The following is a 70979-nucleotide window of genomic DNA, read 5'->3' on the forward strand; positions in this document are numbered from 1 at the left end:
CAAATGTGCATATAAAATGAGAGTGACTGAGATCTGTGAAATACCAGTTATTAATGGCTTTCTGTGACCTGGAAAAGTACAATGAGAAACAAAACACAAATGATAGCTTCAGACATCTGCCATTTATGATAGTTGTCATGGATGTTGCAATGGAAATAAATAGCTCTATTAGAAAATAAAAAAAGATCTAAAGTGAATAATTTAAGCTTCCCTCTTAGGAAGCTAGAAAAAGAAAAGAAAATTAAATCCAAAATAAGCAGAAGCAGAGAAATGACAAAATTCAAGCAGAAATCAGTGAAATTGAAAACAGGAAAATAATAGAGAACATCAGTGTAACCAAGATCTAGTTCTTTTAAAAGATCAAGAAAGTTGATAGATCTCTAACCAGCCTAAGAAAAAGAGGAAAGACTTAAATTCTTAACATTGGAAATGAAAGCAAGGGCTGGCACTGTGGTGTAGGTTAAACCTCTGCCTGCAGTGCTAGCATCCCATATGGGCACCAGTTTGAGTTCCTGTTGCTCCACTTCTAATCCAGCTCCCTGTTAATGCACCTGGGAAAGCAATGGAAGATAACCCATGTACTTGGGCCCCTGCACGCACTTGAGCAATCCAGAAGAAGTTCCTGGCTCCTGGCTTCAGCCTGGCCCAGCCAGGCCATTGTGGCCATTTGGGAAGTGAACTGGCAGATGGAAGAGTGTCTCTCTCTCTCTCTCTCTCTCTCTCTCTCTCTCTTTCTCTCTATGTATCTCTGATTTTCAAACAAATAAATAAATCTTAAAAACAAAAAAAAGAAAGGAAAATAAGGTCTTTATTACAAATTCCATGAACACAGAAATGATAAAAAAGTACAAATAACAACCTACAAATTTGATAACTTAGATAGAAAATATAAAATTTGAGGTACATGGGGAAATAGTCTGAAAATATTCGTATTTCAAAATTTCAAAAATTGAAGCAATAATTAATAACCTGCCAAGACAGAAAGCTCGGGCTCAGATGATTTCCCTGGTGAATTCTACCAAGTATTTTAAAGATAAATTATAAAAATTTTCTACAATCTCTTCCTGAAAATAGAAAAAATGCTTCCTCATACATTTTTGGAGACCAGCATTAGTCAAATACCAAAATAGACAATAAACATTACAAGAAAGGAAAACTATAAACCAATTTATCTCATGGATGTGGTTGTAAAAATCCTCAACAAAATATTAACAAATTGTATCCAGCAAATTTTAAAATGAATCATTTACTATGATCAAAAGGGATTTGCTCTTAGGTAAGCAACATTCAAAAATGAATTAATCATATCAACAGAATATGTCTTAAAGTCTTATGATAACATCAATATATGCAATAAAAGCATTTGACAAAATCTAACATTCACTCACAACAAAAATCCTCAGGGACTTAGGAATTAAGGCGAGCTTCCTCAATGTGACTTTTTAAAAATCTACAAAATCTACAACTAACAAAATTCTCAGTGGTGAGAAATGAGATGTTTTTCCCCTAAGATCAAGAACAAGAGAAGCATGCCCCCTCTTACCACTCCTAGTAAACATTTTATTGGAAGTCTTAGCTAAAGAAATAAGGCAACAAAAGGAAATTAAAGTGTAAAGATTTGGAAGGAAAAAAAATTAAGAGTGCTCACCAATATTTCTGGTACTGTGTTTTCTGTGCATTCAAGAATTCTACATTTTTCTATCAATTTAAAGATAGCTTGCTTTGACCAGTGAAACATGAGGAGAGGGCTGTGTCTCAGTTCCAGGCAGAAGCATTTAAGAGCTCATGTGTGACTACTCATGTTTTCTCCCCTGCTGCGGCAATTGTGAAAGCATTGCTGAGAAGGAGGTGTCCCAGGTAGTCTAAAAAGTTGAGCTGACACAGGCAGCACAGCTAAGCTGTTAAGCTTTAGTGGGCTGTTTGGCTACCACAGCATACTCTACTCACCTAATCCATATATGTCTGAATACATGTAATCAACATAGGAGCAGCTTCAGCTACTCTCATGGTTTATGGAATAATAGGAGAGGAAAAAAAGGGAAATGTCTTCTAAAGGTTGAAAGGTTGTAAGATTTCCTTGAGAGGGGACTTTTCTGAGGAATGGATCAGGACGTCAAAGGTCATAGAATGAGAAGGGACAGTCAGGTAGAAGAAATCGTTGTGACTAAATTCCCAGAGGGTAAAATAAAGCTCTAAAGGGGCTGCATGCTATGTAAAGTGGGGGATGAGAGCCTGTATTAGTAGAGGCTAACCTTAGAAATAGGAAACATGGCTGGATTGGCAAAGACCACAAACCACAAAAAGACAAATATCATATGTTTTCTCTAATGTGTAGTAGCTAACACATAGCGTACAAAAAATGTAATGTATATGAGTGAAATTGCCATCCTGAGATTTGTTTATTGTTTATAGCTTTTGTCTATACTCCTGAGGAACCCTGCTCATTTTACTTTCTACTTGTTGAATCATTTATGTAGTAGAGGATTAACCTTGTGATTATAAAGTAAATTGAAAGTATGTTATCACAAAAATCAAAGAAAATAAGAAAGGAAGGAGGAGGGAGAGTGTTGGAGGGTGGGAAGTATCACTATGTTCTTAAAACCGTATATATGAAATACATGAATTCTGTTCTCTTTATATAAATAAATAAATACACTTATTTTTGTTTAAAAAAAAAAGCCAAATAGCAAATCCAGACTCCTGGACTTGATTCTCTGAGAGGACCTGGGAGATTTTTCAGCTCAGAGTTATTAGGTTCAGGTCAAGCTCACAGAGGCGCACTAAAGACAAGGACGTACTCAGTCTGCCATTTTATGGTTAAAACGAAATAAAGAGTGAAACTAGGACACTGTCAGAGATGATGAGAATGAACCACTGAATATGAGGAACATTTTTATGGTCTGTTTGACAAAACACAATAGCTAATTAGTTGTGGGAAAACAAAACAGAGAGGGTTTGAAGAAAAAGAATAATTGAGTGTGTTTCAATCAAGCCAAAGAACACTGGAAGGGAGGCTTTGAGGAATGAATGAGTTGTGTTATAGGACTTGACTTCGAATGCTGCAAAGGCCTGCTCTGGGTCTGGCCATGATGATGGTATCAAAGTGAACAGATGCACAGTACTCACCCCTTCTTTCAGGGGAAAGAGCCAGTTTGATTAGGACATAGCTTAATTTGTGCTGAGCTCCAAGATGATACAATAGGGTGGTAGTTCATAAAAATTATATAATCTTAATCAAAAGAAATTATAGTTTCACACCCCTGTGCTTTTATCAACTGAGTCATATTAATATTGGCTGACCTTGGGACAGGCATTGCTATTCACTGTGAGGCCACTGCAACCCAAGTGTGATTCAAGCCCCACTCATCCACTTCTCATCCAGCTTCCTGCTACTGAATCCTGGGAGGTGGGAAATGATAACTCAAACGTTTGGGTCTCTGCCACCCACATGAGAGATCCATGTGGACTTTCAGGCTTCTGGCCTCAGCCTGGGCCAGCATCACTTGTTGCAGATATTTGGGAAGTAAACTAGCAGATGGAAGATCTCTCTCTGTCTCTCTCTCTCTCTCTCTCTCTGCCTTTCCACCATTCAAGTATATAAAAATAAGTAAGCAAACATTTAAAAATAATTTTATATAGTATATATTTAGTGTATATATATATATATATACACACACACACACACACACACACATATATATGATGACCCAAAGTCACTTAACATACATTGTATGGCTCTCTTTCTTTAGCTGATATGATATTTACATATATTTGTATTGTACAGTATGATAATCTTACTTTTGAAATACTTAGAATTGATATGAACAGAAGTGAATATTTGAGGAAGAGCACACAACATTTCTTGGGATTAAAAATAAGTTAAAATTTGTCTAAACTCTGATTCAAATCCTTCAGTATAATGATCTTACACATTTAGAAGAAAGTAACATCAGACAGTTTTTGAAAATATGCATTACTATGTAAACAGGTGAAAAAGAGCACACTTGAAAAAATTAAAAGCAACAACAGATTATCTGACAAATGATCACAGGTTTATGACTACAACAGAGCCACTGAGGTGCATTTTCAGAAACTCAGACCTCTAATTTCCACACCCTCTACAGAACAATAACAACGGACAAAGAATGGCAAATACGTGAAGGTTCTCACTGCGTGTGATTTCTCAGTCTGTAGATCAGGTCTTCAAGACACCTTTGTAACTTCACAAACCAGTGCTGTAAGCAAAATGGAATTTCTCTTATCCTGTGCTCTGCCTCCCAAATGTCTAAGCCAGACGCTGTTGCTACAGAGTCTTCCTCTGTTGCTACAGAGTCTTCCTCCCGGCTTGAAGTCAAATCCCCCCAAAGCATTTACAATCAAAACCTTGGTTGGTATTTACTCCTAGGGATACTTGCCTTTGAATAGGAGTCTCAAAGTCCAAGAGATAAGTGCTGCAACTACTCTTAGGCTATTGCATTAACTGCAAGTGTCAGGAAAGGGATCCGTTGTCTTTTTGGGAGATTATTTCTTATTTGGATTCCCTATCAAGTTGCTTAGCATGCAATAGCTGCTCATCGAATAATAATGAAATACAGAAACTGATTAATCTCTAATAACTTAAATTTGAGTAAACCACCAGGGATATTTGAGGTTCTGAAGGGGCTGCCTCTTGTTCCTCAAACCATGCCAAATGAACACTGCTACAGTCTGGAGTTTATGTCCCTCCAAAATTCATATGTTGGAAATTAGTTCCCAATTTAATGATGGTAGGAGGCAGAGGCCTTGAGAGGTGAGTAGGTGGTAGGTACAGATCTCCAATGAACAGGATTGGTGCCCTAGCAAAAGAGGCCCAAGGGTGTTTGTTTGTCCTGTCTCCAACATGAGGATGAAATGAGACAGTGATCATCCAAGAACCAGGCTATGGGCTCTCATCAGACACTCAACCTGCAAGTACCTTGATTTTGGACTTCGCAGCCACTAGAACTATAAAAAGAAATGTTTGTTGTTTAAGTCTCCAAGTCTGGAATTCTATTTTTTTAAAGATTTATTTTATTTATTTGAAAGTCAGAGTTACACAGAGAGAGGAGAGGCAGAGAGAGAGAGGTCTTCCATCGGATGGTTCACTCCCCAGTTGGCCGCAACAGCCGGAGCTGCACTGCTCCGAAGCCAGGAGCCAGGAGCTTCTTCCAGGTCTCCCACATAGGTGCAGAGGCCCAAGGACTTGGGTCATCTTCTACTGCTATCCCAGGCCATAGCAGAGAGCTCAATCAGAAGAGGAGCAGCCGGGACTAGAACTGGCGCCCATATGGGATGCCAGCGCTTCAGGCCAGGGCTTTAACCCACTGCGCCACAGCGCTGGCCCCTGGAATTCTATTTTTTTATTATTTTCAATTATTTCTCATTTTATTTGAGACAGAGAAGCATCTTCCATCTGCTGATTCATTATCCAAAGCCTGCAACAGCTAGGACTGGACCAGATCAAAGTCAGGAGCCTAGAACTCAATTCAGGTCTTCCACATGGATGGCAGGGACCCAAGTAATTGAACTATCACCACTGTCTTCCAAGGTACACATTGTCAGAGGTCTGGAAACAGGAGCAAAGCCCAAACTCAAATCCAAGATCTTTGATATGTGATGTGGGCATCCCTCACTGGGGCTTAACCACTGTGCCAAACACCTGTCCCTGTGGGATTCTTTTATAGCAGCCCAAACTAACACAGACACCCTATTCAAATGTCCAGCTTGGACTGTGAACGTGAACTCGTGGTATCAGCAGGGTATCACTAACACAAACTCACTACTACCAAACAAAGGAATTCAACATCAAAATAAATCAGAGAAAGAGTACAACAATAAAATGATCTGTGGGAAACAGGAATGAATAAATTGCCATTAAGAAAGAAAAAGGGAAATAAGAGAGAAAGAAAGGAAGAAAAACGTTAAGTTCCCTGTGTTTAGTTTAAAGACAGATTTTCAGTTGTGGTCAGAGCTATATACAGAGTTGCCCTTTGATGATTCTGCAAGAATGCTATTTCCTGTGTCTGTGAAAGTGGCCAGAGAGATACACTCCACAGACTTCTACACACTGGTATCCTGCTTCTGAGTGAAGACTGCCTCCAGTGCCCCATGCTCTGCTGTCTTGGAAACCTAACCTTAAACTTCTCATTTAACATAGGCTTTTTGCTCAAGATAAATATTCATGGGAAACAACAATAGCTAGAGTATCTAGTTTCTGCACCCAGAAAAGGTCAGCGGTTATTTATTTCCATGCCGTGATGATATTAGGGTGTTTATAACTTAAATATGCTTCAAAGTGTACTCTTACCTTCTCCACTTACAACTGGATTTTAGTCCACGACATTGTAATTGTACCAAACCCTGAATGACCATTCCCATTATGAGACTGATGCAAATGCAATGAACATAATTTCAATGGTGCTTGGAGGATGATTATTTCCAAAATAGTTTACAGTGTCATTCTGACAGTATCTGCTAACAAAACCATGATGAATTAGTTTTGCTGTTAAAACATACACTTTACAATGTGCTTTCTTTATGGCATGCCATTTTTTAAAAGATTTATTTATTTATTTGAAAGGCAGAGTTGCAGAGTGAGAGAGACAGAGAGAGATCTTCCATCCTCTGGTTCTCTCCCTAAATGGTTGCAACGCTCAGAGATGGATCCACCCGAAGCCAGGAGCTAGGAGTTTCTTCTGGGTTTCCACATGGGTGCAGGGTCCCAAGCACTTGGGCCATCTTCCACTGTTCTCTCAGGCACATTAGCAGGAAGCTGCATCAAAAGTGGAGCAACCGGGACTTGAATCAGCACCCATGTGGGATGCTGGTGCCACAAATAGTGGTCTTACCTGCAATGCCACAGCTCCAGCCCTCTAATTTCCCTTTGAAATTAGTTTTTGCTTTGAGTGCTTTCAAGAGTGTTGGATCTGACAGCCTTAGCTAACTCTATCATTGTACTAATAAAGTCAAAGTCAATCTTCAACTCATTTCTCATGTAGTCCTATTAACTTTGATCCATTCTGTTATCCAAGGTCCCAGTTAAGCTCCTGAGGACCAAGAAATAATAAATAGATCATCAACCAGCATCATCAAAAAGCAAGTTTTATATTTTATGTGGGGAGTATTTATGGAATCAAATGAATATATTTCATTGTATATGAAATTGGATTCATCTGAATATGTGATCTATTCATTACTTCATAGGAGTCATCAAGAGTAGACTCCTTGTGGAAAGGATTAATGCCAAGTAGGACTGACCAGTCCTTTCACAAATGGACATCAAAAAGTACAAAATTCGGCTGGCGCCGCAGCTCACTAGGCTAATCCTCCGCCTAGCGGCGCCGGCACACCAGGTTCTAGTCCCGGTCGGGGCGCCGGATTCTGTCCCGGTTGCCCCTCTTCCAGGCCAGCTCTCTGCTGTGGCCAGGGAGTGCAGTGGAGGATGGCCCAGGTGCTTGGGCCCTGCACCCCATGGGAGACCAGGAAAAGCATCTGGCTCCTGGCTCCTGCCATCAGATCAAGCGCGCCGGCCGCGGTGGCCATTGGAGGGTGAACCAACAGCAAAAGGAAGACCTTTCTCTCTGTCTCTCTCTCTCACTGTCCACTCTGCCTGTCCAAAAAAAAAAAAAAAAAAGTACAAAATTCAAAACATAATTATTAGCCAAACATAAACATACAGAAATAGATATAACTTGATAAACTCCATTGTTTTATTAATCTTAGGGTATTTTATAGTTTTTCTATTAATTGCAGTCTGGCTATATGCTTCTCATGCCATCTTTGATGTCTTCAACTCTATAAACTTAGGGAATACAACTTCTTTTAAATTTTACCTTGAATATAATAAATTCAATAAAGTAAGAATGGTGTCAAATAATGTTGGTTACATAAGGGTAAGTTAAAGGATGATATATAATAGTTTTTCCTCAAAATAATTTCATACTGATGATTCACAATTAACTTCACATGATATCTCTAAAAATTTTCATTTCATTAATTATGCATTGTTGTGTTATAAACAGAAAGATACAACTATTTGTATCTATCTTATTGTATCTAATTTCACATAGAAAGATAGTTCTAGATAGTGTGGAGAGATAATGAGGGAGGAGGAAGGCAAGAAGGGCAAAGGAGAGGCTGGCTGGAGTCTATTCAGTTAGGACAACAGTAAATGGTAGTAGCCTGGATTGATGCTGGAGTGACATCAATGTAGACAGAGCGAATGGCAGGAAGATGAGTGAGAAATGTCGCCGGCAGGGAGTCCCTGGACCCTGGGCAAGAGCAGTTACAGTTGAGTAGCAGTGGTAAAACCAGATTGGAGCATAATGAGATGAAGATGAGGAAGTAGACACAAAGAGTACAGATGACTCTGTTAAAATGTTTGTTCATGCAATGAGGCACAGGGAAATATGTGGCATCTAAAGAGGTTTTTGCTTGCTTGTTTTGTTTGAGTTTTAGGATAAAATGGCTGGGAGAGTTAGTGCTGCCCCAGTCTTCCCACTGTATTCATTTCCAGTTTCTGGATCTGTTCCACACTCACAACTGTTCAGTGGATACACAAGCAGAGTACTTCCAAGAATAAACCTAAGACCTTCATCTCCCCGATCTTCTCAATGGAAGATCTTTCCCTAATAGAATATTTGGGTAATCGAAAAAAAATAAAACTTATCTAACAAAATGTTAAATAGAAAAACAGTTTACTTATACTAGAGAATTTTCTCCTCAAAATAAAATGTCTTCCCACCATATTTCAGGTTATAGGTAGACCAACAAGTTAAAAAACGAATAATAAAGTCTTTATTTTAGTCAGATGCTCTGTATTCATTTGCAAGGGCTGTCAGAATAATGTACTGCAAACTGGGCATCCTTAGCAATTCATTGGCTCACAGCCTGAAAGCTAGAAGTTCAAGATCAAGGTGTCGGTAGGACTGGAGCCTTCAGAGAGATGTGAGGGAGAATCTGCTCCACATCTCTTTGCAGCATTCGCAGACCACCAGCTCTGCCTTCACATTCGCATGGTATTTTCCCTGTGAGTGTGCATCTGTCTCTAACCAAATACTGCCTTTTGCAGGCACACTAATCCTAATGAAATAAGGAGCGCCCTGGAAACCTCATTTTAAATTGACTGCTTTTGAAACACCCTGCTTAAAAATAAGTTTACATCCTGAGAGGCTGGGAGCAACAAATTCAGCCTTTCTAGGAGGACACAATTCAACCCATCAGATGAACTACAGCAAAAACAGCCTTTCCTGTTCTTAGTAAAAAGAGTAAGATCAGGCTGGCGCCACAGCTCACTTGGCTAATCCTCCACTTGCAGCGCCGGCACCCCGGGTTCTAGTCCCAGTCGAGGCGCCAGATTCTGTCCTGGTTGCTCCTCTTCCAGTCCAGCTCTCTGCAGTGGAGGATGACCCGGGTGCTGGGCCCTGTACCCACGTGGGAGACCGGGGGAAAGCACCTGGCTCCTGGCTCAAGATCAGCGCGGTGCGCTAGCTGTAGCAGCCATTTGGGGAGTGAATCGGCAGAAAGAGGACCTTTCTCTCTGTCTCTCTCTCTCTTTCACTGTCTAACTCTGCCTATCAAAAAAAAAAAAAAGTAAGATCACTGTGTGTGACACATGCCTTTAAATTCACTGCATTTGCTCAGATTCTTTTTGTTTTTTTAAAGTTTTTTTTTTTATATATTTTATTTGAAAAGCAGAGTGACAGAGGGATAGACATACGGAGACAGAGGTCTCCCATCCACTGGTGTCCTCCCCAAATAGCCAGAGCTGGACCAGGCTGAAGTCAGAGGCAAGGGCTTCTTCCAAGTGTCCCACATGGGTGCAGGGATGCAAACACTTGGCCCATCTTCCTCTGCTTTCCAAGGTACATTAGCAAGGAGCTAGACTGGAAGTGCAGTAGCCGAGATTAAAAGGTAAAATAAACCTCTTAAATTAATTTAATTTGTTTTCTAAGATAATAACATACAAACTCCTGCCCTCTCCTTCTCACAGAAGGATGCAAAATGCAGAAACAGTCAACGTAGAATATTTAAATTAATACAATGTAAGATGTTGAGACAGAAGGAATTGTAAAAGTAAATTTCAGCTGGTAATACCCACAACTACCAGCATGTTTACAGTAGATAAAAATTTAAAACAAAACAAACTATCTGATCAAACCCACAACTAACTGAAGTTTTCATCTTATTCAGTTGTGAATAAAATAACAGTCACTGTTTTATCCAACAGAGCAGTAGAATTAACCAGTGGAATCGTCAGAAAGATCTGCCTAATCTGTGCAACTCAAGAACAGTTTTCTGTTGAAAGGAGGTAAGTTTTCCAAACTCAGTTCTTTTCCATCTATTAAAAACTGCTCCAGCTAATGTCTTGACAGTCTAGTTTTCTCCACATGTGTTCTCCATGCTGTCATCCTAGAGCCATTTATGGGTATAACCTTTGGAAAACTCTATAGTTTCAAAAAGGCATTTAAAGCCTTGAGAATACATGTCAGTTATTTTCACTCTTTCATTTTTTCTTGTTTGCATCAATATGTCCATTGAACCAACTGGACTCAATGACCTTAAATGTTCTATTGGGCTTACATTGCACTTTCCAAAACAGTGCTGTACCATATGAAAAAATACATCAGAGTTAGTCAATAAATTTTGATGAGGAGTCATTCGAATAAAATACAGACTTTGTGGTTTTTATTCTAATGAATCCTTATTCTTTGGCTTTTCCAGCTGCTCATTTTGGGGTATATAGATCACGTGGTGACCAAGGCTCCATGTGCAGCACCTTAATCTCACAAGCTACTTGCCAGAGCACACTGAATACTCGATACAAGTTTGCATTTCTGGGATTTGCCATTAGTTTCTGGTATTCTTTTTCACTAATAAACATATTTGTTTCTACTCGTCCATGCCTACATATAGAAGTGTAAGAATATAGGTCATATAAAAGTTTCCAAAGTGCCTTTCTGTCATTTTTAATTGATAAGATTCCAATTATTTTTAAGGGAAGACCTGCTGACCAAGGAAGTGCCTTAATTCCCAAATTCTGAAAAAGCACATGTGAAACCACCATAAGCGGCCTTACTAGGCCACACTTTCCAGGATCCATTTTAAAGAAGTCACGGTGGACTACTTCTAGTTTTGCATCCAGATTCTTTCCTAAGGACTCAGCAAGGAGGAATTCTGGCTTCTACAAATGTCTTTAGGGGAGAATGAGACTGAGAGGAGGGCAGGAGACGGTAAATAGTTGTTAGTTCTGAGGCTGCTTCCAGGGGCTTCCAGTGTCCTTTACTTCGAAGTACTCAGTATTCCAAAGTGCCATACTACAGGATATTGTTTTCTTAGCCCCAACAACAGCTAGACCTTCAAATGAGGGATGAAGTTTCTGCACTTTCAAGGGCAACCAGTTTGGCACCAGTTTCAAATAACGCCTGAGTCAGGACTCCAGGACCTGGATTGCACTCTAGGAAGAGAGGGCAAGGGTCTTTTTGATTGCCCGGCAGGAGCTGCACCAAGGTCTCAGCCAATCTCCGATGGGTTATGTAACGCTTAGGCTCCAAGTGGTGCTTGCACACCCACCAAGACGATCCCCGAATCAGGAGAGGGCAACAGCTGCAAGGAAGAATCAGACAAGCCACGGCGAGGCAGGTCTCCACGCACCATCGTTCGGGGTCCTCAAAATGCAAAAGCGACCCATGCCGGCCAGGGATGAAGGCACCAAGGGCAACAGAAGCCCTGCTGCTGGGACCTATATCGTCCCTCCAAGGTGCCCCCTCTTATGACCAAGGGTCACTATTTTGGTGAACCCCATAAAAGGCATCCCATGTTCAACATCTTCGCGTTGCAGACCAGACCTGGTGCAAGTAAACACCAGCAACTGCCTCCCACAGTTCTTTCGCAAACAGATGTGCATGTTAGGAACTGCAGAAAGGGTACTGTAGAGAGAAACTCTCACAGCTGCCCTAGATCATTTGTGTACCTAGAAATTCAGAGTAGCATGATAATCTTCATTGTGTGAATGATAATTTACAATGTTTCCCTAAAATATGGACAATATATAGGTATTCCACTTTTCTAGTAACATATATGAGTAGTTATATGGAATAAAGGACTTTATAGAATCTTACAGCGTTAAATAGCAAATGTCAGTTTCAGTCTTAGGACTTGTGAAACAAATGTTACAAATGTTGACTCTTGCATAGAAAAGAAGGAATCAAATTTTTGATCTTTCTTAAATATTTTATATATTAACATATTAAGATTTGAAAGCAATTTAAATAACAATAAAGTACTTGAAATAATTCATTAGGTCATATTGAAAACTTTTATGTTTTATCAAAATCAAGAATTGCACTTCACTTCTGTTTTGCAACAAAGAGTAGTCTGAATTCTCAAATTCATCCATGAGAAGTAGATTGCCTGAAAGAAAAGATTTCGGATCCCTAACGAATACAATTATTTTAATTTACCTGATTATTTTTAAAGGAGAGGAATACTTATAAATGTGTAATTTTGTTTAAAAAAAAAACCTAGAAAGAAAAGAAGTACATAAAAATATCCAAAGAGCAAATCTGCTGACAACAAAGCCCATCTCCAGCCCTACATGACACTGACACATTGACATGTCTGAAGAATGCTCCCATCCTTGTGCAGCAAAGTAACTGTACTTTAGCTCACAAAGCGTTTTTACCAAGGCCCTAGTACCAACACAAAATACAGATTATGAAATTGCCCTTTATATCCTGTTCTGTTTATTTAATATTAATTGTTCAATCAATTAATTCATCTTTTTTTTAAGTTTACTCATATTTGATAGACAAAGCAACAGAGTGTGTGGGGGAGGGTGGGAAGGAGAAACAGAGAGAGAGAGATCTTCCATCTACTGGTTCACTCCCTAAATGGCTGCAACAGCCAAGACTGGGCCAGACAGAAGCCCAGAGCCATGAACTCCATCTGAATCTCCCACACAGGTGGCAGGCATGCACTTGCTTGATCCATCATCTGTTGTCTCCCGAGATGCAGATTAGCAAGAAATTGGATAGGAAATGGAGGCAGCCCTCAAACCCAGCACTCTGATGTGGCATGTGGGCATTGTCCACAAGAGGCAACTGAACCCACTGCACCACAACACCCACCCATAACCGCTCAATTTAAAAATCATTAGAAGGGTGGCTGATGCTGTGGTGTAGTGGACTAAGCCTCTGCCTGCCAGTATCTCATATGCTCACCCGTTCCAGTGGCTGCTCCACTTCTGATTCAGCTCTCTGCCATGGCCTGGGAAAGCAACAGAAGATGGCCCAAGTATTTGGGTCCCTGCACCCACATAGGTGGTCTGAAAAAAGCTCCTGTCTCCTGGCTTCAGATCAGCTCAGCTCCGGCCTTGCTGCTATTTGGGGAGTGAACCAGCAGATGGAAGACCTCTCTCTCTCTCTCTCTCTCTCTCTCTCTCTCTCCCCTCCAGTGTGTGAGACCCAGAAGAGAGGCTCCTGGCTCCTGGCTCCTGGCTTCAGATCGGCGCAGCTCCAGCCGTTGTGGCCAAATGGGGAGTGAACCAGTGGATAGAAGACCTCTCTCTTGCTCTGCCTCTCCTTTCTCTCTGTGTGTAACTCTTTCAATTAATAAATAAATCTTAAAAAAGAAATCTCTTTAAAAAAATCATTAAAGGGGGAGGCTGGAGCTGTGGTGTAGCCGGTAAAGCTGCCACCTGCAGTGCCGGTATCCCATATGGGCACCAGTTCAAGACCCGGATGCTCCACTTCTGATCCAGCTCTCTGCTATGGCCTGGGAAAGCAGTGGAAGATGGTCTAGGAGCTTGGGTCCCTGCACCCATGTGGGAGATCCAGAAGAACCTCCTGGCTCCTGGCTTTGGATCGGCATAGCTCCGGATGTTGTGGCCATCTGGGGAGTGAACCAGTGGATGGAAGACCTCTCTCTCTCTCTCTCTCTGCCTCTCCTCTCTCTGTGTAACTGTGATTTTCAAGTAAAATAAATAAATCTTTAAAAAATCATTAAAAGAAAATATAGGAAAACATCTATGAAACTTGTGGCTTTTAAAAAAACATGAGTGCTGGCCGGCGCTGTGGCTCACTAGGCTAATCCTCTGCCTGCGGCGCCAGCAATCCAGGTTCTAGTCCCATTCGGGGCCCAGGATTCTGTCCCGGTTGCTCCTCTTCCAGTCCAGCTCTCTGCTGTGGCCCAGGAAGGCAGTGAAGGATGGCCCAAGTGCTTGGGCCCTGCACCCGCATGGGAGACCAGGAGGAAGCACCTGGCTCCTGGCTTCAGATTGTCACGGTGCACCGGCCGTAGCGGCCACTTGGGAGGTGAACCAACAGAAGGAAGACCTTTCTCTCTCTCTCTAACTGTCTAACTCTGCATGTCCAAAAAATAAAAAAATAAAAAAAAAAATGAGTGCTAAGTATGAGAGCACAGATGCTAAGCAGTACAATCACTTCCTTCCCCCCTCACTGCCCAAAGAAACCTTTTATTTAAGGAATACAGATTTCATGCATTTCATAAGTACAACTTCAAGAATATAATGATTCTTCCCACCATTCCCACGTTCACACCCACTCTCTCTTCCTTCTTCCTCCCCTCCTCCCTCTCCCATTCCCAGTTCCATTCTCCACTAAGATCCATTTTTATTAACTCTATACACAGAAGACCAACTCTACTCTAAGTAAAGAGTTCAACAATTTGCATGAAAAAAAAAACTGTTCCTCAACAGTCAAGACAAGGGCTGTTCAAAGTCATTGCATCTTGAAGTTAATTTCACTTTTTTTTAGAAGCATAATTAACTTTAAGGAAGCATCCAAGAATAATATACCTTTTGCAAGCACTTAGACGTAATTATAATACAACTTTCTGAGGACAGAGGTCCTACATGGGAAGTTAGTTCACAGTGACTCCTGTTGTTAATGTAATAATTAACACTCTTATGTATGGCATCAGTGATCACCACAGGCTCTTGACATGAGCTGCCTAGGCCATGGAAGCCTTTTGACAGAATGTGTGGAAACTCTGTCAGTATTTAGACAAGACCATAAGCAAAGTGAAAGTTCTCTCCTCCCTTCAGAGAAAAGTACCTCCTTCTTTGATAACCACTTCTTTCCACCATGGTCTCATCCACCAAGGTCCTTCATGTAGAACATTTTTTGCCACATTGTCTTGGCTTTCCATGCCTAAATGCTCTTGTGGGCTTTTCAGCCAGACCAGAATGCCTTAAGGGCTGACTCTGAAGTCAGAGTGCTTTTTTAAGTGATTGTCATTCCATGAATCTACTGGAATCACATTTTTTTAAGATTTTTTTTATTTATTTGAAAGGCAGAGTTACAGAGAAGCAGATTGAGATCTTCCATCCACTGGTTCACTCCCCAAATGGTCAGAGCCAGCACTTCAGGTTGCTACACCACAGTGCCAGCCCCAGTGGAATCATTTTTACAAGCTTGTAGAAACCTGGGGTTTGGGCTTGAATTTTTCAGAAAGGTAGGGGGAAAAAGGATGAAATTTTTTCTCATGATGAAGTCCTTTTAAAGAATTCTTCATTAGGCAGAAAAGCTGTTTTGGGTCAGTCAAAAACCTTTCTACTTTCTCTTCCTCCGAAAAGGTAAAGTCCCAAATGAGGGCACATTGGTACCATGGCAGGGACTAAAAGGAAAGGGAGGATGGCCCTGAGAGTGTGGAAAGGGAAAAAGGGAAGAGCCCACTTACTTAATGGACTCCCTGGCACAGGCCTGTGAGGAGCTCCCTGTGATGAGAATGACAAAGGGAATATTGAGGTCTACTGTTTAGTTTTGGTTACTGTCTAAGCCACATGCTACCTCCCTTCATAACTTCAGACTTCAGTACAATTTTGGCATACACATGTGGATAGTGGCACTTTGGGGAATACAGAAACCAAGGTCTCCCTCATGGAACAATGAATGCAGAAAAGTGACAGTAGCTTGGAAGAGAGGATACAGAATGGAAGCTGAGAGCTCAGTAGAAATTCTTCGCTGGCTACAGGGAATCCCTTCTATTTCTTTTCTCTAAAATATTTATTTTACTTATTTGAAAGTCAGAGGGATGAAGAAGGGTGAAGAGAGAGAGAGAGAGAGAGAGAGAGAGAGAGAGAGACCTTCCATTTGCTGGTTCACTCCCCAGATGGCCACAACTGTCAAGGCTGGACCAGGCCTGAAGCCAAGAGCCAGGAGCTCCATCTGGGTCCCCCATTTAAGTGGCAGGGGCTCAAGAACTTTGGCCATCTTCCACTGCTTTCCCCAGGTGCATTAGCAGGTAGCTGGATCAAAAGCAGAGCAGCCAGGACTCAACCATCTGCTACAGGATGCCAGTGTCACAGTACCGGCCGAACCAGCTGTCACAATGCCAGCCCCTCCTCTCATTCCTGAGATAGGGCCCAGTCCAATTTTATTTAAACCTGAAATGTGACTCCAGCACACTGGAGGACTGGAGGCAATGAGGCAGCTTAACTTACCAAAGTGTAACAACTGTTCAATTTCTAATAAAACCAAATAGAGCCTAAATATATCTCATTGAATCTTTTTAACGATGCTTTAGAAATATAGAATGAGAAAAACTATACTTACAAGTAGTTTATGTGAAAAAGATTAAGATATTATAGATAATGAAAAGGCCAATCTTAGCTAAAAATGTTCCCTAAGAAAATAATGAATTCTTTATTGGTATTAATAGGAATGGTGTATCCAGAAGCAGTAAAAAGTCATCTTATTGAATCTCCCAAAGTGGCTCTGATCATATCTATGTTCAGTTCTTTAAAAAGAAATTGGCTAATGGGAGTAAAAACGGATGATGGCATTGAGAACGGGAATGAAACTGGGAGCCACATCAAATATGAAAAGTGAAAAAACTTCTTAATATTCACCTGAAAACAAAAATAAGTATTAAAAAAGATACAGCATTTACTCAAAACTGCAGTCATCAAAGCAAAGACTGTGGTAGGAAGAATAACAGTCCCCCAAAATGTCCACATCACTGTCCCAGAAACCTGGGCTCTTTGCAGATATGATTAAATTATCCTGAGATGGAGGTGATTGGCCTGGATCGCCCAGCTTGGCTCTGTGTGATTGCCAGAGTACTTCAAAGATGGAAGAGAAGAGACAAGTTCAGAGCCGGAGAAGGAGATGTGACACAAGGAGAGGTCAGAGGGATGTGGAACCATGAACCAAGCCCTGTGAGTGACCTGAAAATGGTGGAAAGACAAGGAAACAGATTCTGTCCTAGATCCCTGCTGACCCAGTTTAAACTTCTGACTTCCAGAACTATAAGAAACTATTCCATTTGTGACAATATGTCTAGAGCAGCAGAAGAAAACCAGTACAAGGGTTGACTAAATAGTTGACTAAATAAAGGTTGACTAAATAGTGCTAAATAATCAGAGAGCAGGTAGATGGGAGATAATGGGATAAATTTCAGTTTAAGGCAGCAAAGTCCTGGTCCAACAGCACCAGGAGCAGGACAGTCGCCTGTGCCAGGCCTCACACATGGAGCTCAGTCACCTTCACTGAATGTCCCCAAGGCAGGGCAAGCCCTGGGGGCCAGCTGGACATGCCCACCATGCCTTGTCTCCCTGTAGTCCCTCCCAAAGATGTACGATATCAAATACTAAGGAAATGTTTTTAAGGTACAGGAATGACAGAGTGAGGGAGAAGAAACAGTGCACAAGAGTTATCAGCATGTTTTCGGGAGACATACAGCAGATGAAGAGGTCACCAATGGTGTTTCAGTGGACTCACATGTTTGTGGGGCTATTCGGAGGCTTCTTCTCAATAGATATACTGAGAAGGAAGCAAACTAAATAGAAGATGCTTTTCATTCTAGAATATATTAATTCCAGAGGAAATATATTGTTTAAGAAAGATTACATAGCCACAGTATATTACTACTCACTGAAGAAAATCCACAATTACAATAAGGACAACGCTGATTAGTTATTTACTCGAAACTGTGGTAGAGCTTAACGGGAAAGCTGAGGGCAGTAGAAAAACGTCCTCAACTACTCACAGACAAGTCAATATTAGTGGCGTCTAAACAGATACCTCAGAAAATAGACACTCAGAAAATAGCTACCATTTAGAAATATTGAGCATACACTAGGATAAATAGCTAATGGTTTTAAAGAGGTTGCGTTTGGGCAGGAGAAATGGTATTATTTCTTTCAAGTGTTTCTTTACCTCTAGTTGCAAAGCAGAAAACAGGGACACAGTTCCAATCTGGGAAAATTTGTAGGACCAAAATACTATTGGGATTTGCTTCCTTAAATCTCAAAAACAACCAACCAAAATACACAGAAAAATGGTAGCTGAAGTACAGGTCTTTTAGGAAAAAGAAATAGAAATAAAAGGAACAGCATCAGAACAACATGCATATAGGTAAATTCATGCACACATGTGTATCTATGCATGCAAACAAAGAAAAAGAGAATTTATGGAGTTCTTGCTATTGTCAGATACAAAGGTAAGTGATTTATATGAGTATCCATATAATTATCTCAACAGCTCCTGTGAAACTGGAGTTGATATGTCCAGTTTATGGCTAAGGAAGCTTAGGTTAAACAGATTTATCCACAGCCACACGGTGAAGAAAGTGCAGATCTGGTCCAAAAACCCAAGTCTGTCTGACATCATAGCCCATGCCCTTAGTAATAATGATAGAAGAATCTAAGTTCCCTTTGGGAGATCTGAAAATCCAAATATGATAGAAAGACAGCCTTACCCATTATGCTGAGTGAAATAAGCCAGTCCCAAAGGGACAAATACCATATGTTCTCCCTGATTGGTGACAACTAACTGAGCACCAAAAAGGAAACCTGTTAAAGTGAAATGAACACTAAGAGAAATGGTGACTTGATCAGCCCTTACCCTGACTGTTGATGAACAACTTAATATGTTATCCCTCTCAGTATTTTTTTTGTTTATTTGTTCTACTTAATACTTTCGGTTGAATACTGTAATCAATACACAGTTATTCTCAAGTGTTGAAACTTAACTGAAAAGTGATTGCTGTTAAATATAAGAGTGGGAGTAAGAGAGGGAAGAGATGTGCAATTCGGGACATGCTCAAGCTGACTTGCCCCAATGGTAGAGTTAGAAACATACCAGGGGATTCCAATTCAATCCCATCAAGGTGGCATGTACCAATGCCATCTCACTAGTCCCGGTGATCAATTTCTGTTCACAATTGATCATAATGATAGGACTAAGAGCCAAAGGGATCACATAAACAAGACTAGTGTCTGCAAATACTAGCTGATAGAATAAAAAAGGGAGAGAACGATCCAACATGGGAAGTGAGATACACAGCAGACCCATAGAATGGCAGATGTCCTAACAGCACTCTGGCCTCAGAATCAGCCCTTAAGGCACGCAGATCTGGCTGAAAAGCCCATGAGAGTATTACAGGCATGGAAAGCCAAAACACTCTGGCAAAAAAAAAAAAAAAAAAAACCCTACATGAAAGATCTCCACGAGTGAGATCCCAGTGAAAAGAACAGGAACAGGTCATCAAAGAAGGAGGTACCTTTCTCTGAAGGGAGGAGAGAACTTCCACTTTGACTATGACCTTGTCTAAACAAGATAAGAATCGGAGAACTCAGAGGGCTTCCATAGCCTTAGAAACTCATGACTGGAGCATAGGGAGATTACTGATGCCACAGACAGGAGTGTCAATTGGTAAAGTCAACAACAGGAGTCACTGTGCACTTACTCCTCATGTAGGATCTCTGTCCTTAATGTGCTGTACATTGTGATTTAATGCTATAACTAGTACTCAAACAGTATTTTTCACTTTGTGTTTCTATGTGGGTGCAAACTGTTGAAATCTTTACTTAATATATGCTAAACTGATCTTCTGTATATAAAGAGAATTGAAAATGAATCCTGATGTGAATGGAACGGGGGAGGGAGAGGGAAATGGGAGGGTTGCGGGTGGGAGGGAAGTTATGGGCGGGGGGGGAAGCCATTGTAATCCATAAGCTGTACTTTGGAAATTTATATTCATTAAATAAAAGTTAAAAAAAAAAAAAGAAAGAAAGAAAGACAACCTTACCAAGCAATGCAAGTATGACCAAGATCAGGAGCTTCAGAGCTAGGCTGTGGTTGTAAGAAAACTACGATCCTTAGGGCAAATTAGGCACATGCCTGGAGGTTAGGGGATGACCTCTTGGAAGATCAGTGCAAGAAATGCAATAAATGATTTGGAGTAAAGTCCTCACTGGCAGACCAGACTACAGAGTATCAAAACTCAAAGTCAGAAATGGAGCTTTCAGTTCTACAGCTACTGACTTCCCACCAGGGAGACAAACATGAGTTTCCCAAGAGTTCTCCAATTACAAAATACAGAGAGCTGGCTTTCCAGGAGTCTCTCTTAAAGAAGACGCCTGGGAAACTCAGGAAAGCACAGACTCTCAGAGGCAAGGAAGCCGACCTGCATCACAGGCACAGATTTTCCTCCAACATGCCAGGCATCTATCTGCCTTTCTCCAAGCTACTACGCAAACACCCCATTAAAAAAGACCCTTTCCAGTAAAGTCTATGGGCAATCACTTGTCTAGTTCCTATCAGAATAGTCAGAGGTCAGAGGAGTGCCCCCAGGAAAAAGTGGATGCAATATGACATTTTCAAAAGGGTGGGATAAAAATGAGTAAAATATTGAGAAAAAAGCAAGGAAGCAGAAAGAAAAAGGAGATGGTGCTGCCAAATGCAGAGTTGAAGATGTGAGGAAAACTCATCACTGGATAGGTAGAGAGGTCTTTTATACTCACATGCTTTCTCAGGTACCTTATTTTGATTTAACATTTCTTTTGTCTCCTTTTTATTTTGCATGAGAGCAACATTAAAATTTCCTTGTTTTGCATTGAGGTAATATAAGAATTCCCTATTTATATAATATATCTCCTTGAAGATTTACACCAATTCAATTTTTTTTTAATTTTATTACTTTTATTTTCCTTTAAAATGTAATGAGTAAGGTTGGATGTTTCCTTCTTTCAGGTACTCTATTTTTATATTCTTCAAAGTTCTAAGGCAATACTGTGTAGGGTTTAAATCCTGAACAGTTTTGGGAGATAATAAATTCATAAAGGTTGAGGAATGTGAGATCAATATCTATCCTTGATAACTGACCACTTTCTTTGTAACTTAACTTTGGATGAAAATTCACCACTGCCCAATTCAAGAGATTTGAATACCATTTCTATTTTTAACACTATTCTTACTGCAAAGTACTGTAAAATAGAAAGGATCTTTAGGTAAAGAAAAGAGAACTAGATTTTCAGACATTCCAAGTTATATCCAAATCAATAAGTCTTTGTAATGCATTTGGGATTAAGTGATCTTTTGGTCAATGCATGCCTTTTGTAAAACATCAGTAATATGGAGAGATAGAAAATTCATGTGAAAGTTCAATACAATGATAGATATTTAAAACAAATCACATTTCTATATAGCTTTCTATTATGATTAAATCACCCATTTCTTATCTTAAATCTATCATTTATATGTCCTCAGAATGATTGACATTCCATTTTTATTTCCAAAAAGCAACTGAAACTAGGAGGTTCAAACTCTATCCAAGTATCCGAACTTCTCAAGGTCAGGAATCATCCTCCCTTGTCTTCATATTACTCAATCCTAGCTAAGCACCTGCAACCAAGTAAACATTCTCTTCTTTTTCTAACTTTTAAAATTTTTTCACTAACCAGTAATATTTGTACATTTTTTGGGATTCAGTTCAATATTTCAACACATACATGCAATGCAAATGAATCAATCCAGGCAATTAAGTTTTCCATTTCCTTATCTTTTCATTGTGTTTGGAGTCTACCAGTTCCTTTCTTACAGTTTTTTTCTACAATATATAATATGTTATCATCAACTACAGTTGCCCCACTGTGCTATGGAACACTAGAAGACATGACCCCTAATTAATTGTGGAACCAAGGAACTTTTCAATATATGATTGTTGAAATAAATGTAATTAGCAAAAATATTGAGTTATGAAATACTGACATCAAAAGGCAGCATCTCACTGATGTGCCTATTTTCTTAAAAGGCATGGAGACCATTTCAGCATTAACAAGCACACCTATCAACAGAGAATTTACTGTCAATAAAGAAGAGAAGCAAAATTAAGCTCTGTAGCCTTTTATAACTTGTTCCTGAAAGCAAATTCTAGTTTTTTAATTAAGGAAAATAATAAAAGTCAATTTAATTAAAGAAAGCAAAATTACAAATACATTTTACTTTGTGACTAGGTAAGTTTAACGTTAATAATACTGCGAACTACAACTTAAGGGGAAGCAGGCCTTGATACTGTGGTATAAGTGGCTGCTTGAGATACTCACACCCTGTATGTAGTGCCTGACTTTCATTCCTGCTCCTCCACTTCCAATACAACTTCCTGCTAATGTGCACCTTGGGAAGCAGCAAATGATGGATGAGGCACTTGAGTCCCTGCCACCAACCTACTTCAACCTGGTCCAGATCTGGCTGTCCCAGGCATTTAGGGAATGAACAAGCAGGTGGAACCTCTCTCTCTCTCTCTCTCCTTCCCTTTCAAATAAAATGAAAATAAATAAAATTTTTAAAAATTTATGGGCTGGGCCACCACTGTGGTATAGTGGGTAAAGCTCTGTCTACAGTTGTTGGCATCCCATATGGGTTTCCAGTTCAGGTCTCAGCTGCTCCACTTCTGATCCAGCTCTCTGCTAAGGCCTGGGAAAGCAACAGAAGATGGCTCAAGTCCTTGGGCCCCTGAACCCACATGGGAGACCCAAAAGAAGCTCCTGACTCTTGGCTTTGGATCAGCCCAGCTCTGGCCATTGCAGCCATCTGCAGAAATTAACCAGCAGATGGAAGAACTCTCTCTCTATCTCTCTCTCTCTCTCTCTCTTTCCTTCGCCTCTCTGTGACTCTGCCTTTCAAATAACAAATAAATAAATGTTATTTAAAAGTAGTACAAGACTACAGACACAAAGATCACAATCACTATCACTCTGATAAGACTTAAAAAAAAATTAGGGGTAAACTTTAAATGAAAAACAAAAAGATACTGCAAGGTATCCAACATGTAACAAATCTTCCCAGTCAGATGAATCAATAATTCACAAGCTTTTATTGGGATTCTGCTCCCGGGCAAGGTTCACCAGTCCCAATAGAGCGGGGACCAGGGAAGTCACGTGTCAGAGGTTGGGAGGGCTCCTTTTATAGACACAGGGTGTGGGGGTTAAAGGTCGAGGCAGGTCTGATCCTCATTGGTTGACCTTTAGGCACCCACGGGGACCTTGACAAGGACTTTTCGTTTCCGTAAGTGCGTGTAGGGACTCTCCATTCCTGGAAGTGTGGGCCTTCTCTCCTGCGGATCCAAAAGCTACCAGATACTAAATTTTCAAACTAGCTCCTAAAATAAGTTTTTCCAAGAAATGAACAACTAAAAAATACTAGGTGATTTAAAGCTGTTAAAAGAAAATATATTCCAATAGGAATTGCTTGTTTAATAATACATCATTGCTTCCTCAAACCAGGCCATGCTGACTTATGAGACAAAGTACAAGATACTAGACATTTTATTCCTGACCCATAAGAACTATTAGTTTAAAGAGGAAAACTCTACAAATTTAATTAAAATGACTTTACCTCTGTCTCTCTGCTTCTCAAATGAATAAATCAATTTTTTAAAAAGGGCAGGCATTTAGCCTAGTGGTTATGGGGCCCACCTCCCATACTGGAGTACCTTGGTTCAATTCCTGGTTCCAGCTACTGATTCCAGCTTTCTGCTGATGTACACCCTGGCAGGCAGCAGTGATGGCTCAAGTAGTTGTGTCCAAGCCACCCACATGGAAACTCCACATGGATGGAGTTCCCGGATCTTGGCTCCAGCCTTGCCACTGTGGACATCTGGGGAATGAACTAGTAGATGGGAGCTCACTTGCTCTCTATTTTTCTGATCATCTCTCTGCTTCTCAAAGCCTTTTTTTAAAAAGATTTATTTACTTATTTGAAAGGCAGAGCTACAAGGAAAATGAGAGAGCAGATGGGGAGAGAGAGAGAGAGAAAATCCATCCTCTGGTTCACTCCAGAAATGCCCACAATGGCCAGGCCTGGACCAGGCCAAAGCCAGAGCCAGGAACTCCAACCAGTTCTCCTACGTGGGTGCAGGTTCCTAAGTACCTGGGCCATCTTCTGCTACCTTCCCAGGCACATTAGCAGCGATCTGGGTCAAAAGTGGAACAGCTAGGACTAGAAATGGTGCATCATATGTGATGCCAGCATTAAAGGTGACAACTTAACCCATTGCACCACAATGCTGGCCTCCAAATAAATACTTGTAAAAAATTATTTTACTCTTTCAACTGAGTATCTGTTACAGTTTTTCAAACTTCCACATAGTTTACCCACATAGGATTTATTATTTTGGCATTTTAAGTTACAAAAATGTATTAACCTTTGTTAGACTGGGAACTACACATGCAGTAGAAAGACCACCCATTTCAGAATTGGGAGTTGATGCCTTTATGATCTGTTCTACATGCGTTTGATGAAGGATGCAATTCACCTCTTGTTACACTGATTTCATTCTTGGAAACCCTGCTTTGAGCAGTCAAGTGACCACTTTCCATTGGTTTTTCTTGAGCTTCATTGATTGACACTCCTGGGCCAAGTTATTAGATTCTTGGGGAAAAAAAAAAAAAACAAGTTTTACAGAATGCAATTAATTTTTTTTAAGGATAAGATATATGCTTAACAGAGTACAAGATCAACTTACTACAGGAGACATCTTCACTTTCAGGTATAGACAAGAATCCAGAAGAGGAGTGGGCATTTGGTCTAGCCATTAAGCTGCTGATTAGGAAGCCAACATCCCACATCAGAGTACCTAAGTTCAAAATTCACCCCTGAATCTTGATTTCAGCTTCTTGCTAATACAGACCCTGGGAGGTAGTAGCGACAGTTCAAGTAATTGGGTCCCTGCCACACACATGGAATACTCAATTTAGTTCTGAAGCCTTGTATTTTCCTGACTTAGCCCCAGCTGTTGCAGGCCTTTGGGAAATAAATAAGCAGGTGGAAGTGTTTTCTCTCTTTTTCTCTTTAAAAAGTTTAAAGAAAAAAATAATCCATAAGATTGTTTTCCTTTCCTTAATAGCTAAAAAACATCTGATAGACACAATTTACAAAAATATATTTTTATACTTGATCTTAGCCAAAAGGCCAAGAAGTGATACAAAATTATATTTTTAATATTCCATTTTTAGATTCCTTTTATACACTGGAACAATTCATTTTATATGGGATTGCATCTAGAGATTGAGGACCTTCTTCAGCTAGCCATGTGTTATCTCACATCAACCATCAAATTAGCAATGCAAAAATAATATTTTTAAAAAACTTATTTTATGTATTGGAAAGGTAGAGTTACATATGAAGGGAGAGACAGAGAGAGACAGAGATCTTCCATCCATTGGTTCACTCTGCAAATGGCCAGAGTAGTGGAGGTTAAGCCAGGCCAAACCAGGAACCAAGAACTCCATCCGGGTCTCCCATGTGTGTGGTAGGGACCTAAGTACTTGGACTATCTTCAGCTGCTTTCCCAGACACATTAGCAGGGAACAGCTTTAGAAGTAGAGCAGCCGGGACTAGAACTGACACCCATATGGAATGTAGGCATCTCAGGCAGCAACTTAACCCACTGCAACACAATGCCAACCCTGCAAACATAAGAAAAACAAAAGAATGAAGTGTTAAAATTGGCTGAGTTATTCTCTATTTCTTTAGCTGACCACACTACCATTAAGGTTATTAGGTCAATGAAGGACTCTGATTTACCTCATATTTATGTAAACACATATGATTGACACATTTGACCAAGTAAATGTTCTCTCCACTAACTCTGGGTGTGTGCATTCTCACCGTGTTATTGTGAGATACCTGAGTTATTGTGGGATATCTGAGAAATCATTACAGTGGTTACAGCAGGTATTAAATGAAGATAGGCCTTACCCTGAGGCTCTGAAACTTCTGAGTTCCACCCTCAGCACTGTCAATGATAAGAGATACCTTCTTTTAATAGCCTTTAATTTTTAGAGTGGTGAAAGCAAAAATGAGCAGAAAGTACAGATTTCCCGTGTGTCCTCTTCTTTTACACATGCATAATCCCTCCCTACCGCCATCCCCCACCAGAGCAGAGCATTTGCTACCTTTACAGTTAGTGAACACACATGTATGCATCATCACACAAAGTGAACAGCTCTTCTTCCTGCCCTCCTTCCTGCCTGCCTGCCTTCCTTTCCTTTGAAAGACAGAGAGACAGAAAGGAAGAGACAGAGAGAGACAACTTCTGTCACTGCGTTCATTCCCCAAAGGCTCCCAACAGGCAAGGCTGGATCAGGCCAAAGCCAGGAGCCAGGAGCTACCATCTGGGTCTCCCATAAGGGTAGCGGGGACCCAAGTATTTGAGCTGTCCTAGTGCCTCTCAGGGTGTGCCTGAGTAATGATATAGATCAGAAGCAGAGCCAGGACTCAAACCAGGCCCTTCAACAAGGGATGAAGGCGTCTTAAGCCGCAATTTAAGCTAGTGTGTCAAATGTACAAACCCTCATAATCTCATTCTTCAGCACTTCTATCAACTCTTCACTCAGATAATTTTCAATATATTTATTGAAATTATGATTTACAAACTGATGATGTGCCAAAAAATAAGACAGAGATTCCTCTATCCCCAGATAAGATCAAAAGGCAAATGAGAGAAATTAAAAGATATTAACATGAAAATCATTAAGTCATCTTTCCTATGATTATTTAAATAGTACTATAGAATATCAGTTTGCTGGAGGTTTTGGAGCAGAGGGTGTTTTATTTTACTTCATCATTATTTTATTTATTTTTTCCCAAGGAAACTTTTTATTTAAGGAATATAAGCAATGCATTTCATAAGTACAACATTAGGAATACAGTGATTCTTCCCACCATACCCACCCTCGCACCCACATTCCCACCTCTCCTCCACCTCCATTCTCAGTTCCCACTCAGGGAGCTTATTTTAGTATTAGTTGGTATTCTTAATATAAATAGATAAGTAAATAAAATTGAAATACATTTCTTACCAAGTGATTTGACCATATCTTAGTACATGACACCAAATGTTTTGCCTTTTGTGCCTTTTTATTAAATTTTTTATTTATACAAATGGACAAATTTCATATATTTTATACATACAGTTTTAACAAAATAATGATGCTTCCCACCCATCCCCTCTCTCTCGCATTCTCACCCTTCCTCCTTCTTCCTTTCTTATTTCTCTTTTAACTTTTGCAAAAAATATACTTTTTTCTTTGAGTACAATCTTTATCATTAATTAAAGACGCACCTAAGGAAACAAGCAATGGAGTTGAGCACTCAGGCTTATCTAAAACTTGAGACATAAGAATATCCTCCACTTAGGCGCCTTCTCCGAAGGGAGGAAGGAACCTCCACTGTGATATGGCCTTGACTAAACAAGTTCAGAGTTGGTGAACTCAAGGAGCTTCCATAGCCTAGACAGCTCATGGTAAGAGCCTCGGGTGATTGCTGACGTCATGAATAAGAGTGCCAATTGTTAAATCAACAACGGGAGTCTCTGGGTACATGCTCCCCACATAGGATCTCTGTCTTTAATGTGTTTTACTATGAAACTTAAAGACAACACTACCAGTCGAACAATACCCTATACCTTGTGCGGTTGTGTGAGTGCTGCCTGTTGAAATCCTTGCTTAGTATATACCAAGTTGATCTGCTGTATATGAAGGTAATTGAAAATGAAACGTGATGAAGGGCGGGATGGGAGAGGGAGTGGGAGAGGGGAGGGCCATGGGAGGGAGGGAGGTTGGAGGGGGGGAAGCCACAACAATACAAAAGTTGCACTTTGTAAATTCACATTTATTAAATAAAAAAATTAAAAATTAAAAAGAATATCCTCCACTTAACGCACTAAAATGAAGTAAATCTTTGAGAACAAGTTTTACTGTTAATTCTCATAATACAACTCTTGGAGGACAGAGGTCCTGCATGGGAAGTTAGTGCCTAGTAACTCCTGCTGTTAATGTCACAAATAACACTTTTTTGTAAAATGTCGGTGACCACCCAAGGCTCTTGACATGAGCTGCCTAGGTTATGGAAGAATTTGAATCCACAAACTCTGTCAGTATTTAGACAAGGCCATAAGCAAAGTGGAAGTTCTCTCTTCCCTTTAGAGATAAGTACCTCCTTCTTTGAGGGCCACCTCTTTGCACTGGGGTCTAACCCACAGAAGTCTTTCATGCAGGACACTTGTTGCCACAGTATATTGGCTTTCCATGCCTGAAATGCTCTTGGTGGGCCCAACCAGAATGCCTTTTTGTGATGCCTCCGGCTTTGTTTTTGTTGTACAAGATTGCTTTAGCTATTCGAGGTCTCTTGTGCCTCCATATAAATTTCAGCACCATTTTTTCCAGATCTGAGAAGAAGGTCTTCGGTATCTTGATTGGTATTGCATTGAATCTATAAATTGCTTTTGGGAGAATGGACATTTTGATGATATTGATTCTTCCAATCCATGAGCATGGAAGATTTTTCCATTTCTTGGTATCCTCTTCTATTTCTTTCTTTAAGGTTTTGTAATTTTCATCGTAGAGATCTTTACTGTCCTTGGTTAAGTTTATTCCAAGGTATTTGATTGTTTTTGTAGCTATTGTGAATGGGATTGATCTTAGAAGTTCTTCCTCAGCCATGGCATTTTCTGTGTATACAAAGGCTGTTGATTTTTGTGCATTGATTTTATACCCTGCTACTTTGCCAAAATCTTCTATGAGTTCCAATAGTCTCTTAGTAGAGTTCTTTGGGTCCCCTAAATACAGAATCATGTCATCTGCAAAGAGGGATAGTTTGAGTTCTTCCTTCCCAATTTGTATCCCTTTAATTTCTTTTTCTTGCCTAATAGCTCTGGCTAGAACCTCCAGAACTATATTGAATAGCAGTGGTGAGAGTGGGCATCCCTGTCTGGTACCAGATCTCAGTGGAAATGCTTCCAACTTTTCCCCATTCAATAGGATGTTGGCTGTGGGTTTTTCATAGATTGCTTTGATTGTATTGAGGAATGTTCCTTCCAAACCCAGTTTGCTTAGAGTTTTCATCATGAACGGGTGTTGTATTTTATCAAATGCTTTCTCGGCATCTATTGAGATAATCATATGGTTTTTCTTCTGCAGTCTGTTAATGTGGTGTATCACATTGATTGTCTTGCGCACATTAAACCATCCCTGCATACCAGGGATAAATCCCACTTGGTCTGGGTGGATGATCTTTCTGATGTGTTGTTGCATTCTATTGGCGAGAATTTTATTGAGGATTTTTGCATCTATGTTCATCAGGGATATTGGTCTGTAATTCTCTTTCAGTGCTGCATCTTTCTCTGGCTTAGGAATTAAGGTGATGCTGGCTTCATAGAAAGAATTTGGGAGGATTCCCTCTTCTTCGATTGTTCTGAATAGTTTGAGAAGAATTGGAGTTAGTTCTTCTTTAAATGTCTGGTAGAATTCAGCAGTGAATCCATCTGGTCCTGGGCTTTTCTTTGTTGGGAGGGCCTTTATTACTGTTTCAATTTCTGTCTCAGTTATGGGTCTGTTTAGGTTTTCGATGTCTTCCTGGTTCAATTTAGGCAGGTTGCATGTGTCCAGGAATCTATCCATTTCTGATAGGTTTCCCTGTTTGCTGGCATACAAGTCCTTGCAGTAATTTCTGATGATTCTTTTTATTTCTGTGGTGTCTGTTGTTACATTTCCTTTTTCATCTCTGATTTTATTGATTTGGGTCTTTTCTCTTCTTTTTTTAGTTAGTTGGGCCAATGGGGTGTCAATTTTGTTTATTTTTTCAAAAAACCAGCTCCTCGTTTGGCTGATTTTTTGTAATGTTTTTCTTGATTCAATCCTGTTGATTTCTTCTCTGATTTTAATTATTTCTCTTCTCCTACTAGATTTGGGTCTGGTTTGCTGTAGGTTTTCTAGATCCTTGAGGTGAATTGAAAGCTCATCTAGTTGGTGCCTTTCCAATTTCTTCATGTAGGCACCTATTGATATAAACTTTCCTCTTAGCACTGCTTTTGCTGTATCCCATAAGTTTTGGTATGTTGTGCTGCTATCCTCATTTACTTCCAGAAAGTTTTTGATTTCTCTTTTGATTTCTTCTATGACCCATTGTTCATTCAGGAGCATGTTGTTCAATCTCCATGTGTTTGTGTATGCTCTAGGGATTCCTGAGTTGCTAATTTCCAACTTCATTCCTTTATGGTCTGAGAAGCAGCATGGTATGATTCTAATTCTTTTGAATTTGCTGAGACTTGCTTTTTCAGGACATACTACAGGGCAGTTGTAATCAAAACAGCATGGTACTGGTACAGAAACAGATGGATAGACCAATGGAACAGAATAGAAACACCAGAAATCAACCCAAACATCTATAGCCAACTTATATTTGATCAAGGATCTAAAACTAATTCCTGGAGCAAGGACAGTCTATTCAATAAATGGTGCTGGGAAAATTGGATTTCCACGTGCAGAATCATGAAGCAAGACCCCTACCTTACACCTTACACAAAAATCCACTCAACATGGATTAAAGACCTAAATCCACGACCTGACACCATCAAGTTACTAGAGAACATTGGAGAAACCCTTCAAGATATTGGCACAGGCAAAGAATTTCTGGAAAAGACCCGGGAGGCACAGGCAGTCAAAGCCAAAATCAACTTTTGGGATTACATCAAATTGAGAAGTTTCTGTACTGCAAAAGAAACAGTCAGGAGAGTGAAGAGACAACCGACAGAATGGGAAAAAATATTTGCAAACTATGCAACAGATAAAGGGTTAATAACCAGAATCTACAAAGAGATCAAGAAACTCCACAAAAACAAAACCAACAACCCACTTAAGAGATGGGCCAAGGACCTCAATAGACATTTTTCAAAAGAGGAAATCCAAATGGCCAACAGGCACTTGAAAAAATGTTCAAGGTCATTAGCAATCAGGGAAATGCAAATCAAAACCACAATGAGGTTTCACCTCACCCCGGTTAGAATGGCTCACGTGCAGAAATCTACCAACAACAGATGCTGGCGAGGATGTGGGGAAAAAGGGACACTAACCCACTGTTGGTGGGAATGCAAACTGGTCAAGCCACTATGGAAGTCAGTCTGGAGATTCCTCAGAAACCTGAAGATAACCCTACCATTCGACCCAGCCATCCCACTCCTTGGAATTTACCCAAAGGAATTTAAATTGGCAAACAAAAAAGCGGTCTACACCATAATGTTTATTGCAGCACAATTCACAATAGCCAAGACCTGGAACCAACCTAAATGCCCATCAACGGTAGACTGGATAAAGAAATTATGGGATATGTATTCTTTAGAATACTATACCGCAGTAAGAAACAATGAAATCCAGTCCTTTGCAACAAAATGGAGGAATCTGGAACACATCATGCTGAGTGAAATAAGCCAGTCCCAAAGGGACAAATACCATATGTTCTCCCTGATCGGTGACGACTGACTGAACACCAAGAGAGACACCTGTTGGAGTGAGGTGGACACTATGGGAAACGGTGACTTGATCAGCATAGCCCTGACTGTTAATGAACAACTTAATACATTATCCCTCTTAGTAGTTTTTTTGTCTGTTTTACTTAATATGACTGGTTTAATTCTGTAATTAATACACAGTTATTCTTAAGTGTTGAAAATTAACTGAAATGTGATCCCTGTTGAACATGGGAGTGGGAGTGGGAGAGGGAAGAGATGTATAATTTGGGACATGCTCACGCTGACTTGCCCCAAGTGGTGGAGTTGGAAGCATACCAGGGGATTCCTTTTCAATCCCATCAAGGTGGCATGTACCAATGCCATCTCACTGTTCCAGGTGATCAGTTTCGGTTCACAGTTGGTCATGGTGGAGGGACTGGGAGTCAAAGTGAGCACATAGACAAGTCTAGTACCTGCTAACACTAACCGATAGAATAAATAAAGGGGAGAGTGATCCAACATGGGAAGTGAGATACTCAGCAGACTCATAGAATTGCAGATGTCCTAAATAGCACTCTGGCCTCAGAATCAGCCCTAAAGGCATTTGGATCTGGCTGAAAAGCCCATGAGAGTATTTCAGGCATGGAAAGCCAAGACACTCTGGCAAAAGATCTCTGTGAGTGAGATCCCAGTGGAAAGAACAGGTCTTCAAAGAAGGAGGTACCTTTCTCTGAAGGGAGGAGAGAACCTCCACTTTGATTATGACCTTGTCTAAACAAGATAAGAGTCGGAGAACTCAGGGGGCTTCCATAGCCTTGGAAACTCATGACTGGAGCAGAGGGAGATTACTGATGCCACAGACAGGAGTGTCAATTGGTAAAGTCAACAACAGGAGTCACTGTGCACTTACTCCTCATGTAGGATCTCTGTCCTTAATGTGCTGTGCATTGAGATTTAATGCTATAACGAGTACTCAAACAATATATTTCACTTTGTGTTTCTATGGGGGTGCAAACTGTTGAAATCCTTACTTAATGCATACTAAACTGATCCTCTGTAAAAAAAAAAAAAAAAAGAAAAAGAAATTATCAATTCCCAACTTGACTCTCACTGGGATTAAACATGACAATAGGTCTGCTCTGATTTCATCATCATTTAAAAAAAATCATCTATTATTTTTCACTTTATGTTTCTGTGTGGGAGCAAACTGTTGAAATCCATACTTAATGTATACTAAGCTGATCTTCTGTATATTAAGAGAATCGAAAATGAATCTTGATGTGAATGGAAGGGGAGAGGGAGTGGGAAAGGGGAGGGTTGTGGGTGGGAGGGACGGTATGGGGGGGAAGCCATTGTAATCCATAAGTCATACTTTGGAAATTTATATTCATTAAATAAAAGTTAAAAAAAAAAAAACAAAATGGATAAATTAAACCAATCTACAAAAACAAAAAAAAAAGAATGCCTTTTTGTTCATGTCTTGTATAGTCTTCTTTAGTTTGTGGATTTACTTCTGATTTTTTAATAATCCTATGATTAATTTTCTAAATCCCATTTCTGGCATTTGCTTGACCTCTTCATCTTCGCATTCTAATACTGAAATGTTGTGTTCCTCTGGGGGTTCATGGTGACTTCCTTATGTTTGCTATTTGAATTTCAATTCCTTTTTTTTTTTTTTTTTTTTTTTTTGACAGGCAGAGTTAGACAGTGAGAGAGAGAGATGGAGAGAAAGGTCTTCCTTCCATTGGTTCACTCCCCTAAAGGGCACCATGGCCAGTACTGTGCCAATCTGAAGCCAGGAGCCGGGTGCTTCCTCCCAGTCTCCCACACGGGTGCAAAGACCCAAGCACTTGGGCCATCCTCCACTGCCTTCCCAGGTCACAGCAGAGAGCTGGACTGGAAGAGGAGCAACCGGGACAGAACTGGTGCCCCAACTGGGACTAGAACCCAGTGTGCTGGCACTGCAGGCAGAGGATTAGCCAAGTGAGCCACGGCATCAGCCCGAATTTCAATCCTTATTTGTTGGCATTTTTGGAATTGATTTTTAAGTTTTTCTTCTGTTGACTTTTTTGGGGGGATAGGCTATGTTTCTGTGGCTTCCTGGAATGTCTGCCCTTTCAGTGAATACCAGGAGGTGTGTGGTGGGTGTGGCCTGGGGGTTCTGGTCAATGCTCTTGGGCAGAGCAAGTTTCCAGGGTAATGATTCCAGCTACTCCCTGCAGCTTTTCACATAGCCACCTAGGCCCGCAGGTCTCAGCCCCTAAGGTTAGTGGTGGTGGGGCCCATTTGTTTCTGGTAGTTGCTCCCCCACTTCCTAATCCATCTCTGAGACAGTGGGGGCTGTGGGCCACTCCCTCCGTTCCTAGCTCTGTGTCACATACCACAGTGACTGGCTCGACACCTGCCCACTACCGCCGCCGGCACTGCGTTCAGGCACCCAGTCTCCCTGTGCTATGTGCGTGCCTGCACGCTTTCCTAGCTGCAGTCCTGATTCGAAATTGGCGACTATCCCTTCTCAGCCGGGCCATGGGTTTTGTCTTGGAGAGATTGGTTTGAATCAGTAGCCTCTCTCTTCTTCCACGTGGAACTCTGGCGACTTCCAGCAACTGCTGGCTCCCCGGGTTCTCAATCAGACCCACGATATGCTCTCACGGGATTGCTGCCCTCCACCTGTCCCCTCCCCCATCTCAAAAATGCCGCGCGGTCTGGCTGTCCGTGGCTCTGGCTCTCCGAGCTGTCTGCGTGGGCGCTAACACCCAACGCTCCAGTTTAAGCTGGTTCCCCTCCCCCCGTGGGGCTTCCTGGGTGGTTTTCTGTCTTAATCTTCTACACTTCTTATTGTTTCTCCGTAGCCCTGCGAAGCGTGCACTTCCTTAATGTGCCATTTTCCCATTCCCATCTGTCTTTTGTTTTTACAGAATCCATAGTATCATGTCCAAGAAAGACAGAAGTCACCACATGAATATCTACAACTATGTCCAAGCTAGTTAGAATTCTGTACACATGTACTTCTACAGGTGACCTACCTGTGGTCCTGAACTTGCTTGAACATGGTATAGGGCACATATAAAGCTACTGGGAACAGCAACCCAATCATATACCTAGACACCCAATCCCTTGAAAAGGTAGCTGCAAAGTGGAATTCCATACTAGCTTTCCTTATTAAAATTTCTTAGTCTAAAATCACTAAGTTGTTGTTTCAGTAAAAACAAACTGCATTACTTAGAAATTTGTGGTGACTAGACATCTGTAATAATAGTTGGGTTCCTTTGCTGTTTTTCATCATGTGTCTAATATTACCATTAAAAAGTGATGCCTAAGGTCTGGTGCTGTGGTGTAACAGATAAAGCTACCACTTGCAGTGCCCAAATCCCATATGGGCACCGGTTGAAGTCCTGACTGCTCCACTTCCAATCCAGCCCTTTGCTATGGCCTAGAAAAGCAGTAGAAGATGGCCCAAGTGGTTGGGCCCCTGCACCCATGTGGGAGACCCAGAAGAAGCTCCTGGCTCTTGACTTTGGATCAGTGCAGCTCCAGCCATTGTTGCCACCTGGGGCGTGAACTAGCAGATGAAAGACCTCTCTCTCTCTGCCTCTGCCTCTCTGTAACTCTGCTTTTCAAATAAATAAATCTTAAAAAAAAAAAAAAAGGAAAGAAAGAAAGAGAGGGGAGAGAGAGCGGAAGAAGGAAGGAAGGAAGGAAGGAAGGAAGGAAGGAAGGAAGGAAGGAAGGAAGGAAGGAAGGAAGGAAAGAAGGAAAGAAGGAAGGAAGGAAGGAAGAGGTGATACTTAATGATGTGATGATTTTGAATAGCCCTTTTCTTGACTGTTGAGGAACAATGCTTTTTGTTTCTCTGTTATTTGGGTGTTTTTTTTTAGCATTTTTCTTCATAATACTTGTTGATCCCTCTACTTACTATAGAGCTAATCATATGAGTATAAAGTTAAATGAAAATAGATCTTTGTAAAAGAATAAGAATGGGAAGGGGAAGGGGAGGAGAAAGAAGTGTGGGAGAACGGTGGGAGGGAGGTAAGGTGGGGAGAATCACTATGTTTCTGAATCTATATAAACGAAATGCATGAAGTTTGTATTCCTTAAATAAAATTTCAAAAAAAGAAATGATGCTTAAGAACCAATTCAAGGTTCTTAACAAACAAAATGAGAAGCTATGACCTTGCTCACATAGAACATAAATTCTAACTGAAGATTGTAACCACAGGTAAGGTATTCTAACCATAGGTAAGTGCAGATTTAGAAACTATAATATGAAAACAAATGGCTTGAAATAGAAGAATGACATGAAGTTACTCTCAGAAATCACTCTGGCTTCTTAAAGAATGAACTGGAAGTGAGTAAAAGTGAAAATGAGGAGACTGGTGAAACAGTTCAGACAGTATAATATGAAGATTCGTCCCTATCAACCTAGGTTGATCAGCCACATGGGTGATGTAGATTGCATTCCCAGCTCCTAATAGCTCAGGCTCCAGCTCAGTCCCAGCTATCATGGCCAACTGGAGAATGAACCATCTGCAACTGGTTCTTTGTCTTCTCTCTCTCTCTCTCCCCTGCCCCCAAATAAATTTTTTTAAAAAATTTAAAGAGACATCTGTTCCAAGGTGTCTTACAATAAAAGATGAGTTGATGAAGTAGTTATATAATTTAGAAGTTAAAGAAACAAAACTTTCTGGTGAATTTCATGTGAATAAAAAAAAAGAATGCAGCAAGAAAGATATCCAGGATTCTTGCTTGTGACTTTATTATCATTCACTGAACAAGAGAGCAAGAAGGAAGCACAAGTTTCTGGGAAAGTGTAGTAAATTCATTCTGGTTATGTTAACTTGAGATTTTTCAACAGAACACCCCAATGAAAATTTTGGCTAAATATTTACATATAAAAGCCATGATTTCAGAAGAAAATCTAAGGTTAGAGACGGAATTCAGAGAGTCATCATCATATCATATCAATGAAGCTACAGGAGTATATTCAGTTAATAGAGAAAAATATTCAAATGAAGAGAGGATAGATGCTAAGACAAAATACAGTTTAAAGAATGCATCAAGAAAAATAAACCTTCACGAGACTGAAAATAAGCAACTGAGGGGGTTGGCTCTGTGGCGTAGTGGGCTAAGCTTCTGCCTGCAGCACCAGCATCCCTTATGGGTGCCAGTTCGTGTCCTGACTTCTCCTCTTCTGATCCAGCTCTCTGCTATGGCCTGGGAAACCAGTAGAAGATGGCCCATGTCCTTGGGTTCCTGCACTCAGGTGGGAGACCTGGGAGAAGCTCCTACCTCCTGGCTTCAGACTGGCCCAGCTCCAGTCATCGCAACCAGCAGGGGAGTGAACTAGCACATAGATTTTTCTCTCTGTCTCTCCCTCTCTATTTCTGTAACTCTACACCTCATAACAAATTTTTTTAAAAAAAAGAAGCAAATGAGAGATCTAGAAAATCTGTCATATTTCTAGAGTAAGCACCTAGAGGAGGGTGTCACTATTTTTTTGACACAGAAGACTTAAGGGGATTATTAGGCAATGAAGAATAGGAAATCAAACCCTCTTAAGGCTGTGATTGCTGTGATTCTTCTAAAGAGAGAGATCAAGAAGATAGTATGAATATTTGAGTGGTTGGCTCAGAGAAGTCTGGGGAAGAGATACAAATGTGGAAAATTCTAGCACACATGGCATTAAAACTGAATGTGATCACTTTGAAGAAAAATATTTTTAAAATGCACGCAGGATGGACCAAGCCCTGAAGATCTCCCATATTTACAGTCTGTGTCATGAGGAAGAGCCAGTAAAGGAGAATGAGACTGAGTTGCTGGTGAGACAAGAAGAAAGCCAGAAGAGTGTGACATCATGGAAGGAAAGATACAAAATTCTTTCCCAAAGGAGAAAATGACCCACCATGCGAATGCTGCTGGGGAGTTGAGTAAGATGAGAACAGAAACATAAACACTGGATTTGCACCAACGATGTTGGGGAGGTGGTAGAGATGCAAGCCAGATTTGAGTGATCTGAAACTGACTAGAAGGTGGGAAATGAGGCTGAATGTGCACTACTTCTTTACGGAATCTGAACGTCCAGGGTGGCAGAAGAAAGAAGCACTGAATTGAGGGTGGGGTGACATGTGTGGTTATTGGGGATTTTTTTCTCTAAGAGGAATATTATAGTACATTTATATACCAATGAGAACATTTCAGTAGAAAGAGACATTTTCAGAACACAAAAGATAAATGGAAGAATTAAAAGGTTTTAAAAGACAAGAGAGGGGTGGGCATTTGGCTTAGCAGTTAAGATGCTTCTTGAGACACCTGCCTTCCATACCAGAATGCCTGGGTTCGAGTCTCAGTTCTACTCCTGATTCCAGCTTCTAACTAATGTCCAGCCAGGAGGCAGCGGTGATGGCTTATGCGCATGGGTTGCTGACTCTTACACGGGAAACCCTCATAGAGTTCTTGAGCCCTGGCTTCTTCCCGGCCCAGCACCAGTGATTGTAGGCATTTGAGGAATGAATCAGCAGATGAAACATCTCTGTCTGTCTCTATGTCTCTCTGCCTTTTAAGCAAATAAAAATAGTTAACATTTTAGAAAGAAAAAGGAAAGAAGACCTCAAGAAAAATGGAAGGTACTGGCCTTTGATAGAATTGACCTTTTTTAGAATCATTTATTTATTTGAAAAGTAGAGTTACAGAGAGGCAGAGGAAGAGAGAGAGAGAGAGAAGTCTTCCATCCACTGGTTCACTCCCCAAATGGCTGCAACAGCGAAAGCTGCGCCGATCTGAAGCCAGGAGCCAGGATGGCTTTACCCGCTACACCACAGCACCAGCCCCAAGAAGTGATTCTTCCTTGATCTTTCCTATAAAGAAGAGAAGAGATGTAGGCAATTTACTGGTCCCATAGGGCAAGCTCTCTGATGACTGATATTTTCCAGGGATATATGAGTGGGGTCTTCTGCTGAGAACTAGTTAGGAAAAAAGAGGGAAGAGTAATGACAGTTCCAAAGAGCAAGTAGACAGACAAAACAGTCATTCTGAAAACTAGAAAAGTAAACTTAGCAGTGGAACAAGGATAACAATTTTTGATATATATTAATGTGATTTTCTTCTTTACTTTTCCATGGACGTGACCTTCTCTCTGTTTGGAGGCATCCATCTATCGGGGAGTTAGAGAGCCGGTGTCAGGGAGTATGGGAGGGTGGAGACCAGAACAAACAGAAGAAAAAGAAAGCAACCAGTACTCATCTGAATCCCTGGCAAAATCATAAATTTAAAAGCCAGGCATTTTCAAGACAAAGGGGATTTTCTAAATTCCTTCAACTCAGAATAATGTATCAAAAGCCAGTCTGGCCTGTTTGACCATCAGGTTCATTATCAGTAGACAAATCCAAGATAAGACACATGAAAAGTCCATACCATACTGGAAAGGGCAGAGCTCTCCTTAATCAGCCCTGGAAGAATCTAGACAGGAAAAGAACAAGAGGTACAGAATCATCTTCATCATTCCTGCATCTCAACGTCAACTCTGAGAAGTGAGTATGCAAAGACATTCAGATAGGTACAGAGACACCCAGGACGCTGGAGCCAGCATCCTGCTTCTCCAGGCAGAGCCCAGCAAAGACACAACCTACCAACAAAAGCCCCTTATGCATTTTACCACCAAGTATGAATGACAGACATGGAACCAAAACACACGTATTGCTACTGGTTTTTTAAAGATTATGTCCAATGTGAATGGATATAATGGTACTGAAAGACTGGGTGATCCTAAGGGACCTGGTACTGGACAAAGGGGACTATAAAATTTGAAATCAGTCCAACAAGAACAAATGGCTAAGACTGCAGATTTCAGAAATAATGTATTCACTAGACCCCCAAAGACTGTGGAAGACCTGATATATCTCCGTGAATATTGTGCAAAGGGATAACTGAAAATACAGATAAGACACCCCACCTCCCCATCAAAGAGAGGAGGAGCCTAGAGTTTATGAAGTCAATCAGAAGTCCCCTTGCCCTCTGTCATAAAATCAAGGTAGCTGAAAGGTGAAGCCCTCACACGTTACACAAAGTAGTAAAATCTAAAATTGAGATTATGCTAATTAAATTTCATAACTAACTTTCTAAGTCTTTCTTACCCTACTTCTTCACCATCACCTGCTAACCTTTGTCTCTGCTACTAAGTAAGACCAGAAGGAAAAGATCACAACAGTTACGGAAAATACATAGGCCTCTTTATTCTTCCAAATCAGAGTTATAGTATATAAAAGTTTGATCCAATAACAGGAAAAATCAAAGAAAGTTTAGTTTTTGATTGTGCTCCTTGGAAGTTTGAGCTCAAGAATTTAAAATTGTATGTCAGCCTCAATGTGAGATTTTTAACACTCAATTGGTGTGCATGGAAAAGGGATGGTTCAGTTCTGTCAGATTTGAGCTTTTGCCAGAGGGGCAAGGAGGTGTAAGGCATTAGCAAGGGAGTGATAATAATGATGGACCATGACATTATGCTAGACAAGAAAGGAAATGAAGAGAGAAGGGAACTGATGGATAGGGCACATAGGGTTGATGGGCTGGAGGTCTCCATGACATTGAAGAATTGTTGCAGTGGGTATACTTGAGCAACAAAACCGGAAGAACGAGAGATGGGAGTCACAGATGAATATCAGACTTCAAATGTGGTGGAATTGCTCACACTATTTTATATATGCATAACTTCCCAAGAACATTTACACACATAGTTGTATTTGTTTAACCATTGCCACTTACAGGGAAAAGGAAATTTAATAAAGTGACTTAAATTCAGGAAATTTTTCAAAAGAGTTCAGGAAAAAAATCTATATTCAAGTATACTAAGGAATTTTAGATACAACCATATAATTACCATTAACGCTGTCATGTGATTAATATCGCTCTCCTAGGAAAGTAAACCACAGTTTTTACCAAATTACTTCATTGGTTAATTAGTGGAAGTTATTATACTAGTTTTTTTTTTTAGCTTTTCAAAAAATAAGGCAGTTTTGTCTTTCTGTATTTTCAACTTGGACATCTACCTTACAGCTAAACCAAATTAGAGAAATTTTCATACAAATATCTAGATTTGGAGATATCCAAACTGAATCAGTCTCAGTTTTCCTAGCTCACCATAGAAGTCAATGCATCCTGGGGAGGGAAAAGAAAGCTCACCTGTGATCTGCTGTATTTTTCTGTCTCTTGCTATCCAGATCAGTGTCCTGCAGCTTTTTCCACAGTTTTATAGAATGCAAATATTCCACCTTCTGAAAAAGAAAACATTTTTATGATATTTCTGTATTTGAATTTCAAGATATTCAGAAGCTGATCAACAGAATAATTCTATATATCCATTCTTAGGACTGAAAAATAACTCTGGGTCCTAAAATGTCGCAAAATTAATGGAAGAGATGCATCAAGCAACTTAAGTTAAAATGATGTTTCAGTTTAAATTATGTAGTGACCTGATGAAAGCACCATTTTTTTAAGCAACATCATCTAAATCAAGGACCCCTACATCACAGACAAAAGGCTGCTCTGACCTTGCCAATTATGCTAAGCCAGCACAGTACTCCAAAATGATTTGAATTTCAAAACGTTGAGACAGGGCAAGCTCTCTGAACTTCCCACAGTGTTCCCTATGTTTTCAACCCAGTAACTCTGTTGCCTACCCATAAATGATGTTTATTTTGTGAACTCTAGTCGGTATCAGTATATCAGTCTTTCTCTCTCCCTCTCTCTCCCTCTCTCTCTATCTCTTTTGAATAGAGGCCATTTCAAAGATGTTGTTCTAATTTTCAATTTTTAATTATTAAAGCAATGTTAGATTTTTAGATTTAAATAGCTCTTTTTCATTTTAAAAGTATCCAAAATGCTTCCATCTCTTCTAGAAAATGTTTGACCTGAATTCCTTAAGTAAACCAATTATTGCCAAATGTTTGAGAAGACGAGATAATTCTTGAGTGTTTTCCAGTTTCAACCACAAAGCAGTTAACCCATTTTTGCTCACATTTAAATATATATGTATATATATTATTTTCTTAGATTCAAATTCCTTGAGGCATCACTCAAACTTCACATGAGGTTCAGAGTGTAGTAATTAGCAGTAGGCTGCTTACATTTGCCAATATATTTGTACAAACATATGTTGGCACTCGGTTCCATATCAGCTACACATCAAAGAAGGACGCTGAGGAGAAATTATTCCACCTCAGGGCTGGATTAGTGTCTCTGCCTGAAACAGGCCTCATTTAAGGGTATGGTTTGGGGGAAATTAAAGAACCTGCCTGGTCTGGGTATGGGAGTGAATCCATTAACACAAAGCCACGCTGAAGATTTTTGCCATTTCTTTTTCCCAGCTCTGCTCCTGTGATCCTGGGGCAAGTTGTGACCTTTTCATCTTCAGTTTGCCAGTCTGCAAAGGGGGACCATGTGATTCTGTCTCAAGCACCTCTCTGGAGGATGGGCATGTCAGGAATCCTCACCCTGGAAAAGCTAGGGCCCCTGTGTGCTGACTTCTTTTATCGGGTGTGCCCAAGCCTTCATGCTGCCTGGCTCCACACCACACCCTTCTCTGTAAAGCCTGGAGTCTCCCACACAGGTAAGCCGTGGACCAAAGACCATGGAAGATCTCATAATCTCACTCCACTCACCAGAGAAAGGCTTGCTTTCTTTGGGTTACTGTGGATTTTAATACTACCACTGCCAAGAAAAAATAGTAATGGTAATGGTAGCCAGCCAAAGTTCTGTTTTCTCTCATTCAGTCTCCCACAATAATCTTTTCAGGTAAGTCTGATAACTCTCATTTTGCATGTGAGGCAACAGGATTAGACATTAAATACCCTACTCATGGTCAAACCACTATTAAGTTACCAAACCAAAGCTTTAATAGAACTCTTTCTCCACAGCAAGTAGCTCAACTTTTCCGCCATAGCTCTGCATCAAGGTAAAATCATCACAAACTGATCAAGAAGAGACTGGCAGCCAGTGATATGCTAGAATAAGCTCACATCAGACTGGGAATGCCAATGATGAAATTTTCAGAAATGTTGTGACACTTGTTATTAAAAATTAAATGACTTAAATAAATTATGTTAAGAACATAGGTGGGGCCAGCACCATGGCTCACTAGGCTAATCCTCTGCCTGCGGCACCAGCACACGGGGTTCTAGTCCCGGTCAGGGGGCTGGATTCTGTCCCAATCACTCCTCTTCCAGGCCAGCTCTCTGCTGTAGCCCGGAAGTCCAGTGGAGGATGGCCCAAGTGCATGGACCCTGCACCCGCATGGGAGACCACCTGGCTCCTGGCTTCGGATCAGTGTGGTGCGCTGGCCACAGTGCGCCAGCCGCAGCGGCCATTGGGGGGTGAACCAGTGTCTCTCTCTCTCTCCACTGTCCACTCTGCCTGTAAAAAAAAAAAAAAAAATAGGTGGGGTCAGCACTGTGGCACAGTGGGTTAATGCCCTGGCCTGAAGCACCAGCATCCCATACGGTCACCGGTTCAAGACCTGGCTGCTCCACTTCCAATCCAGCTCTCTGCTATGGCCCAGGAAAGCAGTACAAGATGGCCCAGGTCCTTGGGCCCCTGCACCCATGTGGAAGACCTGGAGGGAGCTCCTGGCTCCTGGCTTCGGATCTGCTCAGCTCTGGTCGTCGCAACCAATTGGGGAGTGAACCATCGGATGGAAGACCTCTCTCTCTCTCTCTCTCTGTCTCTCCTCTCTCTGTGTAACTCTGACTTTCAAATAAATAAATAAATAATCTTTAAAAAAATGTTTAAAACAAAAGGACATAGGTAAGAACTATTCAAAATTTTACACAGCAAATGGCTCAACATAATGTTTTTAAACATCTGTTGATTTATTTGAAAGGCAGAATGACACAGAGAGAGACAGAGATCTTTCATCTCCTGAGCCAAGATCCTAAAGTCTGTAAACAACTAGGAATAGGCCAGGCCAAAGCCAGGAGGCTGGAACTCCATCCTGGTCTCCCACTAGGTGACAGGGACCTGAGCGCTAGAGCGCTAGAGCCATCTAGAGCAGGTCTCTCAGGTGTCTTCCTGCACATTAACAGGAAGCACGATCGGAAGGGGAGTAGTGGGATTTGAATGGGTACTCTACTATGGGATGTGGATGTCCCAAGTGGTGGTTGAACCAACTGTATCATAGTGCCTACCATGGATCTACACCCTAGCCCTTCCCGGCTAGGCTAAGTCATTCTCCCAAAACTATAACACTCATAAGGAAACATTGAGAATACAAAATCAAAAAGTCTGCTGGTTCAGTTATCTATGGCAATGTAACAAACTACCTCAAAACTTAGGCCTATGCCATATATTTTCGGAGTTAGGAATTCCAGGGATCTGGGCGGGTGACTTGTCTAACCTGCATGTTGACACCAGAGGAGCAGCATGGGTGATACGAATCATCCAAGATGGCTTCATTCGCACATCTGGTGCCTTCACAGAGACAGCTAGAAGCTGGGGCCATTGACTGGAGTACTAACACCTGCCTCTCCACAACTGTCTCATAGTAGCTGAAACTACAAGAAATTCAAGGCTCCCAGAAAAAGCATTTCAAATGACAAAAAAGCAGAAGATCTCAAGGCTTTGGCCCAAAAATTGTTACAGCATCACTTCTGCCATGTTGTAGTGGAGAGCCTGCCCAGATTCAAGGAGAAAGGACACAGATCCCACCATTTGAAGCAAGAGGAAAAAATACAAGAGTACTTCAAAAAGTTTATGGAGAGATAGGATTAAGATGGCAGAGTAGGGAGGGAGCTTACCACTCTAGTCTAGGAGAAGATTAAAAAAAAAAAAAAACTGTAGAGTGCAGTCTCAGGGAAGAGTTAGGGAGAAATTGGCAGAGGATAATCCAAACAAATTAAAGGGACATAGCAGCCCTATGTGGAGGGTGTAGGCAATTACAAATCAGGACCCCAGTAGCGGAGAGCCTCTGAACCAGCTTTGAAGGGAGGTGAGACCAGACTGCAGCAGCCCAAGTCAATGGTGATAAAGCTGCAGGAAAAGCCAGGAGGGAATCCAGCTTGGAGCCCTGTGGGGGATAGCGTACCTGCCAAACCAGAGGAGAAAGGTGGGGGAGCATGTTTCTCTCTCCCCTATCACCCTGCAATGGCATCCTATAAGAAGCCAATATAGAGCGGGCACCATTTTGGACAATGTAACAGCTGTACCATCTCATGTCTGAGCCCAGAAACCAGCTGCATGTAAATTCCTGAGTCTGGCAGGAGAACTGACAGGGAACTAGGTGCTCATGATTGTGGGAGGTTTGTATGCCAGGACTGTGAAAACACTGAGAATGCGTGGGAAGGCTCAGGGTGTGGCTGGACTTTGGGCAGTCACTGTGGGAGGCTCTGCATGCTCAGGGCTCTCTGGTTCCCTGGTGAGGGACATTGCTGGGGAATCTGCTTACATTGAGGACTACACAGATCCTTTGTGTGGTCCTTGTGGAGTGCAGATGAGTGTTGTTCCTGCTAGAGCTGGTGCCCAAGCACTGGTCTCATTTGAGGAAAGGAAATGATCTGAATCTATGCCAACAGAAGAAGAACCTTCATTCTGATTTAAAGAGAGAGAGAGAGATTTACCACACCCAACATGGGTGTTGCCTTAACACTCCCTTCACCCTGGAACACTGAACAGAGCACCCTGGCCACACTCACCACATGCTTCTAGGTATTCCCTGAAAGCAGAAACTCCACTAATCCACACAGACATAGTCCAAAGATAAAAGCCACCACAGCAAAAAAAAGCAAAGAAACCAAACAGTATCTCCATAAATGCTGCATAATAAACACACCAATTCAAGAAACAAGAAAGAACACAACATGATGCTTCCAAAAGACTACAATACTTCAATACTAGATTGTGAAAATGAAGAGTTTGAAGAAATGCAAGAAATGAAATTCAAACAATTGATTATAAGATTACATACAAGTAATCAAAAGCAAATGCACAAGTTAATGAAATCCACACATGACAGGAAAGAAAATCTCTCCCATGAAATTGAGATCTTAAAGAGAAAGCAAAATGAAATCCTGGAAATGAAGAACTCAAAGAACAAATAAAAAATGCAGTGGAAAGCCTTAAAAACAGAATCAGTGAGGCAAAAGAAAGAATATCTGACTTAGAAGACAAATCACAGGATATTATAAAGTCAGACAAAAAACAAGAAGAGAAAATAAAAAAAACTAAAAAATACCATTGGAAATCTACAGGATACTATCAAATGACCCAATATTTGGATTCTTGGAGTTCCTGAAGCATGGAAAGAGAGAAAGGATTAGGAGGCTTTTTTTAGTGAAATAATAACAGAAAACTTCCATAATTTGGAGAAAGAAAGGGGCATCCAAGCACAGGAAGCACACAGAACTCCTAATAGACATGACCAAAAAAGATCTTTACCAGGATACATTGTAATCAAATTCTCCACAGTAAAACATAAAGAAAAGATCCTAAAATATGCATGAGAGAAACGCCATATTACTTTCAGAGGATCTCTAATTAGACTCACAGTGGACTTCTCATCAGAAACACTACAGCTAGGAGAATGTGACAAGATACATTCCAAGTCTTAAGAGAAAAAGGCTGTCAACCTAGAATACTATACCCTTCAAGGCTCTTATTTATGAATGAAGGTAAAACAAAGTACTTTCATAACAAACAGAAATTGAAAGAATTTGTCACCACCTGTCTAGCCTTTCAAAAAAAGCTTAAGAATGTGCTGCACACAGAAACATGGTCATCACTAAGAAAGAAGGTAAAGAAAGAAAATTGGCCAGTAAAAGTACAACCCTTGTCTCAACTGTTGAGAATCAGGTTTTTTTTTGTTTTGTTTTGATCATTTTTGTTTTTTTATTTACTGTGCAAATTGTTGAACCCTTTACTTAGTATAAAGTTGGTCTTCTATGTATAAAATTAACCATAAATAGATCTTAGTGGAGAATGGGACTGAGATTGGGAGAGGGAGGAGGAGATGTGGGAGAGTGGGTGGGAGGGTGGGTATGATAAGAGGAATCGCTATATTCCTAAAGTTGTACTTACGAAATGCATGAAGTCTGTATTCCTTAAACAAAAGGTTTCTTTGGGTGGGAATTGTTTATATGAGATATGTGAATTTTCTTCCATTTATATAAATAAAAATTAATAAAAAACAAAAAAGCTTATGGAAAATGAAATTTTAATAGTTCATTTTGGCCAGCGCCACAGCTCAATAGGCTAATCCTCCGCCTTGAGGCGCCGGCACACCGGGTTCTAGTCCCGGTCAGGGCACCGGATTCTGTCCCGGTTGCCCCTCTTCCAGGCCAGCTCTCTGCTGTGGCCAGGGAGTGCAGTGGAGGATGGCCCAAGTGCTTGGGCCCTGCACCCACATGGGAGACCAGGAGAAGCACCTGGCTCCTGGTTCCAGATCAGCGCAGTGCGCCGGCCGCAGTGCACCGGCTGTGGCGGCCACTGGAGGGTGAACCAATGGCAAAGGAAGACCTTTCTCTCTGTCTCTCTCTCTCTCTCACTGTCCACTCTGCCTGTCAAAAAAAATAGTTCATTTTAATGCAAAAGTTTTGAAATCAATGCATACAATTGGTCTTCAAAAAAGTTCATGCAAAATGTACATTATAAAAAACTTCATGTGGATTTCAAAAAAATTTTGCATCAACATAATCTTACCTTTCATTCTATTTTTTTAAAGGCAGATTCAGAGAGAGAGAGATAGCAAGAGAGATAGAGAGAAGTCTTCCATCCTCTGGTTCACTCCTCAAATTGCTATAATGGCCATGGTTGGGCCAGGCCAAAGCCAGGAGCCAGGAGATTTACCCCAGACTCCCATGAGGGTGGCAGGGGCCCAAATACTTGGCTCATTTTCATCTGCTTTCCCATGTACAATAGCAAGTTCTGGATTAAAATTGGAGCAGCCAGGACTCGAACCATTACCCATAGGGGAAGCCAGTACAGCAGGCAGCAGCTTTAGTCCCTAAGCCACAAGGCCCACCCCTCTTTCATTCTATTTTCTTCTAACTTTTTGAAGTACTCTTGTAGTTGCTAACCTTAATTTAATAACAATCAAATCATTACTAAGTTCATTTTTAGGTTTACAGTATTTCTATATTTTAAAGTTATTATTTTGAAATGCGTGCTTCAATATTTTTTAGATAAAATAATATGATGAGAGCTGGTATCTAGTCTAATGGTTAAGATGCCTACATTCCACATCAGAATACCTTGCTTCAGCTTTCAGCTCTGGCTCCTGACTCCAACTTCCTGTTAATACAGACACTGCTGCAGTGGTGATGGCTAAGTAATTGGATCCCTGCCACCAAGTGGGAGACCTGGATTGAGGTTCCACCACCTGGCTTCAGCACAGTACAGTCTTGGTCATGCAAGCATTTGGAGAGTAAGCCAGCTGAGAGGATCTCTCTCTCTCTCTCTCTCTTTCTCAAATTTTAAAGAAAACCAAAGTAAGGAGGCAGGGTTTGCAGCACTATGAGTTAAGTTGCCACTTGGGATGCCCACATCCATATCATAGCGCCAGTTTAAGAAGCAGCTACTCGGCTTCTGATCCAGCTTCCTGCTAATGTGTGTGAACGGGCAAAGGAAAATGGCCCAGGCACTTGAGTCTCTGCCATCCACTAGGGAGACCTGTAAGGAGTTTCTTATTATTGACTTTGGCCTGGCCCAACTCCAGCTATTGTGGGCATTTGGGGAGTGAACCAGTGAATGGAAAAACTCTCTTTCTTTCTGTCATTCTGTTTTTCAAATAGATGAATAAATAACTGAATAAAATAAGATTGGGTATAAGATGATATGCTGAACTTAAATGATATTAAAATAGGGATTCATTACCCTATTCATATATATTTGACTTATCTATATTACAAAATAAAATTAAAGAAATTGAGCACCAACTAAGCAAAATAATTAGCATAATTGCATACGTGAAGCCAAGGTAAAATTTAGAGTACAGTAATCCAGTTCTTTAGAAATCAGTCTGGCCAGCGCCGCAGCTCACTAGGCTAATCCACCGCCTTGCGACGACGGCACACAGGGTTCTAGTCCCAGTTGGGGCGCCGGATTCTGTGCCTGTTGCCCCTCTTCCAGGCCAGCTCTCTGCTGTGGCCGGGAGTGCAGTGGAGGATGGCCCAAGTGCTTGGGCCCTGCACCCACATGGGAGACCAGGAGAAGCACCTGGCTCCTGCCTTCGGATCAGCGCGGTGCCCCGGCCGCAACGTGCCTGCCGCGGCAGCCATTGGAGGGTGAACCAACGGCAAAGGGAGACCTTTCTCTCTGTCTCTCTCTCTCTCTCACTGTCCACTCTGCCTGTCAAAAAATAAAAAATAAAATAAAATAAAATAAAAAGAAATCAGTCTAACCAAGGCTCCTAGGATGCACTTGAGCCCACTCTAGCCCACTGCCAAATGCATTTATTAGATGAAAGAAGACAACATCAAGAGAGGTGCACCACTGGCTGAAAGAACCACCTCCTTTCCATACATAATGCACTCCCTTATGTGATGTCCTTCTTCCTCACAGCACAAGTCAATAAAGAACCAATACCCAAAGCTGCCTGAGAGATAGCAGAGTGCTGAGGATGGTCTCCCTTACAAACCAAAGGTCATTTAGAAAGCATGAAGAAATGCATTTATTTTCCCAAAATGCAGAAAGGGAAGAAAGTCATGGACTTTGGGAGAATCTGGCATCCTAGCAATAAATTATTCCTTTGCAAATATAAAGATTCATTTTAAAGAGGTTGTAACAATGTCACACATCCTCTTTAATAAATCCACATCGGAGTTTTCTGTTCTAGGTGAGCACATCGGGACCATACAGCAGTCCTCATCCTTGGAACATCTCAGCATGCCATTATTACAAGCTTGGTCCTGATTCTAATTCTTACAATTATGAAAAGGAGAGGCATTGAAAAACAGGACAGTCCCACTTCTGAGGTTACCTTGGATGAGCAGCTGAAGGCCTCACTGATGAATATCTCATCACGTCAAGGGTCAGAGTAAGCGTGCCTCTGATGCTGATGGCTGCCAGTGGAGAGAATGGCCAGTCCCACAATAATTGTTCTTTCAGTGCTCTAGGAGGAGCCAATGCCCACATCTAGTCCCAAGCTCATTTCTTACAGATTACGCCTCTCAAGGATGCCATCACCACTTACACACCCTGCGTGTGCCTAACAGTTGCAGTATGCATCCGAAACCACTGCACCCAATGACATTCACCTGCTGCAGATCCACTGATTGGTCCACTAGGACTAGGACTTACACACAAGACTTAGAGTTTACAGTTTTCAGATATTTGTTATACCCTGACACAGAGTAGGCCAGATAACTCAGCCTCAAGCCCTTATAATTTCCCTCAGTTTATGATGATTAATCCTTCGGGGTATAATAAATAGAAAACCCAATTTATAACAAGTACATGAAAATTAAGATAAATTTAAACTCACATAATCAACTACACATTATTAGTATCAATGGAGGAGTGTCAAGATAATACTTTATACATTCTGTATGTAAGATCATATTGTGTTTTATGATAGGCATAATTATTTCATACTTACGTAATACTAATATAAGCTTTCATTGTCCAAACGCTCAACAAATAGTGCACAAACAGACCCAACGCTTTTGGGTTGACCAAAAGATAACATCTCAGATTGAGCACCATATTCACTTTTCACTATGTGCAGAGAAGCCAGACCCTCCTTTGTGGTGACCAGCCCTGAGCCATTATGCCTCATCACAAATGTCCAGTCAGGAATAATGCCAAACCCAATACACTCAAAAAATAAATAACTAAAAGACAACTAAACCCATAAATGTCTGCCACCTAAATTCTATTTATGGTAGCTTAATTAAGTTGCCCCAACTACTTTTATTTGTGATCTGCAGGCTTTAAGTTCTATAGGGAATAGTCCAATGACCAAAGAAATTCTCATTACAAAATACATTTAATTGGGGGCTCCCAAGAGATACTCAAGAATATATTGTCCCATTAGCCACTCACCAAGGCAAACATGAAATAACATCTAGGTAAATGATCTCCCAAAAGATTGAAGCAACAGGTGGGAGGGAAGTTATGAGGGGGGGAGCCATTGTAATCCATAAGCTGTACTTTGGAAATTTATATTCATTAAATAGAAGTTAAAAAAAAAAGATTGACGCAACAGGAACCAAAATAAAAACTGGCAGACATAGGTACATAAGATTGACAATAGATAATCTTCTCCATTTACCACTGGGATGGAATCTTAATTATACTTTATTTACTAAAGAGGTGAGAGATTGAGTATAAAAGAGACATGTAACTGACATTTTAAAAGTATTTGTTTTAGAACAGCACAGAAAGTGGGAACCCAGCTACCAATTAATTGAATCAGTAAAAGAAACTTTATTCATCCAAATGAATGACTTTCCATTTTAAATGTGAACTTTTAGGTAGGTGATCAATAATTTTTAACTGATTTTGCAGAAATATTTGTTGTATTTAAGGGGGAAAAAAAGCCACTTCAGAAAGTGTGAAGCTTTGGCCGGTGCCATGGCTCACTTGGTTAATCCTCCGCCTGCGGCACCGGCATCCCATGTGGACACTCGGTTCTAGTCCCGGTTGCTCCTCTTCCAGTCCAGCTCTCTGATGTGGCCAGGGAGGACAGTGGAGGATGGCCCAAGTGCTTGGGCCCTGCACCCCATGGGAGACCAGGAGAAAGCACCTGGCTCCTGGCTTCGGATCAGCGCAGCTCCAGCCATAACGGCCATTCTGGGGGTGAACCAACAGAAGGAAGACCTTTCTCTCAGTCTCTCTCTCTCACTGTCTATAACTCTACCTGTCAAATAAATTTTAAAAAAATATAAAAAAAGAAAGTGTGAAGCTTTACAGAGGAAATTGTGGCATGAACATTTACGCTTCGTGTCCATAGCAACAACTTCAGTTAGTTGTGGCAGGTGGTTTTGTTTGTGGTGATTTGCATCAGCTCTTTCACCTTTCTTTGCTTTTGAGCATTTTGGGTTAATTGTTCACACTCTATAAGAGGGCAAGGAAAGATCGAGAAGATGGAATTCGTATTGATTTTTTTGGACTCAAAATATCCTTTCCGTTGTTGAAACTCTTTAAAACTGTCCCAGATTACTTTAAAAGTAAGGCAAAAAATTATTGAAACTCTCCCTGCTATATTTCCATTATAAGGTACCTAATGTTTACAAATATGATTGAAGTATTTTAAACCATTTTAAATAGTGCCATCCACAGTTTCATTTCAAGCTAACCTAGTGAAACAATGTTTCAGTGCAAAATACAATGTCTCCATCAATTTCACATGCTCTCAGGGTTCAGGAAGGCCCCTTTCTCTTATGCTTGGAGTTGGAAGCTAGGAAGAAAGATGAACTAATAGCTGCATTTTCAAAAAGTGACAACCTTCCACAAGGATTGTCTAATCCTTAGATGTGAAGACGACTGAACATGTGCTGGGACATACCAAAATATTTTTGGAATCCTTTGCTCCATAAGGAATTACAAGAAGCTCCCTAATGCCAGCGAGTTGGAGGTGATATCACTGGAGATACAGAGAACAGGAAAGGACGGAAAAGAGCAGGAAAGGGAACACATATCAGAAAGGTTGCCACGAGAAAGAAGAGTGGAGCCCAGAACAAACCTTACTGCATTTCTGGGTAGGTCTGGGCCTGTCCTCAAGTGCAAGTTCAGCCAATAAGGCTGAGATATGTGAGCTCCTATTTTGCCATCTCCATTTCATATCCTTAAGTCACTTAATTCTTCTCTGTTTTGACAACATATTATTCCTCATTTTCCCATCACATAACCCTATACCACTTCAGTCTCCTGTCTGCCTGTGAAATATTGAACAGAAATAGAAACCATACTGCATTAGGAAAACACTTCTTTCAGACCCTAACTTGCCTTCAACCCATGACATTTGCTGGCCTTGTAGAAAGTGGTGTTATCATGTGGTTGTAACTGACAGTGAATAATCTGGGATTCACGTCAAAGAGCTGAACCATGGGAATCGTACGTTTTTGTTTTTACACTTTAATCAAAAATCACCAACCATTTTCAATTAAAAAATGGCATCTGGGGTTGTCAACACATGTGCCAAGTTTGAATTGAAGGCAATTTGGAATGGTTAGGGTATAAAACGATCGAATGGCAACTTGGTAAATGGAAACACTGACAGAATTTTAGCTCATGAAATCCTCCCACACATCAAGGCCTCTGAACTGAAGAAATCCTCACCAGAGTTTCAAGTAGGTGGACTCCGGCGCCTTCTCCTCCAGTGAGTGCTCCATCAGCAAAATCTGCCAAGAAAGACTACTGAAGCCACACAGCTGCCGGCTGGAGAGAGTGAGACAGACAACAACCCAGAGGAAGCCTGGGCATCTAGGGTCTCAGGTTGTAGAAAGAGGGGCCCCAGAGAGAGCAAGGCCGCTGGGCGTGGCTCATGTGCCCTGAGTGCCACGCACGACTGCCCACCAGTTCTCTGCGGATCCTTCCCAAGACGTTAATGGGAATTCACTACCAACCCACCACGTTTTCATTTTCCTGCTGGAACCTGTATGCTCTTGGCCTAATGGGGCTTTTTAAAAAGTGCCATGTCCACGCACTGAAGTTACAACAAAACTACACATGTAAAAATGTCTCGGCTTCAGCACATCTAACCTTTCAATTTCTTCAGCGCAAGGTTCCACATAGAAGGGCTGTAAAACTTACATTGTAAAATTTCACTTAATAAATGTTTCTCAACAAGTCTAGCCTCTTGAAAAGCTTTCACGAAAGGTCACTACTAGACCATCAACCTTTTCTTAAATTGTGGAGTGATTAGAGTTTCATTTCGAATGTAATCCAAACATGATTGTTGAGAAACACCTTCATTTCTTCTTAGCCCTTAGCACTAATTTTCCTGTGTAATTTGTTCCTTTAGAACCCTGGGAGACTATATTTAAACAGCCGTACTGACAATTTTAGAAAGTTGCTTAATTAAATGAGTAGAGTTTTTTTTCCCTTGGAAAAAAATCCTCAGCCCATATCTAGATCTTTTAAACCTTGGTGTTTTAAGGATTCTTTCAAGGTGTTTGAAGTATTCTTAATAGTTACTCAATTACTATAAAACCCAATTTCTATTCCTCTAATCTCTATAATCAAATCTTTACTTTCATGACTTGCTATTAAGCCTGTATTTTAGGATTATAAAGCCAGATATTCATCTTCTGTGAGTTGTTACCATCAAGTTGAAGGTGCTGAGAGCCTCACACACATTTACAATGGTTATGTTTATTAGGCACACAGTCAGAAATAAAATGTGTGCCAAGGTTTCTATTATGTTATGGGGAAAGCACTTATGGAGAGCTAAATACATGAAAGATAACTTGATTAAGCCCAAGGGAAAATGTTCCCATTAAGCTTGCAGATTCACTAAGCAATCAAGTATATGATACATTCCATCTAAGAATCGTGGAGCAATCTGATTATTTCCAATATCAGTCATAGCTATCTTTGAGTAGTGACTGTGGAGGGGTCACAGCACAAAGAGAAGCCTAGACAGATAAAATACATGTTCAGAGAATAATAATAATAGTTACACATTGTGATTACACTTAATACCATTGAACATGAAATGTTTGGAATGAGGCTAGCATTGTGACATAGTGGGTTAAGCTATCACTTAAATAACAAAATAAAAAAATAAAAATAAAGGTGATGAACCCTTGACCTATTTTTTTAAAATGAATTTACTTATTTCAAAGTCAGAGTTACAGAGAGAGAGAGAGAGAGAGAGAGAGAGAAATGTCTTCCATCTGCTGGTTCACTCCCCAGATGGCCTAAATGGCCAGAGCTGCGCCAATTGGAAGCAAGGAGCCAGGAGCTTCCTCCGGATCTCCCATGTGGGTGCGGGAGCCCAAGGACTTGGGCCATCTTGTACTGGTTTCTCAGGCCATAGCATAGAACTGTATCAGAAGTGGAGCAGCCGGGACTCGAAATGGCGTCCATATGGGATGCCAGCACTGCAGACAATGCCTTTACCTGCTACGCCACTGCACCAGCCCTGATTCTGTGGCTTTTAATCTCATACAATAGTGCCTACAGATATTGATGAAAGAAGTTTGTTTTACAGAAAACATACCGAGGCTGGAAAGTGATATCATCTCTTAAGTTTTAGTTGACAGAAAAAGATGGCTGAGAGATGCTGATGAAAAGAGAAAGGTCAGTATTTGATTCTTTATTTTTGCATCTAGGCAATAAATAATTAGATGCTTACTGGTACCAGCACCAGGCACTGAGAATATGTTTAACGTGTCAAACTCCTATCTGGGTGAAACTATTGATCTCATTATGGTCTCTGTGGTCAGTCATTTCTTCATTCCTCAAGCAAATACTTATTGTGTGCCCAATATGTCCCAGACACTGTTAGACATTTGGAACACATCATATCCACAAAATATCCTGCCTGTAGTGGCTTAAATGCTAATCAGAATCACCAGCGCTGTGGTGTAGCAGTTGCCACATACAGCACTGGTATCCCATATAAGCACCAGTCCGAGTCCTGACTGCTCCATTTCCAATCCAGCTCTCTGCTACTGTGCCCGGGAAAGCACTGGAGGACAGCCCAACTCCTTGGACCCCTGAAACCCATGTGAGAGACCAGATGAAGCTCCTGGCTCCTGGCTTTGGCCTGGCCCAGCCCAGAGATTGTGGCCAGTTGAGGAGTGAGCCAGAAGATGTAAAGATTGATCTCTCCCTCTCTCTCTCTCTCTCTCTCTCCCCTTCCCTATCTCTCTGACTTTCAAATAAATAAATTTTTTTAAAAATTCTAATCAGAGGAGAAAGATAAATAATAGATGCAAAGAAAATCAGCTACAGAGTGCAGAAGATAACTACACACCAAAAAGTTTTAAATAAATCAGAAGAAAATGGATAGAAATTATGGTGGGGACAGACAGCATACTATGCCTTGGTAAGTGTGGAAGGATAAAAGTACAATAAATGCATCTGATTCTTAGACAGTTATACATCTCTAGTAAGTTCTAGTTGTTTCCTTATTTTCACTGGTACTTGCTGTAAAATCAAATACTCCTGCATCCCCATGAATGGTCTGTGTAGTGACTGGAGGACCCACTCCTGGGAACCTGAACAAGGCCAACCACACACAGCTGATGAATCCCAGGGCACCCCAGCAGGAGAACAGAGTTGTCTGAAAATCAGTGATGGAAAGATGGAGCTCTTGATGTCACTTGTGTTTAGGAACATAAATATATGCAAGAGTTCCTATCGGGAAGAATGAGAAGCTTCCCAAAAGCCTGCGACCAGTCCCTCAGGCGTGTGGTCCATGGTGTGGATGAGGCCACCTCAGGCCATGCATAGTTTTCTTTTTTGCTTTCTTCAGGAAAACTAAGTAAATTAACACTACCAAAAGAAGTGTCATCACAGAACATGCATACTTCCTACAACAGACTTTTCTCAAATGGTATTTTAAACAATAAGAAGGGAACAAGACTGAGGTAAAGATTTTAGCTTCCCCTGATTACTGTAATAAATCCCCATATACACATGGTGGCATAAAACAACAGAAAAGCATTCTCCACCCATTCCAGAGATCAGAACTCCAAAACCAGTTTCTTGGCAGAGATCAAGGTGCCGGTGCAGCCCCTCTCCCTCTGGAGCTCCGGTGTAGGGTGTGGGCCTTGCCTGTGCAGCGTCTGGTGGCTGCCAGCACTCCTGGGGAGGCTGCAGCCTCCAACACCTACCTCAGTCTTCACATTACCTTATCTGCTGCATGTCCCATCTCCCTCTGCCCCTCTCCCAAGGGTATTTAGAATGCATTTAGAGCATTCTAATTCTCTAATTCTAATTCTAATTCTATTTCTCTCTCTATCACTTTCAGCCTTTCAATTAAGTAAATAATAAGTAAATAGGTGAATAAAATTTGTAAAAGAAGTTACTATAAGCACCAGACTCTTTTATTTAAAAGCAAACATTGCTAAACAAAATTGTTTTATTACTATAAGGTTATGTTTTATGTTCTGGTGGTCACAGACTTGGGTATGAATTCTAGTCTCCCAAAACAAACCAACATTAAAAGAACAGTCTTAGGAATCTCCACTATTTTATTATCTATTTGGTTTGATAAGAATACCTACTCCTCATCCACACTCAGAGAGTGCAAACCACAGATCAAGAAGTTCTCCTCCTCCTAGAACTGAGAAAGACACAAGAGAATATCACCCCCACACTAACAACAGACGTGAAGCCAGTGAGCCACAAAATCCCAACTCCTCTTCAGTTAGGGAGCTCAAGCCAAAGAGTCACGAGACGAATCAAGTGAGCCGAATTCCAAGTCCAGTGACAGGGCCCTGCCAAGAGAAGCTGGATGCAGGATGTCCTTCACGTTTGCAGAGTGCAGAAGGAAGGCTTGTGAACATAAAAGTGGGTCATAAGAAAAACTTCTTACAAAGTCTTCAAGGCTAACTATGTGCTAGAAAGTCAGTTGAAACTTCTTAGGAGATTCAGAACCACAGGGATCCAGGTTCATTCCCAGCTGTTTGCCTTGAGCCCCAACGCATTGCTCCCAAGTGGGACTGGAGCATAACGAGAGATTTGGGACAGCCCTCCTCCCGGAGAGGGCACAGGAACACGAAGCCCTGCCTGCGTCTCAGGTCCTCGTCTCACATGAAGGAAAGCCTAAGCCTGTGGGAGAGGGCAGAAGCCAAAGCCAGCGCTGTTGGCAGACAGGAAACTCCACCCCTCCATTCCCAGGCAAAACCTCAAGATACTGAAGAGGGACAGCAGGAAAATCCCTCTGCCCCTGGGAAGGGAGGCAGCAGCAAATCCACTCACATCCTGGCAACTACACTGATGGAAAGCAGAGACCTTCCATCCCTGAGGGAGCAGCAGACTTCCCGGTCCCATCCAAGACCTTAGACAGATACAAGGCAGAGTGTGGCTGCCACAGGGGAGAGGCAGGGATGACGAGCATAGTCCCCAACACAAGGGCCCAAGTACACAGGGCCCACCTGAGGCTGAAATAGAATAGAGAAAATCTCCACTGTCCCACCCACAAACCTTGTCCCTAGCAATTAGCCATAGCGGAGAAGCGGGATGGAGATAGCCTGTCTGTGCATGGATAGCCAGGGTCTGCTGAAGGTTGAGAGTGGACCAACGACATTGAGAAGTCTGGTGGCACTTCAGGCCACACAGGAAGGACCAGGTTGCTACAGTCCACAGCTAGAGGGATCTGCAGGCCGTGAGGCACCAAGAATGAACTAGACAGAAGTAACAAGAATGAACTAGAAAGAAGTAACAAGAAAATCTAAATCCAGCTCCACTCCTAACTAGATAGACCCAATCTCCCTACACTAAGAGCCTAACAAAAGAGGAGAGACTATTTTCAGGAGTAAATTCAGTTTACCTGAGTCTCTGCTATTCCTGGGGGGAAAAAAGACATCTTACAATCAACAAAAAATTACAAGACCAAAGAAGTAAGAAAAACAACCAAGAAAGATTCATTGTCCAGAGATTAGACAACAAAACCAGATCCAAAGCTTACTCAACTACAGGAAATCTTAGAGAGTTTAAACTATTTGAATTAATATGTTAAAGAATTTAGTGGAAAAAAGAGAAAACATGTCTCCATAAATTTTCAGCAGGAAAACTGGAAAAAAAATGAAAATGCCAGTAGGAGAGACAAGGAATTCATTTGTCAGTTTTATCAGCAGACACAAGATAGGAAAGAACTAAAGATACATGATTAAAAATTATCAAAACTGAACCACAAATAGAAAACAAAGTGTTTAAAAAAAATCTCAAGATCTGTGAGACAATCTCACAGGTCTCACATGTGTAAGCAGATTCTTAAAAGGAAAAGAAAAAAAAAAGGGCAGAAGAAGTATTTTATTAAAATATAAGTTGTAGAACTGACAAAAACAAACAACATACACAAGATACTCAGAGACTCCCAAGCAGGATGAAAACAATAAATAAAAGTCAATAAAAAAAGAAACATCAGAGATAACTTGCTAAAAAACAAAAATAAAGAGAAAAGCCAGAGGAAGGAAGAGAGTTTACACACAGAAAATGAAATTAAACAAAATTGACACCCCATTGGCCCAACTAACTAAAAAAAAGAAAAGACCCAAATCAATAAAATCAGAGATGAAAAAGGAAATGTAACAACAGACACCACAGAAATAAAAAGAATCATCAGAAATTACTACAAGGACCTGTATGCCAGCAAACAGGGAAACCTATCAGAAATGGATAGATTCCTGGACACATGCAACCTACCTAAATTGAACCAGGAAGACATCGAAAACCTAAACAGACCCATAACTGAGACAGAAATTGAAACAGTAATAAAGGCCCCCCAACAAAGAAAAGCCCAGGACCAGATGGATTCACTGCTGAATTCTACCAGACATTTAAAGAAGAGCTAACTCCAATTCTTCTCAAACTATTCAGAACAATCGAAGAAGAGGGAATCCTCCCAAATTCTTTCTATGAAGCCAGCATCACCTTAATTCCTAAGCTGGAAAAAGATGCAGCACTGAAAGAGAATTACAGACCAATATCCCTGATGAAAATAGATGCAAAAATCCTCAATAAAATTCTCACCAATAGAATGCAACAACACATCAGAAAGATCATCCACCCAGACCAAGTGGGATTTATCCCTGGTATGCAGGGATGGTTTAATGTGCGCAAGACAATCAATGTGATACACCACATTAACAGACTGCAGAAGAAAAACCATATGATTATCTCAATAGATGCCGAGAAAGCATTTGATAAAATACAACACCCATTCATGATGAAAACTCTAAGCAAACTGGGTTTGGAAGGAACATTCCTCAATACAATCAAAGCAATCTATGAAAAACCCACAGCCAACATCCTATTGAATGGGGAAAAGTTGGAAGCATTTCCACTGAGATCTGGTACCAGACAGGGATGTCCACTCTCACCACTGCTTTCAATATAGTTCTGGAGGTTCTAGCCAGAGCTATTAGGCAAGAAAAAGAAATTAAAGGGATACAAATTGGGAAGGAAGAACTCAAACTATCCCTCTTTGCAGATGACATGATTCTGTATTTAGGGGACCCAAAGAACTCTACTAAGAGACTATTGGAACTCATAGAAGAGTTTGGCAAAGTAGCAGGGTATAAAATCAATGCACAAAAATCAACAGTCTTTGTAAACACAGACAATGCCATGGCTGAGGAAGAACTTCTAAGATCAATCCCATTCACAATAGCTACAAAAACAATCAAATACCTTGGAATAAACTTAACCAAGGACAGTAAAGATCTCTACGATGAAAATTACAAAACCTTAAAGAAAGAAATAGAAGAGGATACCAAGAAATGGAAAAATTTTCCATGCTCATAGATTGGAAGAATCAATATATTCAAAATGTCCATTCTCCCAAAAGCAATTTATAAATTCAATGCAATACCAATCAAGATACCGAAGACCTTCTTCTCAGATCTGGAAAAAATGGTGCTGAAATTTATATGGAGGCACAAGAGACCTCGAATAGCTAAAGCAATCTTGTACAAAAAAACAAAGCCGGAGGCATCACAATACCAGATTTCAGGACATACTACAGGGCAGTTGTTATCAAAACAGCATGGTACTAGTACAGAAACAGATGGATAGACCAATGGAACAGAATTGAAACACCAGAAATCAACCCAAACATCTACAGCCAACTTATATTTGATCAAGGATCTAAAACTAATTCCTGGAGCAAGGACAGTCTATTCAATAAATGGTGCTGGGAAAATTGGATTTCCACGTGCAGAATCATGAAGCAAGACCCCTACCTTACACCTTACACAAAAATCCACTCAACATGGATTAAAGACCTAAATCTACGACCTGACACCATCAAGTTACTAGAGAACATTGGAGAAACCCTTCAAGATATTGGCACAGGCAAAGAATTTCTGGAAAAGACCCGGGAGGCACAGGCAGTCAAAGCCAAAATCAACTATTGGGATTGCATCAAATTGAGAAGTTTCTGTACTGCAAAAGAAACAGTCAGGAGAGTGAAGAGACAACCGACAGAATGGGAAAAAATATTTGCAAACTATGCAACAGATAAAGGGTTAATAACCAGAATCTACAAAGAGATCAAGAAACTCCACAAAAACAAAACCAACAACCCACTTAAGAGATGGGCCAAGGACCTCAATAGACATTTTTCAAAAGAGGAAATCCAAATGGCCAACAGGCACATGAAAAAATGTTCAAGGTCATTAGCAATCAGGAAAATGCAAATCAAAACCACAATGAGGTTTCACCTCACCCCGGTTAGAATGGCTCACATTCAGAAATCTACCAACAACAGATGCTGGCGAGGATGTGGGGAAAAAGGGACACTAACCCACTGTTGGTGGGAATGCAAACTGGTCAAGCCACTATGGAAGTCAGTCTGGAGATTCCTTAGAAACCTGAAGATAACCCTACCGTTCGACCCAGCCATCCCACTCCTTGGAATTTACCCAAAGGAATTTAAATTGGCAAACAAAAAAGCGGTCTGCACCCTAATGTTTATTGCAGCTCAATTCACAATAGCTAAGACCTGGAACCAACCTAAATGCCCATCAACGGTAGACTGGATAAAGAAATTATGGGATATGTACTCTTTAGAATACTATACCGCAGTAGGAAACAACAAAATCCAGTCCTTTGCAACAAAATGGAGGAATCTGGAACACATCATGCTGAGTGAAATAAGCCAGTCCCAAAGGGACAAATACCATATGTTTGCCCTGATCGGTGACAACTGACTGAACACCAAAAAGGAAACCTGTTGAAGTGAAATGGACACTATGGGAAACGGTGACTTGATCAGCATAGCCCTGACTGTTAATGAACAACTTAATACATTATCCCTCTTAGAAGTTTTTTTGCCTGTTCTACTTAATATGACTGATTTAATTCTGTAATTAATACACAGTTATTCTTAAGTGTTGAAAATTAACTGAAATGTGATCCCTGTTAAACATAAGAGTGGGAATAAGAGAGGGAAGAGATGTATAATTTGGGACATGCTCAAGCTGACTTGCCCCAAATGGTAGTTAGAAACATACCAGGGGATTCCAATTCAATCCCATCAAGGTGGCATGTACCAATGCCATCTCACTATTCCAAGTGATCAATTTCAGTTCACAGTTGATCATAATGAAAGGACTAAGAGTCAAAGGGAGCACATAAACAAGTCTAGTACCTGCTAACACTAACCGATAGAATAAATAAAGGGGAGAGTGATCCAACATGGGAAGTGAGATACTCAGCAGACTCATAGAATGGCAGATTTCCTAAATAGCACTCTGGCCTCAGAATCAGCCCTAAAGGCATTCAGATCTGGCTGAAAAGCCCATGAGAGTATTTCAGGCATGGGAAGCCAAGACACTCTGGCAAAAGATCTCTGTGAGTGAGATCCCAGTGGAAAGAACAGGTCTTCAAAGAAGGAGGTACCTTTCTCTGAAGGGAGGAGAGAACCTCCACTTTGATTATGACCTTGTCTAAACAAGATAAGAATCGGAGAACTCAGAGGGCTTCCATAGCCTTGGAAACTCATGACTGGAGCATAGGGAGATTACTGATGCCATAGACAGGAGTGTCAATTGGTAAAGTCAACAACAGGAATCACTGTGCACTTACTCCTCATGTAGGATCTCTGTCCTTAATGTGCTATGCATTGAGATTTAATGCTATAACGAGTACTCAAACAATATATTTCACTTTGTGTTTCTATGGGGGTGCAAACTGTTGAAATCTTTACTTAATGCATACTTAACTGATCCTCTGTAAAAAAAAAAAAAAAAAAAAAAAAAAAAAAAAAAAAAAAAGAAATTATCAACTCCCAACTTGACTCTCACTGGGATTAAACATGACAATAGGTCTGATCTGATTTCATCATCATTTAAAAAAAATCATCTATTATTTTTCACTTTATGTTTCTGTGTGGGAGCAAACTGTTGAAATCCTTACTTAATGTATACTAAGCTGATCTTCTGTATATTAAGATAATCGAAAATGAATCCTCGTGTGAATGGAAGGGGAGAGGGAGTGGGAAAGGGGAGGGTTGTGGGTGGGAGGGACGGTATGGGGGGGAAGCCATTGTAATCCATAAATCGTACTTTGGAAATTTATATTCATTAAATAAAAGTTAAAAAAAAAAAAGATCATAGCACACTTCTTGTCAAAAACTATATGCAAGCTACAAGACAATAGAGCAACATCTCTAAAGTAGAGACAATGGAAAATTGGAAATGAAAAATTTTATATTCAGTGAAAATATCTGTGTAGCATAAAGGAGAAATAAAGATTGTTTTCCAGACATACAAAGGCAGAAAAAATTTACTGCCAAAAATACCTGCCCAACAATAAAGATTAAATAAAGTTCTTCAAACAAAAGGAACATTATGTCAGATGGGAATTTGAATCTACATAAAGAAATAAAAAGAACCAAAGCAGACCAAATTAGAATAAATATAGAAAAATATTTCCCCTTATTTTTAATCATTTGAAAAAAACAATTGGGGGCTGACATTGTGGCCCAGCGGGTTAAGCTGCCATTTGAAATGCTGGCGTCACATGTCAAAGCACCAGTTCAAGTCCCTGCTACTCTGCTTCCTATCCAGATCCCTGCTAATCCATTCTGGGAGGCAGCAAATAATGCCTTAAGTACTTGGCACTTGCAACCCATGTGGGAGACCCAGGTGGACTTTCTGACCTCTGGCTTCAGCTTGATCCAGCTCTGGTTGTTGTGGCCATTTGGGGAGTGAACAAGTGATTGGAAGATTCTCTTTCTGTGTGTGTCTCTCTCTCTGTCTCTCTCTCACTCTGTGTGTGTGTGTGTGTGTATGTTTCTCCCTGTGTCACTGTCTCAAAAAAAATGAATCTTTAAAGAAAAAGTAATGAAGTGTCCAAAACGAAAACAATAGAAATGCATGAGTATCCCAGGATTTATAATAAGTAAAAGTAAAATTTATGACAGTAGCCCAAAGAGCAGAAGAGAAGAAATTAAAGTATGCTGTTATAGGGTTCTAAATATGCTGTCATAGGTTCTAAATAGGGCGCACTATATCATACACTCTGGGCAGATATGTATATAATTAACCATAGAGCAACAACTAAAACAAACAAGAGGTATAAGAATAAACTACAGTTGTCTTAAAATGAAATCAAATAAATATACATATATAAAAAAGAAAAAAGAACAGAACTAACAAACACAAAGGGTAACATGAAAGACTTAAGCTCAATCATATCAGTAATTGCAATAAATGTAAATGGTTTCTGCAATCTAAATGATTTACACATAAAAAAGTAAAAAAAGGGAAAAGCTAAGCAAAAACCAATTGAATTCTTTTTTTTTAATTTTATTTTTATTTTTCTCCCCCAAAGAAACCTTTTACATAAGGAATACAAATTTCATGCATTTTGTAACTGCAACTTTAGGAATATAGTGATTCTTCCCAGTGTACCTGTCCTCCCACCTACTCTCCCACCCCTCTTCCTCCTTTCTCTCCCATTCCCAGTTCCATTCTCCTCTAAGATCCATTTTTATTAACTTTATACACAGAATACCAACTCTACACTAAAAGTTCAACAATTTGCATGAAAAAAACTGTTCCTCAACAGTTGAAAAAAGGACTCTTCAAAGTCATTGCAACTTAAAGTTAATATCACTTCTTTTTTTAGAAACTTAATTAACTTTAAAGAAGCACCCAAGAATGATACATCTTTTGCAAGCACTTAGACATAATTATAATACAACTCTTTGAGGAAAGAGGTCCTGCATGGAAAGTTAGTGCACAGTGATTCCTGTTGTTAATTTAACAATTAACAAGCTTATGTATGAGGTCACTGATTACCCAAGGCTCTTGACATGAGCTGCCCAGGCTATGCAAGTCTTTTGAGCCCACAAACTCCATCAACATTTATACAAGGTCATAAGCAAAATGGAAGTTCTCTCCTCCCTTCAGAGAAAAGCACCTCCCTCTGATGACCACTTCTTTCCACTGGGGTCTCACCCACAAAAGTCCTTCATATAGGACATTTCTTGGCACAGTGGCATGGATTTCCATGTCTGAATTGCTCTCGTGGGCTTTTCCACCAGACCAGAATGCCTTAAGGGCCGATTCTGAGGTCAGAGTGCTAATTAAAGCAATTGTCATTCTGTGAGTCTGCTGTGTGGACTGCTTCCCATGTTAAAGCATTTACTCATTTTTAATTCTATCTATTATTATTATCAGACCCTTAATCCTATCCATATGATCACTTTAACACTTAAGATGGTATTTTTACCACCCAGCTTAAGGGGATTTTGGGTCCCATGGCAAGTTTTTAAACTCTCCCCTTAGAAGTAAGTCCATAGGAATGTATGCAGAACTATACAGCTTTACAGTTACAAACTTTAGACACTTCATAATTAAAAATTTAAGAACATGGTGATTCTTCCCACCATGCTTACCCTCCCATCCATACTCCTATCCCTCTTCCTCCTCCCTCTCTTATTCCTACTCTTTTTACTGAGATCTATTTTCTTTTTTTAAGAATTATTTTATTTATTTGGAAGACAGTTACAGACAGTGGTAGAGCCAGAGAGAGAGAGGTGTTCCATCCACTGGTTCACTCCACAAATGACCACAATGGCCAGAGCAGAGCTGATCCAAAGCCAGGAGCTGGGAGCTTCTTCCAGGTCACTCACTCAGGTGCAGAAGCCCAAGGAGTTGGGCCATTTTCTCTTTTTTTTAAGGGAAAGGGTTTATTGGGGGAAACCCAACAGAACAGAGGGAAGGGGTGAAGAAGGAAAAAGAGAGAGAGAAGGAGAATGTAAGAGAGATCCAAAGAGAAATCAAGAGATGGAGAAAAAGAGAGCCACATGTTCAGGAACAGGTTCTTTTAAAATTTTGACCAGGGGCAGGCAGGGAAGTAGGAGCAGTGAATCCTATTAGGATGGGGATGGAACTGACACCAGTGGTTGGGCCATGTAGCCATCTGGCTTCCAGAAATGGTGGCAGGGGCTAGAGCCTAGGATGCTGTCAGGGTGTAGATAGCACCATAGATAAGACTGTGCCATTTATTAACATTTCCTCCTTTTGTTTTTTATAAAGCAGGAGTTGTATGTGATTACATTAGCCCCAAAATTCCAGGAGGGGTAGAGGGGTGTTGATCTGTCTTTAGAGCTACTTCCTTCTGACATGGGGCAACAAGGTATTCTCTACTGGCATGGGGTGATGTCTCAAGCCACTGTCTCTTGCTTGGGGAGCCAAGTATATCCCCTTAGCAGCATTTGGTTGACTGCCTGGTTGCTGAAGGCCTTGATTCATTCCATTAATCACATGCTATAAACATTTAAACAGACACTATAATATAAAAGGGTGAGAATAGCAACCAATGAGCCTAAGAGCGGCATTAACCAAGTAATGTGAGGATTTCATAAAGGAGAGGAAATGAGGAGGGACTCTGGACCCTTGTTAATACTGATGGACGTGGTTTAAAGCTGATCCCAACGAAGACTGGGAGAAAGGCCACTCAACTTTTGCAGATAGAGGGGTTTGTCTGTAGAGAAATTCTGAATAATCATACAACATTAAGTGGAGGAGAGGACCATCAGTACACACAGGTTGGGAGTTAGAGCCATTGATGGTAAAGTAGAGGCTATGATGACAAAGGAATAAGGCCTCAGATAGGCTGGATATTGTCTAGAACAAAAGATAGAGTCATTATTGGAGAACCTAAGAGAGCTGCTGTCTAAACCACGACAAAGTTTTCTGATTGAGAGGCCAATAGAAACTGACAGAAGGGGTCTGATAATAATCAGGTGGGCTTTAAGGTCTTGTCAGTTATGAGACCCAGACTTATATCTTATATCTCCACATCCTAAGAGAGGTATGAACCTCTTGGGGGAAGTACCCTATTGACTTCTATTACCTCGCTGGCCTGGGAGGAGAGCTGGCCAGGTAAAGGCAGGTAGTTATCTATAACAGGAAATTTACAGTACTGCCTGTAATGTTGCTGACCCTACTTGGCCATCTCCTCAGCAGCAGTGGTCACTTTGGAAGTGGGGCCAAGTGAATGGCTTTTCAGCTTGGAGCCAACAAGGTCTGTGGCTCTGATCTGGGCATCCTTCGACTCCAAGGCAGTTGCATTTCCAGTGACCCAACTCTTGGCTGGCAGAGCTGCCAGGGCTCTTCATAAGCTGAATTCTGCTGAAGCTCTGGCTTTCCACATCGAAAACCACTGCAGTGGATTAGCCTGTTTGAGGGCATATCACTGTACAGAGCAGCCATTAATGGACCTCCCACCTATCTTTACATTGTTTCTGATGCCTAGCTTTCTTTTCCTCTGGGCCATCTTCTACTGCTTTCCCAGGCCATAGCAGAGAGCTGGATCAGAAGAGGAACAGCTGGGACTTGAACTGGTACCCAAATGGGATGCAAGTGCTGCAGGCTGGGGCTTTAACCTGCTGCACCACAGTGCTGGCCTCAAGAGATCTATTTTCAATTGAATTTATACACATATGTTTAACTCTACGTTAAGTAAAGAGTTCAACAAATAGTATAAAAAAAGACAAAACTGTTCCTCAACAGTCAAGACAAGGCCTTTTCAAGTCATTGCTTCTCAAAGTGTCAATTTCACTTCTACAGATTGCCTTTTGGGTGCTCTATTATCTGTCACAGTTTAGGGAGAACATATGGAATTTGTTCCTTTGGGACTGGCTTATTTCACTAAGTATGATATTTTCCAGATTCACCCATTTTGTTGCAAATGACCAGATTTCACTTTTTTTATCACTGTGGGTTTATTCCATGTCTTAGCTATTGTGACTTGAGCTACAATAAACATTGGGGTGCAGATAACTCTTTCATATGCTGATTTCATTTCCTTTGGGTAAATTCCCAGTAGTGGGATGGCTGGATCACATGATAGGTCTATATTCAGATTTCTGAGGTATCTCCATACTGTCTTCCATAGTGGCTTTACCAGTTGAGATTCCCACCAACAGTGGATTAGGGTACCTTTTCCCCCACATCTTCACAAGCATTTTTTTATTATTTGTATGTATCTCATAAGTACAACATTAGGAACATAGTAATTTTTCCCACCACATCCACCCTCCCGCCCATCCCCCACTTCTTCCTCCCTCTCCTATTTGATCCAAGAAAGAAAAAGAAGCAGAAAGAAAGAATAAAAAAGAAAGAATGGAACAAAAAAACTAAGAGAACTTTTCCTCAACAATCTAAAGAAGGGCTATTATCTGTTATTGCTTCTCAAAGTTGATTTTGCTTTTTTGTTCTTCCATTCCTGTTTTTGCCTTCATTTTTCCCCCCTTCTTTCCTCTTTGAAACTTGTCTTTCAAGAAGAACCCAAGGATGATACATATTTTGTAAGCTCTTAGACTTTAATATAACTTATGAAACATCATAATATCCTCCATTTAATACAGTAGAAGGAAGTGATTCTTGAGAACAAGTTTTACTGCTAAGTCTCGTGATAGAACTCTTTGTGGACAGAGGTCCTGAATGGGAAGTCAGTGCATAGTGACTCTTATTGTTTATTTAACAAATAGCATTCTTATGTATGACATCAATGTTCACCCAAGGCTCTTGACATGAGCTTCCTAGGCCCTGAAAGTCTTTTGGATCCACTAGCTCAACAATGCCATAAGCAAAGTAGAAGATCTCTCCTCCCTTCAGAGAAAAGTTCATCCTTCTTTTGTGGCCACTTATTTTCACTGGGATCTCACTCACAAGGATCCTTCATGTAGAACGTTTTTTCCAGAGTGTCTGGCTTTCAATGCCCGAAATGCTCCCCCTGGGCTATCCAGCCAGACTGAAATGCCATAGGGGCTGATTTTGAGGTCAGAGTGCTATTTAAAAGATTGTCATTCTATGAGTACGCTGTATGGACTGCTTCTCATATTGAAGCCTTCCTTACTTTTTAATTCTATTTATTCTTGTTTCCAAACACTTAGTCCTATTTAATAATCACTTTAACTCTTGATTGTATCTATATGGTCACTTTATCCCTTATTCCTATACATTTGTTCTTTATAACACTTAAGCTACTAATTTTTTCAGACAGCTTGAGGGATTTTAGGGTCTTATGGCTACTTATTAAGCTATACTTGTACAAGTAAGTCCATAGGAATGTATGTAAGATTATACTGCTTTGCAGTTGTAAACTTCATACATTTCACAATTAAAATTTTGTGATCTTAGTGATACTTCCCACTGTGCCCGCCCTACCACCCTCACTCCTACCCCTCCTCCCCTTCTCTTTCTTATTCTCACTTTTATTCTTTACTAAGATCTATTTTCAATTAACTTTATACTTATGTGATTAACTCTATTTTAAGTATAAAGTTCAATGAATCATATGGAAGAGAAAAAGATAAGAAAAATATTAGAAAAGAAAAGAAAGGAAAAGATAAACAAAAATATAGAATAAGAAACTGTTCCTCAGCAGTCAAGAGAAGGGCTGTTCATAATCATTGTTTCTCAAACTGTCAATTTCACTTCTACATGCTGTCTTTTAGATTCTCTATTAGTTATCATGTGAAGGAGAACATAAAGACTTTTTTGCTTTCAAACTGATTTATTTCACTAAGTAGTTATGTTTTCCAATTTCATCCATTTTGCTGCAAATGACCAGACTTCTTTTTTTACTGCTGTGTAGTATTCCATGGTGTACATATACCATAATTTCTTTATCCAGTCTTCAGTTGACAGGCATTTGGGTTAATTCCACTCCTTTGCTTTTGTGAATTGAGCCATAATAAATATGGAGGTACCGATAGCTCTTCAATTTTCTGATTTCATTTCCCTTGGGTAGCTACCCAGCAGTGGGATAGCTGGGTATCCAGCTTATCCATATGATAAGTCTATATGCAGACTTCTGAGGAATCTCTACACTGTCTTTCATAGTGTCTTTACCATTTTAAATTCCCACCAACAGTGTATTAGGGTACCTTTTTCTTCACATCCTCACCAGCATTTGTTGTTTGTTGATTTCTATATGAAATTTATTCTAACGAGGGAGAGATGAAACCTCATTGTGGTTTTGATTTGCATTTTCCTAATGGCTAGTGATCCTGAACATTTTTTCATGTGTCTATTGGCCATCTGGACTTCCTCTTTTGAAAAATGTCTGTTTAAGTCCTCGCAAATTTCTTACCTGGGTTTTTTGTTTTGTTATTGTGGAGTTTCTTGATCTCCTTAAATATTCTGTTTATTAATCTTTTATCAGTTGCATAGTTTGCAAATAATATTTCACATTATGTCTGTTGTCTCTTCACTTTGCTGAGTGTTTCTTTTACAGTACAGATGCTTCTCAATTTGATGTAATTTCATTTGTTAATTTTGGCTGGTATTGTGATGCCTCCAGCTTTGTTTTTGTCATATAAGATTGCTTTAGCTATTCAGGATCTCCTGTGTTTTCACACAGGAGAATTTCATTTCACAGGAGAATTCCACACATGAATTTCAGTGTCATTTTTTTCTATAACTGAGAAGAATGTCCTTGGTATTTTGATGACTACCAAGCTGAATCAGTAAATTGCTTTTGGAGTATAGACATTTTGATGATACTGATTCTTCCAACTGAGGAACATCGAAGATTTTTCGATTCTTTGTACCTTCTTCTATTTCTTTCTTTAATGTTTCATAATTCTCATAAAACAGATCTTTGACATCCTTGGTAAAATTTATTCCAAGGTATTTATTTTTTTGTAGCTGTTGTTAATGGGATTGATCTTATAAGTTCTTTCTCAGCCATGGCATTTTCTGAGAATACAAAGGCTGTTGATTTTTGTGTTTTGATTTTATATCCTGATACTTTACCAAACTCTTCTAAGAGTCTCAGTAATTTCTTAGTGGAATCTTTCAACTCCCCTATATATCGAATGATGTCACCTGCAAATATTGATAGTTTGACTTCTTCCTTCCCAATTTGAATACCTTTGATTTCTTTTTCTTGCCTAATGGTTCTGATTAAAACTTTCAGGACTATATTGAATAGCAATGGTGACAGTAGGCATCCTTGTCTAGGTTCAGATCTTAGTGTGAATGCCTCCAACTTTTGCCTACTCAATAGGAGGCTTGTTTTATGGCCAAGCATGTGGTCAATCATAGGGAAAGTTCTGTGCACTGATGAAAAGAATGTATATTCTACAACTGTAGGATGGAAAGTTCTGTAGATATTTGTTAGGTCCATTTGGTCTGTAGTGTTGATTAACTCTGCTGTTTCCTTGCTGATTTTTTGACTGGTGGATCTGTCCAATACTGAAAGTCGGGTATTAAAGTCTCTTATTGCTATTATGTTTGAGTCTATGTATCCCTTTAGATCCTTTAACATTTCTTTTAAATAGCCAGGTGCCCTGTAATTAGGTGCATATA

At 40.5% G+C, this 70979-nt stretch overlaps 1 long non-coding RNA gene and 1 pseudogene across 1 annotated transcript; both read right to left on the minus strand.

Moving 5' to 3' along the window:
• Nucleotides 1-10222: 10222 nt before the first annotated feature.
• Nucleotides 10223-15186, minus strand: LOC127483123 (dimethyladenosine transferase 2, mitochondrial-like; annotated as a pseudogene).
• Nucleotides 15187-24410: 9224 nt separating this feature from the next.
• On the minus strand, nt 24411-56363 carry LOC127483278 (uncharacterized). The gene is made up of 3 exons (XR_007909414.2): nt 56330-56363; nt 40723-40814; nt 24411-24692 (listed from the first exon to the last, which is right to left on the minus strand). It is a non-coding gene; the product is annotated as an uncharacterized lncRNA (long non-coding RNA).
• Nucleotides 56364-70979: the final 14616 nt, after the last annotated feature.

This window comes from Oryctolagus cuniculus, chromosome 8 (assembly GCF_964237555.1).
Source record: "Oryctolagus cuniculus chromosome 8, mOryCun1.1, whole genome shotgun sequence".
Classification (NCBI taxonomy): domain Eukaryota; kingdom Metazoa; phylum Chordata; class Mammalia; order Lagomorpha; family Leporidae; genus Oryctolagus; species Oryctolagus cuniculus.